Below are 67324 nucleotides of genomic sequence, written 5' to 3'. Positions count from 1 at the left end.
GCTCTGGGCTGAAGGTAGCGCTAAACTGCTAAGCCACAGGCGCTGCCCACCCCCTTGGGGACTTTACAGTTTTTTTCTGATTTGGATTCTTGTGAGATAGATAGATTCATAGCAGCCGATTGTCACAAGTATAAATAAGTTGAGAAGAAAGGCTATCTCTGGATGGTGGGATTATAAGGGATTTTTACATTTTTATGCTTTTCTGATTTTTTCAGCCTTCTGTTTCAGAACTCAGGACATATTAAATAGTATTTTTCAAACCTCTGTGTATGATAATCCCAATTTTCTAATAAATGCACTGATATGTATAAAAGATGTATTAAAAAAAAAAAAGATGTATTAGAGGGCAGCCCCGGTGGCTCAGCAGTTTGGCACCGCCTGCAGCCCAGGGCGTGATCCTGGAGACCTGGGTTCAAATCCCACGTCGGGCTCCCTGCATGGAGCCTGCTTCTCCCTCTGCCTGTGTCTCTGCCTCTCTCTCTCTCTCATGAATAAATAAATAAAATCTTAAAAAAAAATAAAAAAGATGTATTAGAAGGATACCAAAATGGTTAACAGTTGTCTCTGGGTTTAGATGTAACCTGTATTTTGTTTACAGTTTCCTGTGTCTCAGATTTTCTGGAATGCGTCTGTATTCATTTTATAATCAGAAAAACATCAAGTTCAGGCTGTAGAGTAGTAATGCAGTAGCTCGATCTGCCTCACGGGATCATTGCCAGCCCCAAGCAGGCTAGGCTCCCCGGGGTCCTGAGCTCCCGTGGGGAGGGAGCGGGGGTGCTGAGAGGCGCCGCTAGGGTGCAGCATTGCCTGCAAGATCGAGCGCTGAGCCTCCCGTCACCCCCAGCCTACCGCAGGCGTCCCGGGGCAGCCCAGGGCAGGCAGCCGGAGATCAGGGAGACCGTGGATCTCTGCATTTCCGAGACCACCTCAGGAAGAGTGTAGAAAAACCTGGGGGAAGGACGATCTCTCCAGCTGCTGGACAGATAGCCTGCTTTGGCACCCAACAGGCAGGAATGGATTCAGCCATTGAAACACCTGACCCCGGCGGGCGGGGTGGAGCAAAAAGCAAAACAATGAGTGACCCAGTCCATACCCTCAAGGCCATAAGGACTGTGACACAGCCGGTGACCCCAGGATGATGAACCCTGAACCCAGCTGGGGGAGGCGAGCTGGAAATCAAGGAGGACTTTAGGGAGCGGCACATCAGCAAGAGGAGTAGGAAGTACTGAAGGGGAGGGGAGAGAGGGCAGGAAGAAACCAGTGCTTCTGGTTGGAAGGAACAGTCAGGGGAGGACCTGGAGACCCGAGAAAGTGTGGCTAAGTATTGTGTGCAAGGGAGGGAGCTTTCAGAAAGATGCCCCCAGGTGTCGGGGGCCAGGTGTTCAGTGCCCAGAGAAGGAGCACGTGGTCTTCAACCTGAAGCCCCGGCTCGTTCCAAAGGGTTCTGTGCAGGGCAGGAGGAGTAGTCAAATCCTAGCTCTGCCACGTACTATTTCCATGATAATGCGAAAAGCCAGTTCCCCTCTCTGAGCCTCAGTTTTCTCATCTGTAAAATGGAGATAGTAAAATCCACTTTATGGTCTTGTGAAGCTTAAAAGGGGTAGGTGGAGAACCCGAAGTCATGACTTTCCTTCCCTGTCTTTTTACTTTACTGCTATTTGGGGGGGCAGCCCGGGTGGCTCAGCAGTTTAGCGACGCCTTTCACCCAGGGTGTGATCCTGGAGTCCCGGGATCGAGTCCCACATTGGGCTCCCTGCATGGAGCCTGCTTCTCCCTCTGCCTGTGTCTCTGCCTCTCTCTCTCTCTCTCATGAATAAATAAGTAAAATCTTTAAAAAAAAATTTTTTTAAATACTGCTATTTGGGCAATAGTATTCAAATGGAAAAATCAGACAAACAGGCCATTCCTAGTTTGTCCATGGTGTCAGCTTGGCAAACATTAGTAGTCCAGGGGAGTCATCCCGGCTAGCTTCTAGGGGCCAGGAAATCATTTTATCATGTGTGATTGCAATCAAGAACATGTTCTGCCCTCGGTCCCATTTATAATGAAAACTTATTTTAATCATGTGCAATCTCCAGGAAAGATGGTAACACAAGGAACAGTTTAAAAAAAAATAATAAAAAGCTAAAAAGCTTATCTCTATAAGACCGTCTACTCTATTGAAATGTTAAAGGACACAACCTCCTAACACAGACTGAATACTAAATGTGGCTTTAGAATGCAGGGGTGAGGCGCCAGGACCCCATCACCACCACCACTCCACCATCCCACCCCCCCGCCCAGAGCCTTGTCAGGACAACGTTGTGGGGTGAGTGCAGATGCTGACAGAGGCAGGAAGCACAGAAGCACAGCAGATGACGTCTTCCTCTGGCCAGGGCTCCTCACCAGAAGAATGAGTCCCACTGATATCTATTGATAATCAATTGATAATACCCTAATGAAGAGAAAGAGAAGCTGGAACCAGATCCCACTTCCCGGGTGAACTTCCAGCTTTGCGAGGGCAAAATCTGGACAGTGGAGGAAAAAGGGCATCCCAAGCTGCTAGGTAGAGCCTGACAGTAAAAAGTAGAGGGAGGAAGAGGAGGCAGAGGATAGAAAAGTGTGGAGCATCTCTAAGTCACGAGTGGAGAGTGGGGAAAGAGGGTTTGGGGGGCAGGGGGCAGAGAGGGGCAGCTATGGGGAAATGCATCCTTAAAAGTCAGCTAGGTGTTAAGAGGGCATCCCATTTGAGTAGGGTTTCTCGCTCCTGATTTCACTCCAGAATCACCTGAAGAGCATTTCCCAATTCCTATTGCTCAGGCATCACCCAGACCAATTCCATCAGCACCTGGATGGCCTGGGGACTGGCATTTTAAGCTCCCCAAGTCATTGTGAGGTGCAACCAGGTATTGAGAACTGCTGTTCTGAAGATTGATGAATACTTTCAAATAATTTAATGATTTTGGGGGTGCTGGCTGGGTTTTTTAATGTACTACGGTGTATGAATATCCCACACTGAGCTAACACTATGGATACATGTTACCATCCAAATCCACTTAACCACCAGTGAGCTCCCATTTACAGAGACGGCTAACATTCATTGAGCAGTTATTTTGCCTTTCACCACCTCAATCTCACAACACCCTGTGAAACAACCACTTCACAGATGAAATTATGACTTTCAGGCACCAGCCCAAGAACAGCCAGCTGATACCCATGGCAGAGGCACACTGAGCTCAGGCATCTGGCTCTAGCCCTCTAGCTGGCCAGTACACCAGCTGCTCCTCCCATCCTGCCCAGGCCTACCCTCCCCTCAAGGCTGCCTTCCACCGGAGGGAGAGGACAAAACCAACCCCAAACACCTAGGATTCCATTCCTTCCAGGGGGAAGAAACCTGGAACAGCACCGAATGCAAACAGTAGATGGCCCCAACACCGCAACTTCCTAATTCTGGAGAGCAGGGCTCTAAATAGATTCCAGTAGAGATGGAGCTGGTGATTTGAAAAACGGTGAAGGGCCTCTGCCCCTGCCTTATGTATGGTTCATGCTAGCTAGTTGGCTGGGACACCTTGGTGCTCCTCCTTATGGTCTCTCATCTTCCAACAGGGTAGACTTGCTTCCTTGCATTGGCCTCAGAATGGTGTTCCAAGAGGAAAAAGTCCCAGTGCACAAGCATTTATGAAGCTTTTGTTTACACCGCATTTCTGGTATCCTGCTGGCCAAAGCAAGTCACTTGGCCAAGACCAGCATCAGCTGTGGAGGGGGCTTGGCACCTGCCCCCCCACGGGAGCAGTGGTAGAGGGTACAGAGTTGGATCCTCACTTAGCTGCTGGACCAGAGAGGTTAGAGAATGCACATAGATGGGGAGATGTCGAAGGGAGCAATTTGGATGACACCTGCATCTGCACTGGGGGAGCTGGAGCCCCAAGGCCACCCCTGTGTGTCCCCCAGTCCCCTGACTCTCTGAGGCTCAGCTCTAGACAGGATAGGACCTGAAGAAAAGCCACTGTGAGAGGAAGGAAGGTGGGTCCTGGGGAGAAGCCAGTCCCCATGGATGGGGCGGAGGCTCCGAAGGCTGGAGAGAGACCAGAAGAATGACCCTTTTTCTCAGGAAGCTGCAGACCAGCACCACTAGGAACCGGGTGTGCTTATGAGATCACCGGTGGCAGCCACGGGGTGTGTGCTCCCGGTTTTCCATCAGAAAACTTGCCTTTCAGTTACAAGAAGTGCATTTGGCTGTGGGCCTCCTGCCACGACAGCCCTGGGGACCCAGCTCTAGCTGAGGCGTGCTGTCCCCGGGACGTCCCTGCCGGTGACTAGGCATGGCAGGGGCACCCTGTCCAGCCCAGGTCTTCTAAAACTGATCTTTGCTCTACAACTTCCTGCTGCGCTGGCCACACGTCAGATCTGTACCCCCGCTGAAGGCTTTCCTAACTCCTGCCCTTACCTTCGTCTTTCATGGGCGTTGTGCCCAATGCACCCTTTGCTCTGCTACGATTATTGAGCATCATCATGCCTCAGCATTTATCACTGTGCTAAGCCATCTGTGTGCGTCGCCATTTATGAGGTAGGAACCGACACCGGCCCATTGTTGGGTTGAGCCAACAGAGGAGCAGAGAGCTTACATGGCTGGCCTGGAGGACCTCGGCCAGTGAGAGGCAGGGCCCGGCTTGGACGGAGACTTGGGGTCTGGGCCTCAGGAGGACAGAGCACTCAGCAGTGAATCATCATTCTCACTTCTCTGGCCTCTCACCAGGAGGTTTTCCAGACTTTCATTCCTTCCAGATTAAAAACAAAAAAACCCCCTACTTTCCTTCTTGGAATTTGTCTAATTTTGGAATGAAGTTTCCTGGTAATCTGGTCATACATTCATTATCAAGAGCTAAAATTAAAGGCTTCTCCTCAGTACCCTTGCATGAGCAGTGCCATGGTGGAGATTTGGACCTGATCACGGGAAGGAAAGCACTCCGTGCACGTGGAACCCAGGAAGGGCTCAGTTTCCCCACAGCTCAGCAGGTCCTCAAAGGCCAGAGACCTGATTTTGGTGGATGCCATAGGCTCGAGGAAGAGCGAGGTTTGCTGACCCCTCCTCGCACCAGAAATGTGCCCCCACGAATGACAGGAACAGTTTCCCGCAGGGTGCCCCCCTGGCTGCAGAGGCACAGGGTCAGTTGTCCCTCTCGTCCCAGGCAGGACCACCCAGTTGCCAGGAGAACGGTCTCTGTGACACAGTCAAGCCCCGTGTGCCTCCGGGGATATCATTAGCACACAATGGCAGCCTCTCCCCCAGGCCCACTAAACCTCAGGAGTGAGAACTCCTCTGAGTGAGAACGCCTGACTTCATCCGTACGCCTGACCTCTCCAGTCTAGATATTCTCTAGCCCACTACCAGCCCCAAGGAGGTAGTCTTCAAAATCTCCCAGAGATTTCTCACATCCAGTGAATGAAAGAGACATACCAGAGCAAAACTGAAAGGGAGCGGAATACGCCACCCCTCCAATGTGCCGTTTTGCACATTTTGAGCTGAAGGCAATCAAGACCCAGCAGACTCAGGAAAACTTTCACTTCTCCCTTAAGTGCCTGAAAGAATTTTTTTAAAGGATTTTTATTTATTTATTTGAGAGAGAAAGAGAAAGCATGGGGGAGAGGCAGAGGGAGAGGGAGAAACAGACCCCTGCCACCCCCACCCCCCACCCCCCACTCTGCTGAGCAGGGACCCCTATGTGGGGCTCAATCCCAGGACCCTGGGATCCTGACCTAAGCCGCAGACGCTTCACTGACTGACCCACCCAGGTGCTCCCTGAAAAAATTTAGATACGGGGTCCTCTACCAGAGAGAGCGCTATTGTCGAGAAACTTTCTTTTTTTTTTTAATTTTTATTTATTTATGATAGTCACAGAGAGAGAGAGAGGCAGAGACACAGGAGAGGGAGAAGCAGGCTCCATGCACCGGGAGCCCTACGTGGGATTCGATCCCGGGTCTCCAGGATCGCGCCCTGGGCCGAAGGCAGGCGCCAAACCACTGCGCCACCCAGGGATATCTGGAAGACAGATATCTGCAGGGCAGGGCAAACATCTGATTACTGTACACGTGTTCCGCTTATCTGTGAATTGCTCTTGCCCCGTTTGAAGCCCCAGGCCCCTAAGTCAACCTGAGCACCCGAGTGCCGCCCCCGGCCGGTGGCCTCCCCGCGCCAGCCCTCCCTCCCTTCCATCTCTGGCCCTCGAGCCTGGCTGCCAGCCGGCCCAGGAGACCCGGCGCCCCCAGCCAACACAGATACCCAGATGTAGATGCCAGACCTCATCACTGAAGGGAAGCCCGAGCCAAACATGCGGATTCTTTTTTTTTAAGATTTATTTATTTATTTATTTATTTATTTATGATACACACACACACACACACACACACACACACACAGAGGCAGAGACACAGGCAGAGGGAGAAGCAGGCTCCATGCAGGGAGCCCGACGCGGGACTTGATCCCGGGACCCCAGGACCGCGCCCCGGGCCAAAGGCAGGCGCCAAACCGCGGAGCCACCCAGGGATCCCCAAACATGCAGATTCTAACAGCTTGGGAGCTGGGCCCTTTCCCCGAAGGCCGTGCCAGGGCAGGGCAGTCCGAGGGACAGCCCCACCGCTGCCCGGGCCGCGTGCCCACTCGGGAGCCCGTCCAGGTCCTCAGCGCCTGGACCCCACAGCAGATGCTGTGGACGCCGCTGATCTGCAACCTCATGACCGTCTGCCCTGGACAGACAAACCCAGATCTGTTGACCTGCGGCCGCTGCCTGCTGTCCTTTCCGTTGGAGGCCATCACTGCGTTCCTGGACCCCAAGGAGCTGGACTGTTAGCTTTTCAGTGGTCCCGGCCCCTGCCAGGGCCCAGAATGCAGAAACCCCAAGGCCTCGAGCTGCCTCCCCTGCGGGAGACAGTTCACAGGGGTCCAGAGCATGCTGCGCCATGCCCAGCGGGACCCCGGACCGTCCACCTACCAGACAGAACCGGGTGGATGGCTGTCCCTGCGGGGCTGGAAGCCGAGGCCACGGCCCCCCTGCAGCATCCGCCGGAGGCAGAGCACCACCTGCCCAGTCCCTTGAAGATTCTCAGTCTCGTCAGTAATCTCAAAGTGCACGTGTGCTGGCATGCAGGCTGGCAGCCTCAGGCCTGTGACCCGTGTCCTTACACGCAGACCCAGAACAGCAAGTTTAACCGCGATGAGAAGCCCTGCCGGCAGCTGCACGCTCAGAGCATGCCCTCTGCTGTCCTTGGTACCACTGTTCCACTTTTATCCACCTCCTTGTCTTTTCTTGCCTGCGACTAAATCCTCCTGCGCAGTTACCAAAAAACAAACAAACAAACAAACAAAAAGATGGCTTAGAGGCCTCAGTTGCCTGATTGCCTTTGGGCCTCACATTGTTTGGGGTCGGGCTCCCGTATGTACAAATTAAATTTGTTTTTTTCCCGTTAATCTGTCTCAGGTCGATTTATTAGATCGAAGAACATAGAAGGGAGAAGGGAAAAATGCACCCCTAGACATCAACCAGCGCAGACTTGGCTTCTGGCCCAGGGAACTCTGTCTTGGAAAATTACTAAGTCACTGTGTGAATGTGGGGAATCACCTACTTCTTTGAGCCTCGGTTTTCTCATCTGTAAAAGGAGCATAATAATAATAATATCTATCTCATAACATTTTTATGAGGATTGCACACAGTGGTGCTTGTAAAGTGCTCAGCACAGCACCAGACCCAGGGCCAACACTTCTATGTAAGTTACTGTCTTGGTCTGTTGGGGCCACTATAACAATAGTATAGATTGGGTGGCCTATAAACAACAGAAATTTATTTCTTATTTCTTACAGTTCTGGAATCCAGGAACAAGGCGCAGGTAGCTTCGGTGTCTGGAGAGAGCATGCTTCCTCACTGGTGGCCATCCTCACGTGGTATCCACATGTGGTAGCAGGGGCAAGGGGCTCTCTGAAGTCTCCTTTATAAGGGAGAGTATTCCAATCATTAGGGCTTCACCCTCATGACAGAATCACATCCCAAAGTCCCCACCTCTTAGTATCATCACGTTGGGAGTTAGGATTTCAACATATGAATTTGGAGGGCACATAAACACACAGACCCTAACAGTTACCAATTACCCTCTCACTTTCAGTTCCTCAAAGAATAGAATTAGTTCCTGATTCATTTATAGGTGACCCCAGGAAGTGCAGTGGGGGACTGGGAGAATGAAGAGAGGCCAGTACGAGGTATTGTCCTGGGTGGGTTCCTGCTGTGAGCCCCTGGGGCTCAGGCTCTCACAAGGCCCTCTGAGAAACAGTGTAGAACCACATCAGAATCACTCCCCCAGAGGCTGGGAGGCTGGGGCCTCTATCTGGACTCTCCTCCCCCATCCTGTAGGGGTTGTCCGTGTACAGCCCCACTGTACCTCTGAGTGCACCAGAAGTCTCAGCTGAGAAGAGAGATGTGGGTGCCTGAGGAGGAAGTGGTCGGCCTGTGGGCCAACTCTGGAGGGCCACAGGGGTGTGGAATGGAGGAGCATCCATCGTTTCTGCTCTGGTTATATGTTTTCACACAATCATGTAACCTAATTTCACTGTTCTCTTTGCTGCTGAAGTTTCAATCCTCAAACCAGCCCCACAGTCTGCTCAAAGAGAAGAATGGAAACTCCCAGTTACCAAGGGCTTCCATGTGCCAGGACTATGCTAAGCACCCAATCCTCATAGCACTCATAAGCTTAGGGACTAACATGCCCATTTTGTAGGGAGCAAAACTGAGGCAAAGCAAGGTTACATACCCTATCCAAGGTCATACAGCCTGTGAGAGGCAGGAATGGGACTCCAATACACAAAATGGAGCTGGCATCAATCATCTCGACCTATGCTGAGTTAAACTGAAACAACATTAAAAAAAAAAAAAGAAAAAAAAAAAAAAAACAGAACAGAACAGAAGAAAAAAACCCAAAACTGAAACAGTGTGATTCTATGAAGTGGCCCTGAGCCTGGTAAGTGGACAAAGCCAGGTACTCAAAGGCAGGTGCCAAGAAGACTGAGTTAATGAACTTATCGAACACGTCCCAAGGCTCCACCTCCTGAACCATAGCTCTTCTGTTCTTAGGGAAGCCAAAGTCACAATTTGTACATTTGGAAGGAGAATGGCCCTGCACTCAGGTTGATTAGGTGTTATTTTAATTTTTTAATTTTTTAAAATATTTTATTTATTTATTTATGAGAGTGTGCGAGAGAGGCAGAGGCATAGACAGAGGGAGAAACAGGCTCCCTGTGGGGAGCCCAATGCGGGACTCAATCGTGGGCCTCCAGGATCACGACCTGAGCAGAAGGCAGATGTTCAACCACTGAGCCACCCAGGCATCCGGACTAGGTGTCATTTTTAATAGAAACCCCTCCTGTTCCAGTCTCTCTGGTGTTTTGTTCCAAACGTGCTCAGAGACTGAGACTGTCTCTGTCAATAATTTATTTAACACAGGTTCACTGTGGGAATTTTAATAATAATATTTCACAACCAATAGCATGCAGGATAAAGTCTCTTAATAAGCCAATGGAGAAATTACACACCCTAATGACAGATTAATTACACTATTGTTCCAAGCCAAAGGGGAGATGAGAGAAATACAGTCCAAGTTTAGCTGAGGTATACCTAAGAGGTAGTTCTTGGCAGAGCTGGCTTAGCCAACCAAGAGCTGGTGTCCAGCTGCCAGTATGAATTGAAAGCCCCTTGTTGCCAGAGCACGATGCCTTGGTGAAACTAAGGCATAAGTGTTGGCAGGCAAGATGATATCCTTCATGGGGCCGCTGTATGGTTTTTACCACTTCCAGCAATGAGGAGCCTTGCCGTAGCATAACCATTCAGGATGACATCATCCTGACGTGGCTTCCCCAGTGTCACCAAATTCACCCTCAGAACAAAACAACTCCACTGAAGCCATAAACGAGTGGATCCAAAATCACAGCAAACCAAAACACCACACCTGGTTTGAACAATACATCGTATGTCTCCCTGTACGCCATGCTATTAACAAGGCGCTTCCTGGTGGATTTTGACATTTTATCCTCCGCACATCCTTGAGATAGGGCTGTTTCTGGCACCATTTGACAGATGGGCAAATTGAGACCTGGAGAGACTAGGTAGTTGCATAAAACCACACTGGAAGCCTCTGCGCGGCTGGGACTAGAGCCCAGATGCGGGGCCCCAAAGCCCACGGTCTCTGCTCTCCCGACCGTCCCGCACGGCGCTCAGGTTGGTGTCCATTCCCTCGCTCGTTCACTCACTCCTGCATTGTCTCCTTTCCTTTTGAGAACTTTAGGCCAGTGCTCCTGTTTGGCTCTGTTCCTGCCGGCTCCGTGTCCAAAATGACACAAAAACCCAGGCCTGCCCACCCCCCTCCACCCCCGTCCCCGTGCACATCGTGTAGTGGTGACAAATCTGCAAGCCTGCCCCTGGCTTCGATTCCAGACTGACTCCACCCGAGTACGTCCTGGCTCCTCCTGCGCGGCAGGAGCTCCTCAGAGGACGTGCCACCTCCCACAGCTGTGGGGCGCGATCAGAGACGGGGATGAGAACGTGCTTGGCGCCGTGCCTGGCACCGGGAAGCACTCGGGAGAAACCTAAGCCACGATGTCCTCTATCGGGCAGGAAACCGATCGGCACCTGGATGGTGGACACCAGGTGTCCCGGCCACCAGAGAAGGGGGCTCTGGGTTTTGTGTCAGCTCTGAGCCCGGAGCAGTAATTCAACATTTATGTCCCCCGTGGGAGCAGAGGCCACAGCTAGGGCCGTGGCAGGAGACTCCTAAGGAAAGGGGACTTGAGAAATGTGAAACCTTCATTTCTGCATCTGTGCCCCTCGCATCCAGAGTCCCCCCTGATCACAGGCGCCGAGGGCGGAATGGGGAAGGGCCATGTCTGCATCATAAAAGACGTGACGGAAGGCATCCGTGGGGAGTCTTTACCTCTCAGAGTCCCCAGTCCTTTTGTTCTCCTTTCTAATCATTTCTGGCAGTTTTTTAAAAGGCTAAAAATGTGGCACAGGGAGATATCAATTCAGAAGGAAAAAATATGGTCATAAGAGGAGTTAATTTGAATCGTGGGCAGAAAGCCTTTTTCTTTTCCTGTGAGAGGCCCTGACCTGGGGGGGGGGGGTGGGCAATGAATGAGCAAGGCAGAAGAAAAAGCATCTGAATTCCTGGTTTCCTTTCTCTTTCTTCTTCTTTTTTTTCTTCCCAACAGGGGATCTTTCTTCAAAGGGGAATTTTAAAACATTCTTGAATACACATCTGTTTTTAAAAACAAAACAAACCGTAAAACTATTTGATGAATGCAAGCAAGACACTTGGAAATGTCCTGGACCGGCAGGGCTCTGTCCAATGGGAGAGGCGCCTGCAAGGATGAGGACAGACCCAGGAGCTTAATCTCCTCAGAGGCTTTGATGTGCATACGTTGTTTCCCGTTTCACAGATGAGGAAATTGATTCTAGAGAGAGCTCAAGAAAGTGCCTGGAAAGTGGCTGAGGGAGAGATTAAATCGCATCCTTTTTAATACAAAGCAAAGCAAATAGTACAGAAAAAAAAAAAAGGAAGAAGAAAGACACAGGGAGAGGTATGACTCCTTAGGTATTACAACAAAAAAATATATAAAATATTAAAATAGGGATGCCTGGATGGCTTAGTGGTTGAGCGTCTGCCTGTAGCTCACGGCAGGATCCCAGGGTCCTGGGATCAAGTCCCGCAGGGAGCCTGCTTCTCCCTCTGCCTGTTTCTCTGCCTCTCTCTGTGTCTCTCATGAATAAGTTTTTTAAAATATTAACAAATATAGATTCTGGGCCAATGTACTGAGCCAGAGGCTGTGTATAGGGAAACAAGCCCAGAGCAGATGGAGCTGTTTGGAAATGGATCTCCGGGGCCAGGGGGCTCTGTGCAGTACATCCTGAGTAAGGAAGTGAAGCCACCTGCCAAGGCCCCTGCCTGATGCTGGAGACAGTACCTGTCCTGCCTAAAAGGCGCTGCCACAGCTGGTGGAAACGGTGACAGTGTAGTTTCTCAGCATCCCCAGCTCCTCTGACAACCAGGTACAGAATAATTAGGGGAGCAAAAGGAAAGAAGCTGTAGATAGCATGTTTAACACGACCTGGTGACCGAGTACCCCAGGATGTGGGAGGCTGGAGCCAAGCCGCTGATGGTGGCAGAGGAGCCTGGGCGGCAGCTGTGTGGGAGTGGGTGGAGGAAGACAGGACTTCCAGAAGTCCTCAGAGCTGGAATGGCAAAGATTCTAGTTTGGCACCCCGAGAAGATGGTCTGGAGGACTGGGGAGAAAATAGGAGCACAGGACTGGCAGGGGCCTATACAGGCTGTAATTTGGGGGTGTGTGCAAGGGGACAGAGCGAGCCTGGGGGCTGGGGCGACCTGGGTGCCCCGGGGAGCTCCCAAAATGCTGGAGGGGGAGAGACAGAGCCACACAGGGGGAAAACCACTGAGAACAACATGCAGAACTGCTGCACAGGAAGCTTGTGGGCAAAGGTGCAAAAGGTTTAGGTGCTTGTGTGGGAGGGGCCTGAGAGACTAGATCTCTCCAAGGTGGGGTTGCTGGCTGCACTGAGATTCGAGCTCTCAGTGCTTTGTGGGAACAACAGAAGAGAGCCCAGCAATAGCACTGGGCCCGGGTCAGGGATGGCAAGACAGATTTTGCTCAGACTGGGAAGGGCAGAGTGTCCTCTTGGGTATAAATGAAGCCCCTCCCCCCCAAGAAATAAAAATAATAAAATAATAAAAATAAAAATAAAAAAATAAATGAAGCCCCACTTTGACTAGGAACGAAGGTGACCTGGGGTCTCAGAGGGAGAACAGAGGGGAAATTTAAAGGGGCCAAGAGGAAATGAATTCCGAGGGTGGGGCAGTGTGGGCAGCGTGGGTGGTGAAATGTACATTTCATGGTGTGGCCATATTGTGTTTTCTTGAGTGAAGACTCAGCACAGAGCCTGGGGTCACTTGTGGTGACACGGCCCAGTGTAGGTGGAAGCCAGGCCACATCTGGGTCAAGCCAAGTGTGGGCAAGTCCTCCAGGCTGGCGGAGCCCACGGTTCTCAGGAGCTGGGAGCACTGGCCCACTCCACCTTCGTCGGGAAGATGACACCGTGCACTAACCTGGAAAACGGGCACTGTCTGTAGCCCACCCTCTGCCTTATTATGCCTTATTAGATTCTGACTTCGGGGGGCTCTTCCACAACTCCGGGAGGTAGCCTCCGTCCTGCCTCGCCCCTTCTTCTGCGCCCTCACACGAGGTTTGCCTTCATTCGCGATTCATTTGGACGCCCCTTTTTGTTCCATATAAATGTGTGCTCGTCTGGTTTTCCCTTAAACTAGTTATAACATCTGCCAGGTTCCCCTGTTGATTAACCAACAGAATACAGTCTTTAACGTGTGTTCACATTTATATCTGTGTAAGACTCGTGATCTTACCTGTTTCTGCAAGTTATCTCTTAGCAGCAGGTACTTCCTCCAAAAAGTACGGGGAAACCCATTGCACTTAAATACAAATAAACGGAAAAAGATTGTGATCAAAGAATTTTCTTAAAAACAGGATAATTATCAGAGTAATACATCTGTGAAAGGTCAAAACACATTAGAAATGTACTGCTCCAAGCAGAGGAAAACTATAGCCTAATATCTCAAAATGAACTAGAAAAAAAGAAAAGGATAAAAAGTGTGGCTAGCAGTTAAGACAGGACAACATAAAATAGAATTAGAAAAGCTCAGGAATGAATTAGAGATAAAATTAATAGACGCCAAAGAAAATCACTGTGAGGGATCCCTGGGTGGTGCAGCGGTTTGGCGCCTGCCTTTGGCCCAGGGCGCGATCCTGCAGACCCGGGATCGAGTCCCACGTCGGGCTCCCGGTGCATGGAGCCTGCTTCTCCCTCTGCCTGTGTCTCTGCCTCTCTCTTTCTCTCTCTCTCTCTGTGACTATCATAAATAAATAAATAAATAAATAAATAAATAAATAAATAAATAAACTGTTAAAAAAATCACTGTGAGAGAATGACAGGGCAAAAAGGGGGGAAAAGTGAAACAGAAATGGAGATGTCTGGAAGGAAAAATTTGGCAGAGAATGATAGGCACAGAATATAGAATAAAATGCCCAACATTTATATAATAGTTCCCAAGGGAGGGAAATGCAACACAGGGAAGTAAATAGCAAAAACTAGAATCTGAGAAACTTTTCTGGAAAAAAAGAATCAATGGAATTATACAACCTGAGAAGGGCAACCCCACGTGGCCAACACCAAGACAGATTTTAGTAAAACTTTCGGACTTTAAAAGAAAAAGTACATTGGGTATCAGGATAAAATGAACAAATTGTTTGATCAAGAAAGAAAATGAGTTTTGTCAGATATCAAATTTGTCATCAGAAACACTTTATGTCAGAGCTCTAAAGAGTGACATAGTTAAGAAGTTCAAGGAAAGGAGATAAGAGTCAAGGGTCTCATCCAGTCAAAGAGATCAAGTTAAAAAAAAAAAAAAAGGCACAGCACAAACCATTACAAGCTTCAAAGAACCCGAAGAATATTGTTCCCATGATCATTTTCTGAGAAACCTACTAAATAAAAAGCTTCAGACAGCCTGATAACAAAGAAGACTTGGCCCAAAGGCTGATGGGGAGCCCTGAGTGTGGTGAACAGGAGAAGAGCACTGGGTGATGGGGACAGGGACGATGGACTGGTACATAACCGTTACGTGTTCTGACAACTATGTGTGATACAAGCTTCAACACATGCGAAGGGAAAGGTGTGTATGAAAAATCGCATGATCTCATTGATGGCCTCACTGGTATTTACTGGAAGTAAAAAGATGTTACTTTAACAATAGAGGCTGAGGAAGAAGCAGGGGAAGATACAAAACATGTCTTCGTTAATTTCGGTATTTTCCATAGTCGAAACCAATAGACAAACTGATAAAGAAAGGACTGCAAATATGACACAAAGCTGTTAATATAAAGGTAACCATTAGGATGAAAATATAAAACTTTATGAGTACAACAGTCCCCCTTCCGCACCCCACTCCTGCAGTTTTGCCTTCTATTATTTCTGCTACCTGTGGCCAACCAGTATCTAGGGGCAGGTGACCCTCCTGCTTCATCGTCCGATGTTCAACCCCTTTTACCCCATTTTATTTCATTGCCTGGGCATTTTATCATCTCATATTCTTTTTTTTTTTTTTTGAAGATTTTATTTATTTATTCATGAGAGACACAAAGAGAGAGGCAGAGACACAGGCAGAGGGAGAAGCAGGCTCCATGCGGGGAGCTCGATGTGGGACTCCGTCCCGGGACTCCAGGATCACGGCCTGGGCCAAAGGCAGATGCTCAACCACTGAACCACCCAAGGTGTGCCTATCATCTCATATTCTTACAAGAAGGCTGAGTACAGAACAGTACGATATTTTGAAAGAGAGACAGACCACATTCACATAACTTTTATTGCAGCATAGTAGTATAATTGTTTCATGTTATTATTAGTGCTGTTAATCTCTTATGCACCTAATTTATAAAGTAAACTTTATCACACGTATGTATATATAGGAAAAAACGGTATATATGGTGTTCAGTTCTAAGTGATTGTAGACATCCACCAGGGGTCTTGGAACATGTTCCCTGTGGGTAAGAGGCACTACGTACCAAAAGAAACCAACAGGGACCAAAGTTCGGCCTCTTGGAATGTACATGTTTTATAGCTTTTATTTGATAAGGATGGAGATGTTTTACATAGTTTTTAAAAATCAAAGCACAACGAGGATGTGAGGGCGATCTGGCTGTGACATCTGTCACCTCATTGATTGCCAGTGTTGATTGGATTTTTTTTTTAAAGATTTTATTTATTTATTCATGAGAGACACAGAGAGAGAGAGGCAGAGACACAGGCAGAGGGAGAAGCAGGCTCCATGCACCGGGAGCCCGATGTGGGATTCGATCCCGGGTCTCCAGGATCGCGCCCTGGGCCAAAGGCAGGCGCCAAACCGCTGCGCCACCCAGGGATCCCTGATTGGACTAATCTAACTGGTGTGGCAGGCATCCCCTCCCTCCCTCACCCTCACCGCCCCACCTACATCCCTCTCAAAGCCGCATGCTGAGTCCAAGAGGATGGCCTTCCCTGACCTAGGAGGACCATGCTTCTGTTAAGGGTATACGAGCATCTGGGCTCCCCTGCTAGAACCTCCGAACATGCTCTCAAGGTCCCACGTAAGGTAAGCAAACTTCCAAGACGCCGGACATACTAAAAAAAAATTCAAAACAAAACCTAGCCGCATAGGAAGATAGTGGCAGAATTACTCACAGAAGAATAATTTCAAGTTACTTTATAAAAGCAACTCAAAAAATAAAAAGATTTTTTAAACTGCATTCCATAGTTAAAATATTTAGTAAAAAAAAAAATTAGTGCTGTTATGTTAAGCCTGTGTGTGTATATTTATATATAAACACATACATTTATATCTTATATACGTATATATAAAAAGATAAAGCAAATAATTATATTAATTTCATTAGAAACCAGGATAATTAGCATAATTTAAAGAAAGAAAATATGTCAACTGTTCAGTACAAATGCTAATTTTTCACTTGAATTGGAAATAGCTATATGAACCTGTTCTTTTTCCCCTTTCTAAAAAATACTTATTTCTTACTTCCGTCCACTATAACTCCAAGCAGCCTTAGCACTCACACTGTGCTCTCCGCACACCACTCCCCTTCCCCTCTGAAAGGAACCGATGCTCCTCAGAGAAACAGGTACTTAAAGATCTGGGGAAGAAATGTCCACGATAAATCTGGGACATCTTGCCCTGACTGGAAGCAAGAATACCGATTTGGGAAGATAACGCTGGACACAGGGCTCCATCGGTTGAAGCAAGATTAATTTGAGCCCCAAGAAAAAGATTCACTAAAATGGATTGAAAAATCACACCCAGCATATGAAAGTTCAAAATGATACCAGAAAATCTCATTGGTTCCTTTGCAAGTCGCTAGGCACCAACTCGTTATGCTGAAGATTGATAAGCAAAAGATAAGCATTTATCTTGCCTTTCCCGTATGGATTGGACTTCAGTAAAAACCAAATCATTGATAAGGAGTTCTTTATAGAAGGAGCATAGCCAAGGAATGATAGCATTGGGAAATTACCAATTTGCAATCCCTAATGAAATAATACATCCGTGCCAGTGTTCCTCAACCTTCTTTTCATTATCATTTCCCTAAGGAGCCCTGTTAGACATTTTTTTCTTCCTAATCATACCCTCTCCATGAAATTTTAATGCCACAGATATACTGCATTTCCATTTATGCACTATATGTACATCTTTGCTTTCTACATTAGGAGAATAGGATTTTTTTCTGCACAAACTAATTTTGGCCTCTTTGGCAACATTATCACCCTGGTTGAGAAGGTGTGATCTATTACAATGGTCATCAATTCTCTGAAGGTGAAGATGATCGTGGCAAGATCTGCTAACACCATCTGAATCTGCTAATCATTCTTAAAAATGGGGTACCTGGGTGGTGCAGTGGGTTAAGCGACTGACTCTTGGTTTTGGCTCAGGGTGGGGAGACCAGGCCCTGCACTGAGCTCCACACTCTGGATGGAGTCTGTTTGAGATTCTCTTCCTCTGGGATGCCTGGTGGCTCAGTGGTTGAGCGCCTGCCTTTGGCTCAGGATATGATCCCGGATTCCTGGGTTCGAGTCCCACATCGGGCTCCTTGCGTGGAGCCTGCTTCTGTCTCTGCCTGTGTCTCTGCCTCTTACTCTGTGTGTCTCTCATGAATAAATAAATAAAATCTTAAAAAAAAAAAAGATTCTCTCCCTTTGCCCCTCCCTGCCATGCTCACTCTCTAATAAATAAACCTTTTTTAAAAATGAAAAATAAATTAAAAAATTATGAGTCTCTTGATATAAAGCAATAGGAAGTAAACAGCAGCACCATGGAATACAAAAAAAGAAGAAGAAAAAAAGAAGGTGATGAATTTGTATCTAATCTCACATCAGTTTAGGACAGATAAGCATTGTATTACAGGAGGAGGAAACAAGCAGTTAAACCTTGAATAGGCAAAGTTCTAAGGACAAATGACCCACTTTCCTCAAAATAGAAGAGGGGAGAATAGGAGAAGGGGAAGGAACCAATTTTAATTTTAATTTTATAGATTAAAAGAAATTTAGGACACCTGGGTGGCTCAGTGGTTGAGCGTCAGCCTTTGGCTCAAGGTCTTTGGTTCCAGAGTCCTGGGATCGAGCTCCCGCCTTGGGCTCTCCGCATGGGGCCTGCTTCTCCCTCTGCCTATGTCTCTGCCTCTCTGTCTCTCATGAATAAAGAAAATCTTAAAAAAAAAAAAAAAAGAGTAAAAGACTTTTAAAAGAGCAACCAAATATAGTGTGGGGATCTTATTGAACAGTTTGGATATTACATGATATTAAGGAATTATCATTATTTGTTTTAAATATGAGAATAATATTGTGTTTATGATTTTTTAAAAGTCTTCAACTCTCTTCTCATCTCTACTTCTTAGTATGCTTAAAATTTCTGATGGCACAAAGTTTTCTTTAAAGTTATATGCTTATCCAAAATATCCTAAACTAAATGTAAAATAAAGAAAACAGCTTCTTGATGCCTCATTGGAATTAGGGGCCAGTGTGCCCAAATATTCCACTTTTTCAAAGAAGTCTGAAATTGGGGTTTTATGTGAACTCTCCCAATTTTTAAATGTTAGCAGCGAATCCTGCATTTCTTAAGATTCGCTGCATGACCCCATGGTGTTTCCCATGTATCTGGTGAGTTCCCAGTCAGGGACCTTAGGAAAAAATGCCAAACTCCATTGCTTTGATTAAAACAGGACTTTCTGCTCTGGGAATCACTTGTCTGCTTTTAATTTTAAACTTCATGGTTATTTTTGAAATGCCAGTTTATTTTGCCAAGGATGACTAAAGCAAGAACTGATGAGAGAAATGTATCTCCAGGTCTCATTTTCTTGCTGTGCCTGAAAGCACTCCTGTTGTTCAGGCTACCTCTTCCTCATTGTCTCTGTGACACGACTCTCCCTACACCCCCTCCCCTCCCTCCTGGTGCCCTATCTTGCTATGCTTTCCTCCTCTTTTTCAAACCCCCAGTCACACAGGATAGGCCCCCACTTCTTCGTACCCCCTCACACTCCCTGGTCAGGCTCCCAAGGTTTGTTACCATCATTGTGCCAGTGACCCCTCAGTCCTCCCTCCAGCCCAGCCCGCCCTTCCGCTGATTCTCCAAAATGCCTTAAAGACATCTTAAGTCCAGTGTTCCAACTAGCATCCCTTTTCCCCTGCCACTCCCCTCTCTTGAAGTCACCATGCTCAGAAATTTTAAGTTGGGATATCTAATAGCTGTATGATCTCAAATTTGGGGCTACATTCTTTCCTTTATTCATTTAACAAATATTTATGGGGTACCTACCATGTGCCAGGTACTCTCTGGATGCTGGGGACACACGAACATGACAAGGTCTTTGCTCTGATAAAGTTGACAATATATGGACAAGTTCATGATAGAGCAGGGCAAGGCAACAGAGGGTTACTCTGAAGAGGGGACTTTGGAGCAGAGACCTGGATGAAGTCAGGGAGTGAGCCTTGTGGGTATCTGGGGAAAAGGATTCCATACAGAAAGAACAGAAAATGAAAAGGCCCTGAGGCAGGTTCCAAGAACAGCAGCCAGAAAGGCTGGAATCAAGTGAATGAGATGAGGATAGGAAAGAAGGAATTAGAGAAATAGCAAAGACCTGGGTGGTGCAGGGTCTTATCAGTCAGGGGAGCCAGTTAAAAAATGGACAAAGGTCTAGAATAGACATTTCTCCAAAGAAGATGCACAAATGGCCAATGAATGGCCATGAAAGGACACCCAACATCATTAGTTATCAGAGAGCGGCAAATCGAAGCTACAGTGAGATACCATTTCACACCTACTAGAATGGCTGCACTGAAAAACATGGCCAATGAGTGTTGTCTCAGGAAGATTTGGGAGCTTGGAACTCTCCTACACTGCTGGAGAAAAGGTAAAATGGTGTGGCTTCTTTGGAAAATAGTCTGGCAGTTCCTGAAAAATTAGATACAGAGTCATTACATGACCTAGCAATTTTTTTTTAAGATTTTATTTATTTATTCATGAGAGACACACAGAGAGAGAGAGAGAGAGAGAGAGAGAGAGAGGCAGAGACACAGGCAGAGGGAGAAGCAGGCTCCACTCAGGGAGCCCGACATGGGACTCGATCCTGGGTCTCCAGGATCAGGCCCTGGGCCAAAGGCGGCGCTAAACCGCTGAGCCACCCGGGCTGCCCGACCTAGCAATTCTGATCCTAGAAATACACTCAAGGAGAACTGAAAATATATGTCCACACAAAAACCTGAATGGGAATATTTATGGCGATATTGTTTGTAATAGTCAAGATATGGAAACAACCCAATGTCCATCAACTGATGAATGGATAAACAAAATTCGATGGATCTGTATGATGGTATATTATTTGTCAATACAAAGAAATGAAGTTCTGATTCATAGGACAACATGGATGAATTGCAAACATGCTCAGTGAAAGAAGCCAGACACAAAAGACCATATACTGCATGATTTCATCTGAAAGAAATGTCCCAAATAGTCCAATCCTTAGAAATTAGTGATGACAGGGAGTTGGGGAAGGAGGAAATGGGGAGTGACTTCTAATGGGCATGGGGTTTCTTTGAGGGATGGTGGAAAGGTTTTGGAATTAAATAGTGATCATGGTTGTATAACCTGTGAATATACTAAAAATCACTTAGAAATGATTTGTACACTTAGAAATGGTAAATTTTGTAAGATATGAATTATATTTCAATTAAAAAAAACAAACCCTGGGAGATGCAGGGGCTTTGTTTCCCTGGCCTATCTATACCTCCACTGCCCCATCCTAGTCCCAGCTGTCACTCCTGAATTGAGGTCATGGCCATCAGACTAGCCTGACTGTTCTCTCTTGCCCCACACAGCACCCAGAGTGCTCCTTTTAAACTATAAATCACATCAAGCCTCTCCACTAGGTAAAGCCCTCCAGCAGCTTCTCACAGTCCTTGGAATAAAATTCAATCTTCCTGTGGCCTACGGGACCCTTGTGTGATTCACTCCCACCTGCCTCGACCTCACCCGCATTCCACTTGCCCCTCATCCTTGTGGACGGGCAGACACACTGGCCTTCTCTCTGTTCCTCAAACGCCCAAGCTTCTTTCTACTTTGGGGCTTTTTTCTTGCAGTTCCCTCTGCATGGACAGCACCTCTTCATTCAGGCCTCTGCTCCCAACTCACTTCCTCAGGGAGGTCACCCTGAGCAGGTTGGCCCAAGTGGCCTTCTTTGCCTTCTCTTCGTCCTCCAGGGCACTCCCCCAGCATGTAGTAACCTCGTTCACTTGTGTGATTACTTGTTATGCATCCCTCTTCTCCTCTAGATGTGAGCTCCCTGAAAGCAGGGGTCTGGCACCGTGTCTGGCACACAATAGGATCTCAACGATCCATGTCAAGAGAATAAATGGATCATCATGCATGTGCCACTTACTGGGGTGTGCCCTGGTGGTCAAGTTGCCTGACTATCCTGAGCCTCTGTTTCCCAATCTGTAGAATTCTTGACCTGGGTGGTAGTTACATGGATGTTCCTTTTAAAACAATGCCTGAAGCTGCACATTTGTACGGCATGTACAGCAGGTCTGTACATGTATTATTTTTCCTGAACATGTATTATTTTTCACACAAAAGAAAACGTTTTTGAAAGTACGAGAACTTCTGATATTTATTCTCACATTCTAATGTATTTTCCTGCAGATTGTTCCAGGAGCAAATCTCCCTGGGGAGCGTATCTGCCCAGTGGAGAGCTTGTTGGCCAAGAAAGCATAGGACAGATAGGGTCACTTAGGCCCAGGACACTTTGCACTGTGCAGGGGGTACAGGGGGACAAGGAAAGGTTTAGGCTTGAGATCACATCTTAGTCAAGGGGGACGGCCCAGGGTTAAAGTCAAAATCTAGTGCCTGAGCCAGAACTGGAAAGATAAATGGCACCTACACTCCAATCTGCTCCTATGGGAGCCTCTTTGCGTTATTTTAACACTGAGCTGGGGGTGGCAGGTTTTTGAAGGGCTGTTTCCCTGGTTACACAGACCCACTCTTCCCAGCCCTGGGGGTGACTCATGACAAATGCTAAACATGTGAGCACACATGTGTGTTTGTGCACGCGCACTTTGTACGTGCCAAGCATTTGAAACGGGCCTGGTAGATATCTGTAAGATCGCAGTGTTAAAACACCCTTGAAAGACGCACTGGCAACCAAGAACAGAAAACATGTCCCAACTCTTGTCCCAATATTTCTACATCCAAGATTGTGTCCGAAATAGGAAATCATTTTCCACAGAAAACCATTCATCCTTATGCAATCAACTCCAGTAAAAACTTGGAAACTACTTAGTGTTCAGAAATAGAAAATGATTAAGTGAACCTCTTCTAGACACATGATGAACTCTATTACGGTCATTAAAATTCTATTTGGGAAGAGCTGGTAATAACCAGGAGGGAAACAGGATACAAAATCGACATTACAGATGATTTCTACTGTGACAAAAACAAAACCGTCTACACAGAAAAATACCAGAGAAAGGACCCCAGTTCAGTAGTAAAGAGTTTTCTTTCTTCAGGGGGGCAGGGATGAAATAGGAGAATCTTTACCTTTTAATTTTCTAGAAGGGATTTTCATAAATTATTGAAACTGATTATTTTTTTAAATTGTAGAAAAGTAGGCGAACGCAAATACACATAAGGAAAGCAAGAATTGTGAAGTTTGGTGGCATGGGACAGGAGTGTGAAAAGGTAAACTGAGGCACAGGGGGCAGGGAGAGGGAGCTACGTGATGAGTCCTTTTGTGTGGTTCATGCATCTCAACATCAGGCAGCTGGTGGGTGTCAAAACTACGATTTGGGTGCAATTGTGTGACTCCCAAGTTTGTGCTCATATGAGCACTAATCACGTGCCCCAGTCACTGCCACCACCATCATGGTCATTGCTGTCCATCTCCTCAATTCAGGGACACTTTTTTTTCACATGTTAACATTTATGAAATACAAGTGATAGAGTAGCTTTCCTTTTCTCTCTCCAAAAACTTATTAAATCAATGATTCATCTAGAATCAATGCTGTCATACAATCAAGGAAATGTATTTATTGCTTTTTTATTGAGTAGTTATGATGTGCCAGGGACTAGTTTGTCAGCTCTCTACAGCAACTCTCTAAAAGAAACATTGCCTATACCACTTTAGAGATGAAGAATGAGGCTCAGAGGAATAAGTGACATGCCCGAGGCCATCCAGGAAGTAAATAGCCAAGCCAGACCTTAACCCACTGAGCATCGTGCAGTCTAGTTTGTCTACTCCAAAACATTTGGCCTATGCCGTTCCATAGTCTCCACCTCACACTCTCCCGTTCTCTGGCCCCAGTTCTTGAATAAATCATTCTACATTGACTCATCAGATCTCTTTCTGGGGGACCACCCACCATCCACAAGCAGTCCCTTTGTTTCCAGTCAACTTGACTCTACCCCTTCCATAGACATGTGACTTAAGCCTGGCCAATCTAAATATATCCCCCTAGTCATGGTGATTGGGTCAGAGACGGGCACCTGAACCCAATCAGAGCCAATGAGATGCCCTTAGATGCTTACTGTGAATTTCAGAAATACACTGTGGCTCTTTTCACCCAGAGAGGAATTAGAATGAAGGCAGAAGTGCTGGAACTGCTGCAGCTATGTTGTGACATGAGATCTGGTAATAGAGTCAACATTGACATAGCAGAGTCAAGAGAAGGGGAGAGAAAGGAACTGGGTCTCTTGGATCAATCCAGTAATGTCTAAGTGTCACCATTTGGCATCCAACGTGTCCCTGGTCTGGCTTCAATCTGCAGTTTCTACTTCTAAGCTCTGCACATCTCCTTGCAATCCAGTGCTCCAGCTGTTTTCCATCACTCGCACTTCACCAACAACCCAGCACTTTTTCTTCTCAGAAGCTTTTGTATATGCTGTACTTTCTGCCTCAAATGGCATTCCTCACTCCCACGCCACCCCATAGAAATAAAACTTCCTAATAGTGTTAGATGTCCAAAGACAGGGAGCTCTCATCACTATGAGGACCACAGGCAGGATGAAAGGCCTTCAGAGGGGATATTACAGAGAGAGTTCAAGGCATCAAATAGCATTTGGTTCTCTGGCTTGAGTCGATAACCACTTGTGTCAGAATCAGGGGGGTAAGTAGTAAAATATAGATTAACAGATGGAAACTTCAGCCCATACCTACAGAATCAGAACCTCTGGGAATGGACCCCAGGAGTCTACCCCTTTATCAAAATCTCTGGGTGATCCAAATGTTTGCTAACATTTGAAAACTTCTGGCCTAGAAAAATGTAAAGTCCCTTACAACTCTGCAATCTTAACAAAGTCTGGACATTTATCAAAGTCTCAACTTCCCCTTCCACCACTTCTCTTCTTATGGAAATTCCCAACTTTCATATTTTTCCTTCTGGACCCTATTCCTTGGAAATCTTTCTATTGCACAGCTTTGCATTTTAAGGATTTTATCAGCTGGAACTTTGTTGCCTCATCTATTCCCTGCAACCATGTGCATGCATGCATGTACTCCTAGTACTATAGAAATAGTTGTGTTCAGGGTTCCTCCAAGAAGAGTATAAATCTGTTTAACACAAATCAACCCTCCATGCTTTACCCTGTCCTGTTCCCTCTGTCACAAATGCCATTTGCTTCTTTTAACACATGGTCATTGAACATCATCAGGTGCCAGGTATCTGCTCGATGCTAGAGATGCTGAGATTAAAACCAGACCCAGTCTCTGTCCTTGAGGAGCTCTGTATACTAGGAGAGATGGTTGTGTAACATATTCTGACAAATGCAAAACACTGAGAATATGTGCTATTGATTCATTTGTTCATTCGCTCCCTCATTTGTTTGCACGATGGGAATATTTGAGCACACCATGTTCAGGGGATACAACAGTGGACAAGACCTTGCTCTGCTAGAGCCCTCACTGCAGTGAGGAGGACAGACACCATGGAAGTGAATAAAAAAATCTAGCTGTATCTGGCAGTAATATGTGTGATGAGAAAAATAAAACTAGATAATGTGAGAGAGACACTTGGTTTGGAGGGGAGAGGTACCTGGTATGATCCAGAGGGGGCTTCAATAAGGAGATGACCTTTGAGCTGAGACTCTGATCCAGAAGGTTGAGAAGGAGCCGCCAAGCAGTGGTGGGGGAGAAGCATATCCTAGGCAGAGGCACTGCCAGAAAAAATCCCCTGAGGTACCCAATGGGTTCCATGAACAGGAAGGCCAGTGACTGAGGAAAGAAGGGTAGGATATGAAGACAGGGAGGTGGGAAGGGGTCTAATGGAGCAGGATGTGCCAGATCCCAGAAATTTGTTGTTGTTGTTTTTTTTTAAAGATTTTATTTATTTATTTATTATTTATTTATTTATTTGACACAGAGAGAGAGAGAGAGAGAGAGAGAGGTAGAGACACAGGCAGAGGGAGAAACAGGCTCCATGCAGGGAACCCAATGTGGGATTTGATCCTGTCTCCAGGATCACACACTAAGCTGAAGGCAGGCGCTAAACCGCTGAGCCACCCAGGGATCCCAAGATCCCAGAAATTTGAATTGCATCTCAAGTGCAATGGGGTGCCATGGAATGGTTTCAAGCAGAGGGATATATAGGGTTGTGGAATATGAGAGTAGATTTAAGAAGCTATTAGAGGATGCCTAGATCTAGGTTGGCAAATTCGGTGTAGAAAAACAATGGGGAAAAAAAAAAAAAGAAAAACAATGGGTTCAAAATGGAAGTGGGGAGCAGAAGCAACAGGACTAGCAGACGAGTGGGGGTGGGAAAGGGCAGGTAGAGAGAGAGCCCAAGTAGACAAATGACAACTAACTTGAGTTTGGGGGTGGACTATGATGCCATTTACTGAGATGGGAGAGGAGGTCATTGTTGTGGGGGAGGACAGGGCAATGGGAAACAAGGTATATGTTTTGGATGTGTATTAGGCATCTGAGTGGCTGTGTTAGTGAGGCAGTTGGATATACAAGTTCTGAACTCACTGGAGAACTCAGAGATGGAGATATAAATGGCAGGTTGTAGCCACATGGACCTGACAGAGGCATGGTCATAGGATTGTGGTCTTGCCAAGGAAGAAAGATCAGTTTCTTCCATTGAGGGAGTGGGGAGAAGGGCCCTCCATATCTCTGTGTCATGTAGAGACTTTTGATCTTAAGTGACAGAAACCAACCCTGGCTACTGAGCAGCTCATAGACTGGGAGTTGAGAAGGAAAGAACCCAGGTAGGGCCTGAATCTCAGTAGCAGAAGTTCAAGAACCATCTTAGGATGTCTTGGCCCCAGCTGCCTCCTGTCCTTGGAAGAGGCCAGGGCAAGTGGAGAGTCCCAGGAGCAAAGTCAGAAAGACCCACATCTTGATCATGGGGTGTGGTTGGGAGCACACCTGCTTCTCTCAGGACCATGGCATGCAGGATGGGGAAGGGGAGCTCTTAAAGAGAACCTGAGTACTATTATCAAAGAAGAGAGGAGGAAAGGTGAGCAGACAGAAGCAACAGACTTGCTCTACCTAGCCTGCCTGGCGTCTCCAGCACATCTTTTACCACCCAGCTCAAAGGTCAAATTCTCTCTTTGACCTTCACAAATGAATTTAGATACCCCTCCTCTGTGCCCCCACCCTCCAAATTGTAAGCACTCTGGGCCTGTCTACCCACCTCTGCAGTAGACTGTGATCATACCAAGGTCAGAAACGCACTCCTTTTTTTTTTTTTTTAATTTTTATTTATTTATGATAGTCACAGAGAGAGAGAGAGAGGCAGAGACACAGGCAGAGGGAGAAGCAGGCTCCATGCACCGGGAGCCTGACGTGGGATTCGATTCCGGGTCTCCAGGATCGCGCCCTGGGCCAAAGGCAGGCACCAAACCGCTGCGCCACCCAGGGATCCCAACGCACTCCTATTCATCAGTGAAACCCCAGCAGCTCACATAGGGCCTGGCACATAATTGGAATTCAGTACAAAATTTGCTGCATTGAATGTGGTTCCATTCGTTGAAGATAATCTGGATCATGACCCTGAAACTTTTTTTAATATATCATTCTGTATTCATTTTAAAGTCCAGAATGAGTTGAGTGACAAATTACAGAGATCTCTCCCAAATGCCTTTCAAGTCACACAGCCAAATCAGTTAGCAAATTATATGTAATCAACGAGGAAATCAATAAGTACTGCAACTGCATTAAAGAGTTTAGCAGATTCATTATGTATTTAGCACATTCAGTCCAATTTGCAAGAAGTTCAGATAAAAACAGGCTTTAGCATGCAAACAGTGCCCCCGAATGCCTCTTTGGAGATCCCCGGCTGCTCAGCCTTCAGAGATAAGGGCAGATCAGGAGTCTCCGTGCTTCCCTACCTCCAGCCAGCCCAGGCCAGTCGCATGACTCAGGAATTTCACCTCCAAAGGCAGTTAACAGGGATCTCATGGACTTTTCAGCTTGGAAATTCCATGGGAGATGAGAGAAGGGAGGGAGGAGAAATAGAGAAAGTATTATATCCCTTGGAACTTTGGCCTTTCCCTCAATATCTCAGCAGCTTCATGGCCCTGAAAGGGAATCATTTGCTAATTTATTCAACAAACCTTGTATGAAGTCTTGCTCTGTGCCAGGTCACAGACCATGCTGAATCAGACCCAGACCTGCCTTCAGGCAACTCACAGTTGGGGTGACAGATAACAACATCAGCCCAAGTGGGGAACCTGACCCTCTCTGTCTCAGGATGGGGAGGACAGGACATTTGATCAGGGTGCTGAGGAATGATGAAGAGTGTGTGAGGGTGGCATCACACAGGGAACAAACATCCTCAGAGGTATGAAGGCAAAACAATGCATCTGGGGAGTGACAAGTAGGTCAAGGTCACCAGAGCATCAAGTACAGGGGAGCAGCATGGACAATGCCTCTTGCATGCAAGTTGCAGGGCCTCCTCCAGTTCTCCTGGTTCAACTCCCTTTCATGGCAAATTCAGCCATGGGACCCAGGGAAGGGGAGGGATGTGTCCAGAATCACCAGCAAGTGGTAGAGGCTGAACATGGCCTCTGGCCAACCGCCCCAAGTCCTTTGGGAATTGCCATCTATCGCAGGTACCTCCATCACCTCTGACCACAAATCTTCCCATGCTCCAATTTCTGAACTGAGCTGAGCACTGTATCAATTTGAGAAATAGAGCACACAGCCCTTACAATTCCCTCTTCTTGAATAGGAAAAACTAACATCAGTAAAAGATGCACCTACAGTAGCTTACACTTCGTGGCAAACATTGCTAATCAATCCCTGCATTCTTTCCCATTGATTTCTTTCTTTTTTTTTTTAACATTTTATTTATTTATTCATGAGAGACACACACAGAGAGAGGCAGAGACCTAGGCAGAGGGAGAAGCAGGCTCCACGCAGGAAGCCCGACGCGGGACTCGATCCTGAGACTCCGGGATCATACCCTGAACCAAAGGCAGGCACTCAACCCCTGAGCCACTCAGGCATCCCTCCTATTGATTTCTTAACCCAGTGCTCCAGGTGGCCAATAATAGTCATCATCTAGATGAAAGTCACATGCCTTTTCCTCCACATGCATTTAACTACTGGTTGTTACTATGGGCCAAGCTTTCAAGGAATGAAATAACAATGGGAAAAAGAGCATATATGTAGCACAAATTATAAGAAGGCAAAGAAGAGCCAAAAGAGTGACCAAATTCTAATTATATCGCAGTGATACCATACCTAGCAGCAAACACGCTTCAGGTGTGGTTGCAGCCGGTTATGTTAGGCCCTCTATCACTCCCTCAACGAGAGAACACAAACTCAAGTTAATTGTGGCAAAACAAAAAACAAAAACAAAAACACCCAAACAAAAAAGGAAACCCATTGGCTAATGAACCCTGGAGTGGACCTGACTTTGAGGCTGTACTTGATCCAGGGGCTTCCAGGATGTCATCTGACATTTTCATGGCTTCTTTTCTCTCTGCCTTGCTCCTCCCCATGCTGCCTTCCATCCTAGGCAGAATTAACCTTAGTGGGGAACAAGCTGACCACCAGCCTATTATATATCCCCACAGCTCCCAGCCAAGGAGGAGAATGTCCCTGCCCTGTGGTTTCAACCCGAACCCGGATTCTGGCCACATTGTCCTGATCTCACTCACATGCTCAGATGCCCATCCTGGCTCAGGGATGGGAGGATCACCCACCCACACCACAAGCACTGTACATGGGGAGGGTTCCCCCCAGGAAAGGGGAGGGGCTTTCATGACAGCAGGGGCTGAGGAAATGCATAGCATTTAGATAAAATAAAAATAGCTATCCACACTAATGACTGTCCACCTGGTAGGGAGGCAGCAGAGCCACAGAGAGGGAAGCGTCGTGCCCGCAGCTGAGTGAGGAACAGAACCTGGTGTGACTCATTCCATCCAGTGCTTGCTGTCTTCCTCTCCACACCCCTCCCCCAACCTAAATGAAATAGAAATCAAGAGAAGAATCCCCTGGCTGCAGCCCAGAGTTAGCCCTGCAGGCAGGAGATGCTCCAGGTTGCTTCAAACTGCCTTTCAGGGCAGAGTCCTGCAGAGGCCAGCAGCCTCCTGATGAAAGAGCTTCTACTGATCCTCAGCCTTCCCTCCCAGACAACTGGGGAGAACAGATCCCTGGCCCGAGGCTCCCAACTGTAGGGCCACAGAGTTCTTGGCTCCTCCCTAGAGAGTTCTGGAATGGACCCTAGGAGTCAACAGTTTAGACAGACTCTGCAGGTGATGCCGATGCTCAAGGCCTCTGTGTCCCACTTTGAGAAACTCTGGTTAGATCGGGTTTGGAATCTAATAAAGACAGCATTCAGTAGGTGCTCAGTAAGGCACAGCTCAAGGCTCTGACAGCTAGTTCTATCTTGTAAGAGGCCTCAAGGGACCAATGTAGGTTAATGATCATCTGTAACAGACAGGTTTGGGGGTACATGCCTGCATCACACCTCAATCTGAAGAACCACCTATGACCCGCAACCGCCTCTACTGGTGGCCAACACTGACTGGGCCAGGAGTGGGTAGTATCCCAAGGACAGCTCTTCTGTAAGCAGATGATCCAGGCTCATCAGTTCTTCCCTTCAAAAGGCAGCAGTTCAAAGTCACAAGCCCTGTAAGCAACCTGAAGAGGTGGGGCAAATTGGAGAGCAAGGCTCTCTTTATGGGAAAACCCTTCAAAGGTCCCCATGTAGAATGTGAGTCCAGGGTCATCAGACCTTCTGAATATTTCTGAGAATCCAGAAACCCGGATTTTTTTTTTTAATGTCAAATCTTATAACATTTAAATGATTGATGATGTTCTAAAAAATTCAGATTTGGGACGTCTGGGTAGCTCAACAGTTGGGCGGTTGCCTTCGGCTCAGGTCACAATCCCAGGATCCGGGATCGAGTCCTGCATCAGGCTTCTGCAAAGAGTCAGCTTCTCCCTCTCTCTCTGTCTGTGTCTCTGCCCTCTGTCTCTGTGTCTTTCATGAATAAATAAATAAATCTTTTTTAAAAAATTCAGAATTGTCAAGGCCAACCAAAATATATATGCAGGCTGGATTTCAACCATGGTACAAGTGTCTAATTTTGCTATAATCAGCTTCATTTCTCAACCTCCTTTACAGTTAGGTATGGCCATGTGACTAAGTTCTGGCCAACTGAAGTACTGTGTGGTCAGCAGGAGTGTTGTGTGCAGGCTACCTGAAAGTTTTCTTAATTTAGAGAGGTAATCTTTCTTCCCTTCCTTCTTCCTGGTGCTTGGAATAAGGAAGCGATAGCTGGAGCTTCACCAATCATATTAGACACTGAGGTGACTTTGAGGTTGGAAGCATGCTAAAGGTGATAGAGAAATAGAAGGAGTCGCAGTCCTTTGACATTGAAAAGCTGTCATACTAGCCCTGAGCCTTTGACTTCCATACTTTGTTTATAGGAGGCAAAGTAACTTCTCCTTAATTTTGTTATATGCTGCCAAACTTAATATCTCACCCACTTAATAGGTTTTTAAGAATATTTTATATGTATTATATATAAATATATAAATAATATATATTTATTTTTATTATATATATATCATATATTTATTTATTTGTTTGTTTGTTTTTTAGAGAGAGAGAGAAAATGATTGAGAGGGTGAGTGAGAGCCAGGGGTAGGGAGGAGGAGAGGGAGAGGGAGAGGGAGAGGGAAAGAATGTCAAGTGGCCTCTGAGCAGAGTACAGGGCCTGGCAAGCATGGGCCTGATCTCATGACCCTGAAATTATGACCCTGAGGTCATGACCTGAGCCAAAACCAAGAGTTGATGCTTATCCAACTGAGCCACCCAGGTGCCTCATCAACTTGCTAGTTTAGATAAGACCTGGCCTTTCTGTCTCCTCTTGGGGTTTCATAAGAGGACTCTGGATCTTTCTAGCAAAACTTTCTTTAGCTGGACTGGTTTGGATGGTGAGATTTTATCCCTTGCTAACCAGACATAATCTGTTTCTTCTCTCTCCATCCCCTCCCCCATCCTTTACTCATCACAAACTATACTAGCCATCATCTTCAAATTAAAGAATTGTTAAATGACCTTTTCTTTAAAAAGCAAAATCATGACTGTTATACAAACAGAAAATGAGCACGTGTCAAAGATAGGATTTAGCTCATTAATATTGAGAGAAGAAGGAAGATTGTACAGCAAGTCTAAGGAAAATCCAAGGGTTCGGTCCTTGATCAGCTTCTTTGCTTATCAACACACCCCAGACCACGAAGCTCTCAGCTGGACTCCTGACTTCAAACAGCATCTATGTCTTTCAACTCTCCAGTTCACATCTTCAGAGCACAGTCCCGAACTCCATCCTAGTGTGTCTAACTCCTACTCAGTGTGTCTGCTTGGTCATTTATTAGACACACTCAGTCTGCTTGAACCTAACTCAGATCTTCCCTCAAAACACTGTTCTACCCACAGCCTTCCCGTCTCCCTGCAGCCAGGTCTTCCTTCCATCGACTCAGCCGGAACCTTGGAGTCATCTCTGCTTTCTCATGCCTTTCACATTCCACATCCATCCACAGACCATCCTATTGGCTCTACTGAATGTACCCAAGAGCCCAGGACTTGTGGCGCTTGTTTCAGGCCTCCATCTTCTCTGACCTGCATCTACAGGCACTCCTCGGAGGCCCTGGCTACCACCGCCCTTATTCCTGCACAGCATTTCCCAACACAGCACCCATGGCAAGCCCCACCGAGTAGAAGTCTGATCCATGTCATTTTTCTGCTTAAAAATTCCCAGCGGTTCCAGAACACTGTACTCTCAGGAGAGCCTTGGCTCGAAGTCAGGGCCGACCAGGTCTTCAAGGCCCAACCCACTGCCCTTTCTGTCCTCCTCTGTGCCACAGTCCCTCACCTACTGGGCTCCAGTCCCCTGGCCACCTGGCATTGTTCCCACAGGCCAGGGGTGCCCCCTCTGGGGACCTCTGCTCTGGCACTGTGGCTGCTGCCAGGGATACCCTTCTTGATATCTCCTGGCTAATGCCTTCAAGTCCTTGCTGAAACATCTCTTTCCCTGACCACCTGTTTGTGGAGAGAAAGTGAGAGCCATGCCTGCCCCTCACCCTCCTGTTCTCTTCCCCTGCTCTTCTGTGCTTCTCCCCGCCCCGCCGCCCCACAGCTTCATCATCTTTTAAAATTCTGTATAAGGTACTGATTAATTGTGGGGTTTGGGAGTTTGTGGTTTGTATTCCCCAAGTAAAATATAGGCACCTTGTGGTGCTTTTCATTTTTATCTGTTTTGTCCATAGATTTATCGCAAATGCTTACAACAGCGCCTGGCACATAGTGGTTGTTCACAAGATAGTCATCGTAGATTTGCTCCCCACCGGGCACGGAGCAAGCCACCTTACACTGCCATTTCCCTTACAGTCTCGACTCTCCCGTGAGTAATAGCTGCGGCAGAAAGGCAGAGCAGCGTGAGAGGGAGAGACTTGCCCAAGGACACAGCGTGAGTGCCAGTGCAGGAGCCGACCGCGTCTGGTTGAAGTCCAGGCCCGGATGCTGCCACGCTGCAGACGGGGCCCATCCCCAAGTCCCGAGGGCCCCGATGCCCCTGATAAGGCCGAACCTTGTCCGGGACCATAGTTCTCACCCTCCAGCAAGCATCAGGCTCACCTGAGAGGCTTGTGGAACACAGATTTCTGGGTACCACCCCCGAGGCTCTGAGTCAGTGGATCTGGAGTGGGGCCAAGAATCTGTTTTTCTAACAAGTTCCCAGATGCTGCTGCTGCAGCTGATCTGGATGCCTCACTCAGAGAAGCCATGGTGTAGGCAGTGGGGGACCACTGATGAGTCCTATTTTCTCTGAAAAGGGCTGCTTGCAGCCTGGATGGCAGGTAAGGAACTGTGGCAGGGGTGAGACGAGGCTGGGGTCTGGGGAGCAGAGCAGAGGGGAATGGGCTCACAAGCAAGGCAAGGTCGTCTCCACATCCCCTTGGGCCCTCTTTCTGGCAGTGCATCTGCAGCCCTCTCTTCCAGCTGATTAGCACATCTCCCCGGCAGGAGATGCGGGCCTCCTGACTCCTCACTTGCAATTTTAATTATCTGCCAGAGTATGATTTCCACAGCCACCCCCACTAGGGGCAGATATGAGGCGAGCCAAATAGCTCCAAAATGTATGATGTCAGCAAAAAAAGGAATCACGGTCTCCTCGGCAACACTGTGGGGCTGGGAGCTGTGGTGGTGAATCCAGGGATGCCTCTCTCCCCTGGGTAGACAGGCTGCAAGCAGTGGAGGGGGCTGTGGGCAGGGTCCTTAACAGAGCCCTGGGCTCTCTTGCCTCAACAATCAAATCAGTTACCCAAGAACCACCTTTAGCACCAGCTTGACCCCAGGCCCTGGATGCTGGAAACTGAGATGAGCCTTCTTGGCTGGGACCAAAGGGACAGACTCACACGCCCTCCCAAGGTGTGGAGTGCATGCTGACAGCCTGCATTCTAACAGTCGTGCATTTATCAAAAAAGAAAAAGAAAAATGTATAACTAGCACATCCAATCTATGCTGTTCTGGAGAATTATTTTGTAGAGAGGAGCTCAACTTAAGTCTTTTGAAAGTGAGTGGATCTCAAGAAAGTATTCACTAAACAGTGGGCATCCAGCAAGTCATATAATGCTCACTTGCTGTTTATGGATTAATGCATTAACAGCTTATGACAATCCTGTAAAGTAGGTGCCATTATCATAACCATTTTGCAGATGGAGAAACAGAGGTACAGAGTTGCTGAGTAATTTTTCCATGGTCACACAGTAGATGGTAGAGGGAGGATGTGAGCCTGGCAGCCTGGATCTAGAGTCTATGCTCTCAACAGCTTCCTGATGATGTGGGCAGGACACTGGTCCACGAAATATGGATGTTGGGGAAGCACAGAACAGGCCAGCCCTTCAGCCTTAGCCATTCTAAGACCATTCAAAGTACTGCTTTGGGAGGCAGGATGTACGAAGCTCTCTGGATCCTTCCAACCAGAGCCTCCCAACAGGACAGAGGAGGGAATTCGAGCCCAGATCTGTCTTCTCAAAACAGGGAGGGTCTGTCTTGACACTGTGATAGACCATGATAGACTATGTTGTCTCTCTTGAGTCATCCTCCTTGGCTGGTGGTAAGAAGGGAGGGGAGCAGAGAGCCTATCACCCTGGAGGTTGGGTGAAATGAAGCAGGAGAGGTCAGCAGCTCGGAGAGCAGTGAGGACATGTGTCCTGGGGGACACACCCTGGCCACAACGAATCCTCAGTCACACAGACTGATGTAATTAGGGCTCCTCCAGACTAGTGGCTCCCTATCCTCTCACGTGCCCCCTTTTTCATAATAAATATCTGAAAGTGAATCAGAAAAATGTATAACTGCCATATCTAATCTGTGCTATTACACAGACATATCTATTGGGGTTAAGACAAATTTGTTTGTTTCTTAGAAGTGTTCTTTACTATTCTGAAATTTTAGATAATATATGTACACACATACTATATATATATATGAAATACATATATGAAATCTCCCACCCAAAGTATAAATACAAAGTATAAATAATACAATCAATAATGCACTCTGGCAAGACTATATTAGAAGACACAGTGAAATAATCCAGTAATCTGAATAATCCAGTAACCCCTCCCACCTGAAGTTAGTCACTGGCTCCTATTTAAAATACATAAATTTGGGGGGCACCTGGGTGGCTCAGTGGTTGAGCACCTGCCTTTGGCTCAGGATGCGATCCCGGGGTCCTGGGGTGGAGTCCCATATCAGGCTCCCCGCAGGGAGCCTGCTTCTCTCTCTCTGCCTATGTCTCTGCCTCTCTGTGTCTCTCATGAATAAATAAAAATAAAATCTTTAAAAATATATATATAAATTTGGGTTAAAGAGGAGCCAGATGCCCAGATGACTTATAGAAGGCATAAGATGTGCAAGGAAATGAAGGAGCAGAGGCAGAGTGGACCTTCCATTAAAAACCAGTGTTAGGATTAGTTAAAACAGATCAGACATATTTTTATGTGATAAGAGGAAAGGAGATAACCTTAATTGAAGTTTGGTTAACATGCCCAGACAAAGAGAGAAAATAAGGAAGTGTGACAGTCTTACAAAGAAGCTGGGCCTTCTTTAGAAGTATAGTGTCTCTGTGCTGTGGCATGAGACAAGGCAGAGTGATAGGGAATCCCAGAAAACATAACAAGGCACACCACCAATCTCAGAGACCTGGGAATCTGTGTCCTTGGAAAGGGGTATGGCACGGAAAAGAGAAAATAATAACAAATACCACAAGATTCCTTAGAAAAGTTGTGTTGTTGACTGAAAACCCTATCAGAGTAAAAATGAAAAATAACAGGCAAGCCCCAAGTAAATAATTTTAATGTGTAATTCCAGAACAGAGATCTCTTACAGTCTATGCAAAGATATAAAATTATATTGAAGAGCAATAATTTTGAATATTTTTGAAAAACATTAATGAAATTGAGTGAGATTTCTGCACTTCCTGTATCTGCACTAATTTAATGCAATTTAGTTCTAAGCCTAAGAAATGGGCACTAAGTAACTGTTCTTGCAGTAACTGCATAGGTGGCTGGAAGTCCTTTTCAACCAACTATGAGGTTGGATGCACTATGGTAGAGGATGAGTTAGATGAGTTAGACCAAAAGAAATTGGTCAATAATCTCAAAACAGAATTTTTCTTTCATTGAAACCTCTCTCCTCATCTCCCAAATTACTAGAATTTCACATAACATCTTGCAAAACTTTTCTTTATTAAAATATTGATGTATTATTGAACATACTGAGTAGCCTGGTGAGACATTTTAAAGTCTGGAGGGATGCAGGCAGTGCTTCCTTGTGTCTTGCTGTGCGAGACTGTGGTGCCCATGGCAGGCTTCAAGCATCTTGTCTCCTCCCCCAAATGCCACTAGAGGTCACAATCCTTGTGATAACAAAAACACTACCTCCTATTTCCAAAGGGAGTGGTATCATCCAGGTAAGCATCTTGGGTCAACATGGTAAAGGACAACTCAGGTTGGGCTGTCCCAACCTGGTGCTTTATTGAGTCCCTGCCACGTGCAAGGTTCTCGGAGAATCCTCACATCCTCACATCCTCATGGGAGACCTGAAAGCCATTCTATTATCCTCATTTTACATACAAAGAAATGAAAGTCCAAAGATGTGAAGCGACTTGCCCAAGGTCAATCAGCTGGTGACCATTGGCTCTGTAACTCCAGTGTCCTCATTTGTAAAATGTCTAGGAGGCAAGCACTCAATACATATTTATGAAATGAGTGAATAGGAAATGAACTGACTGGGAGAATTGTCTGGAAGGCTGTCTTCATTCTAGCACCCAATCTGGTATGTTTCTGGAATATATAAAATCAAAAATGAATTTCTAGAATCTGATGAATCATGGAAAAAGAATTCCCACTTCATATATGAATTATAGAAATTAAGCGAGGTCCATGTTTTGGAAGTACAAGGCATATAATATTCCCATCCCTTCCCATATCCTTTACCCCACCCTCACTTTTCAAGGTCAAGATAAAAATTCACCTTAATAAAGGCAATCCTTCACTCGATTATAACACTTTACAGATTGCAAAAGCACTTCTATATGCATATTCTCACTTGATTTTCATGTATTGAAAGAGTGGGTTTGAGCACCAACTAGATACCCAGAGACACCGGCTTAGTGGGGAAGGCAGACCCCGGTCCTCAGCGCCACTCAGATTCTCACATTTCCTCCTTCCTCTCTTCAGAGTTACTGCCTAATTAGCATTGGAAGCAAGTCTTCAGCAAAGCCCTGCCCTGCATAAAACGGCTTTTATGTTAAAGGTCACACTCAGAACCAGCTTGGCTGGGTTTATTTCCCTTCCAAGCTTACACTTGGCTTTTATAGGAGCTTTTCCTCTTCCACTCTGAAAATACCCTGAAGGTACTGCATGTCTATCCCTAAAGGGTTTGACTCAGCAGATCCTTATCCAGTCTCCTTCCTTCATGAAGACAGGTGGGAGCTGGGCCTCTATCTTAAGGAGAAGGCAACGAGTGAAAACAGAGTGCAATAGCTGGAGATACCTCGACCATGATGAAAGCTGATCAAAGCTCTCCTTGGGGCACCTGGGTGGCTCAGTTGGTTGAGTGTCAGATTCTTGGTTTCAGCTCGGGTCATGATCTCAGGGTCGTGAAATCAAGCCCTGATTCAGGCTCTTTACTCAATGCAGAATCTGCTTGAGATTCTCATCTTCCTCTCCCTCTGCCCCTCCTGCTCATTCTCTCTCATGCTCTCTCTCTCTCTGTCTCTGTCTCTCTCTCTGTCTCTCTCTCTTTCTCTCTCAATCTCTCTAATAAATACATAAATCTTTAAAAAAAAAAATCTATCCCTATTGGAGCTGAGCACGGAGTCTTGACCCCACTCCCTCCCACCTGACCCCCCAAATCTGCAAGTGGGAAAGAATGGGAAGTTAGAAGTGATGAAGAATATCCCTGGGAGGATACTTACATGTGAGAGGATAAGTCAGGGACTGCCAGTCCTCATCACAATAAACTACTGTCACTAATTCCTGCTTGACTCAGTGGTATTGGAGTGTGCAGGCAGGAGGGGGGCAGTGAGGTGATATCCACAGACCAACTCCTACAGAATGAGCAAGGATAGAGCTTGGTCTGTAGCAGCAAAGGAGATGCCTGTTTTCTTCCAGAGTTCCTGGCTTGGACTCTTCTTGAAGTGTGCCTTTGGTCCCTGGCCAAGTCAAGGGTGTGCTCGTGTTGTCGTTGTTCATGCCACCAAAAAAATCAGGGCAAGAAACAAGGCAATGCGTGGCTGAGTTGCAGGGAAGGGGCACAGGGTCCAGTCTGGGCACGCAATCTCCCCAGTCTGTCCTGCTCATCCAAATGCCTCAGACAGGGTCTAATACACACAAGAGGTGCTTCAAAAGTCCTTGTTATGGAAGAAAGGAGACGAAGAAGGCAGAAAGACAGGCCTTTGGGGGTTGGTCATCCTTTTCCCTTATGTTTGTAGAGGACTATGAAATGTGTGAATTTCACATGTGTTATCTAATAACTGCCTTCAAGAAGCTACCACAACTGAACTTTTAACTAGAGACTTTGTGTTTTAGATTAAGCAGGTTTAAAATCTTCTTTGCAGAAAGTGCAGTGGATAAACCCTTTAAAAAATGCTGCAGTTTTCAGCCCTTTGAAGAATTAACTATTAGAAACTGATGGGGTTTAGCGTAGGCTGCCCTAAAATATGCCACTTTTGCATGATGATTATTTTGAATTAAACTTTCTTAAGGAACAGCTGGTACCAGAAGGATACTCCGACTGCCTTTGTCTCCCTGAAAGGAGGAAATATGTGAGGTCTACCCTCTCTGCTAGAAGTTAGAAGGCATTTTTATCACCAGAGATAGGGAATTCGGGATTGAGAAGGCTGTATAAACAAATTGTTACTTCTTCATTCATCTGCTATCCCAAACCCAAACGCCTTTGCCAGTTCTTCACAAATAATTGTTTCTCTTTGTTTAAAAAATATAAAAGCTACCTGCTTTGGTCACTTCGGAGAGTACATATTTTTAAGAGCTACCATAGTATAAAATCACATTTGTTTTTCTCTGGCTGATCTGTCTTATGTCAGTTATTAGACCAGCCAAAGAACCTAAAAGGAAAGAAAGGAAAAATTTTCCTCCCCTCTAAAGTCATTTACTCAAAAGGGAGAGAAGCTTCTAATGAATTAATGGATCCAAACTATGATATTCAGTGCCTTCTCCCTTTAAAAAAAAAAAAAAAGAGACACGGTCTTGCGAAAGAAGAAAGAAAGAAAGAAAGAAAGAAAGAAAGAAAGAAAGAAAGAAAGAAAGAAAGAAAGAAAGAAAGAAAGAAAAGAAAAGAAGAGAAAAGAAAAGAAAAGAAAAAGAAAGAAGGAAAGAAATAAAGTAGGGATCAACCCTCATACTGCTTCAGCCTCTAGTGAATCCAGTCAGTGAGGACCAGGAAATGCAGAGGACAGAAGAACTTGTAAACCACACTGGTAGAAACGTATTAAGACACATGAGCACATTTCTTCAACAACAAAATTGCTTTTTTTTTTTTAAAGATTTTATTTACTCATGAGAGACACAGAGAGAGAGGCAGAGACACAGCAGAGGGAGAAGCAGGCTCCATGCAAGGAGCCTGATGTGGGACTTCGATCCAGAGTCTCCAGGATCACACCCTGGGCTGCAGGCGGCACCAAACTGCTGAGCCACTGGGGCTGCCCTAATTATCAATCTTTGAAGTTTTCTTGGGCTTTGAATCATTTCTGTTTGCTCTGAGTTTCTTCACTGCCTTCATATGTCTTGGTCTGTGTCTTTCATGGTCAAGGTGTTCTTCAAGGTTCTGGTAATCCCTGCCTCTCAGTTCATGTTTGTTTGTTTGTTATTTATTTATTTATTTATTTATTTATTTATTTATTTATTTATTTATTTATAAATAAAGACTTGATCCCAGGACCCCAGGATCACAACCTGAGCCAAAGGCAGATGCTCAAACACTGAGCCATCCAGGCCTCCCCAAAATGCTTTTCAAAATTGATAGAGAGAGGGATGCCTGGGTGGCTCAGCAGTTGAGCACCTGCCTTCGGCTCAGGGCGTGATCCTGGAGTCCCCGGATCGAGTCCCATGTCAGGCTCCCTGCATGGAGCCTGCTTCTCCCTCTGCCTGTGTCTCTGCCTCTCTCTCTCTCTCTCTCTCTCTCTCTGTGTGTGTGTGTGTGTGTGTGTGTGTGTCTCATGAGTAAATAAATAAAATCTTTTTAAAAAATTGATAGAGAGAGAGATGGAGGGAGAAACTTATAAGGGCTCTAGGAGAACACCAACCCATTGTTACAGTATAAGTCATGCCATATTGGGACCCCATTACAGCATGAATTTTCAAGGGGAAATCACCCTGAGGGGAACAAATATGGTTTCTAAAGGGGTGAAAAAGCTTAGTTGTTTCAATGGTTTGTGGCCCTCCAAAAGGCCCCAGTACATGAGGAAATATACAGCATATATATGTAGCATTAAAATTTCACCAAGCAGGGCAAGGAGGGGTATGATTGGGGGGAAAAATGTTTTAAGCAAATCCTTAGAGGGCCATAATGGAAAAACTTTTGAAAACACTCAGACCACTCAAATTATAAAATATGAGGCAGCAAGGAGAAATGTTAACTATTTACTGAGTATCTGATGAAGTGTTAATTTTTTAGCTGTGATAATGGTATTATGATTACATTTTTTAAAAGCCCTATCTTCCAGAGATAACTACTGACATATTTGCAGATAAAATAGAGTATGAGAGAGACAAATGTGGAGACGGAGAGCCAGCGATAAAGGGAAAGAGAGATTCATTGATGTTTCTCCAAGCAATAGACTTCCTTCTATTGCTGTTGTTTGGGGTCCATCTTTTCTCAGTCTGTGGTTGCCAACTAGTGGCCTGTGGATTCAACTCAGCCCAAAGTTGTTTTGTTCAGTCCTCACAGTGTTTTAAAAGTAATTGAGCCAACATTTTCAATGAGAAATTACACTTAAAAGTCCCTTGTTCCAGCTTCTCTTGCAAAATCAAGGCTCTCTGGACTTGGACAGGAGCCCCCACTAGGTGCGCTTGCTCTTCTGGTCACCACAGCCACCCCAGGTTATACTAGAAATGGCACACACTCACACTCTGTTCTGCTCCCCATCTTTTCCTTCCCTACCAGCACTTGGCATATGGAAATTATTATATCATTCATAGTGGCCAGCAATCCTTGCCCACCAACTGTGAGCCAGGCAGAGTTTGGCCACATTATCTTGCTGATGAACCTTTTTATCGAACCAGGAGGTAAGTCCTGTCATTATTTCTCTTGTATAGATGACAACACTGAGACTCAGAGAGGTGGGGTGACTTATCCCAGGCCACACAGCTATTGGGAATTTACATCTGCTTTTTCTGATTCCAAAGCCTGTGTTTCATCTGTCATACCAATTACTGCTGCCTCCTTCGAGGACCACAGTGCATAGGCTCACTCCCCCAGATGCTCAGACAGTCTTGATTTGAGAGGGGAATGCTAGAAGTCGCTTCAGTTACCCCAAGGCCCTGGCCTTAACCTGGCTGGTACCCTAGTAGGGGTGTACCTACCATATTTGACACCTAGAGGAGGTCATTTTATTAGCATCCTTGCCTCTGTTTAAGGTGGGTAATTAACTATAATTACCTGAAATAAAATAATAACCTAAAGTGAAATGGATGGATATATTTCATGTACAAATGAAAATCTGCAGTATTGAACAAAAAACATTATACCCCACAGTTTGCAATTTATGCCACCATTTTATTTTATTTTTTTACAGATTTATTATTTGACAGAGAGAGAGAGAGAGAGAATACAAGCAGGGGGAGCAGCAGGCAAAGGGAGAGAGAGAAGCAGACTCCCCACTGAGCAAGAAGCCCAAAGCAAGGCTCCATCCCAGGACCCCGGGATCATGATCTGAGCTGAAGGCAGGTGCTCCACCGAATGAGCCGTCCAGGTGCCCCTGTGCTACCAATTTAAATTTCAAACACAAATAAAAGCTCCAAGTAGTCATGTAGAATGACAGGATTGAAGAAATCTAAATTCATTTGCTTCGTCTTTGTAATCACTGCGCTTCCATTTATTCCAAATTGATTGTTCACACACAGGTGCATACAGCATCAAGAACCTTTCCCAAAACAAACTTGAATGATTCCAAACTGTTAAAAAACTTCCTCTCAAGCAAGAGCTGACAGCTGAGTCTGAGTGTGTCACCATCGACTGTACACTGCAAAGGTCTCAGAATTCCCTTCCATGTAGCATAATATTTTTTAAAGAATAAGTAATAAAAATGTGCTAATTGGAAGCTGACATATATTAGTAAAACTCTCAACTATAATCAGAGCAATCCTTGAGAACTCATACCAACAAAAAGTTTTTTCAGGGAGGAAGATTCTATCTCTAAAATTGTTTAGAATTTCAGGGATATGCTGATAGTCAAAAAGCAAATTGACTTTTAGTTCTTGTTTTTGTGGCTAAATTCTCAGAAAATGCACCTCGATTGCTTTCCTAGCCACCCTGCATGCTCAGTCCCCCCAGAACATCCTTCACTGACCCTGGAAGGGCCCCTGATGAGGGCTGCCCACTGGAGCAACAGAGTCAGGGAAAGCTCCATACTTGGAATCAGAAAATAGTGCTGGAGCCCCAGCTCTGCACTTCATCTTTTTAAGCCTCAATGTCCTGCTCTGCCAGAAAAGCCCAAGCAACAAAACAGAGGTGCAGGGGAGAAGAAAATGAGACTATACCATAAGTGAAAGTTCTTGATAAACCATGAAGCAGTGTTCAAAACCCAGTCAGCATTCTCAGTAGATGAGCATTGATGAAGATTCTAGCACAGTTTGTGGTGCAGAACACTGGTTATGGACTACTCTCTGCATCTATGAGCTGCTTTTCCAACACCAGCAACCAGTTCTGATAATAACTCTCTGGACACCAAGTAATTCAACTCAGTCCTGACACGGACTGCCTGGGGTTAGCGCAGACCCCACTGGGGGTCCCACAGACTGTCCCCCTTTAAGACTCCAGTCACAAGTCCTAGGCTGTCTCAGCTTCTGACCAACCCACTATAAATCCAGGGGGTTTCCATAACCTCCTCCTCAGGCTTCATCATTTGCTAGAATGGTTTGCAGAATTCAGGAAAGAGTTTTACTTACTATTACCGTTTTATTATAAAGGCTAAAATTCAGGAACAGCCAGACTGAAGAAATGCCTAGGGCAAGGTATGGGGGCGGGGTTGGGGACTTCTGCACCCTCCATTGGTGTGCCATCTTCCCAGCACCTCGATACCAATCCAGAAGCTCTCTGAACCCCACCATTCAGGGGTTTTATGGCAGTTTCATTGCATAGGCATGATTGAGTGGATCACTGCCCTGATGCTCAAGCCTGAAGAAATCCAAGCAACAGGACAGATCTGCATCCCTGTTTTAGATTTTGGAGACTTCAAGCTGAGAGAGGCAAGATGACTTGCCCACAGTCACACAGCCCCAGTCTAGAGCACCAGACTCAGACACTGAACCCCAGTCCACGTGGACCTCATGGTCTGTGATGTGTCCACAGTGTGTGGCTGCCCAATGAGTGGAGTAAGGCACCAGGGTCTGGGTATCTTCCACAGAAGCCACAGTCTCATCTCTCACAGCAAGAAGCTCCCACAGGAGTGATGATTCTGCAGCCTCTGCCTACGACTTTTTCTATTCTGGGTGCAGGGCGTGCAATTAGCATAAATCTGAATAAATTTCTCATTTTTAACAGAAAATAGAAATACATGAAAAAACAGCTTAAAAAGCTCATGTTAACTAGTGAAATTGTGTATCATCATCCTTTAGATTCTACCTCCCATACTTCCTTCTGCCAAGAAGCCCATCCTCGTCTTTGGCATCTAATGAACTCTTCTTCATCCTCAAGGACCAGCTGAAAGTCCACGTCTTCGACAGAGCTTTCCCAGAGGCATCCAGGGTGGAACTGATGGCTTTTTCCCTCACACCTCCCCAGACCATGCATATCCTTTGCACCGTGTCACACTGTATTCTAGCAAACCCTGGAAGTGGGCCACTTGACGTTGTCCTGTCTCAAAGCATATGTCTCAGGGGATTTGCTTGACTGAGAGGCTCTAGAAAGTTCTCTCAGTGTTGCAGATGCCTTGACACTCTGCAATACCCAGCCTCAAGCTGAAGGACTCCATACCCCAGACTTGTTTGCATAATTTCCTTCTGACTCTGTTCTGCGGGTCTACCCAGCCTAGAACTGTTCTCCCCAGTGCTGTGAGGACACCATTCTGTCAACACTAGGTCAGTGGTTAGCCCAAGCTGCAAAGGATCTTCCAAACAGGCCAAAATTACCCTAAATAAGCCCCCAAATATAAGTCAGATGTCAGTCCCCTGAAGACCTAGGCCCTCCAGCCTACTGAGTTAAGCCTACTTTTTGATATTTAAATAAAAATAGTTCCCACTCTAATCTAGATATCCACATTTCTCCTAGCCAGTCTTTGTTCTACTTCCTCTGAGTGCTTACCCTCCAGCTACATTTGTTCCCCACGTGCCCCCCACACTCCTTCCCTGCCACGGCCACCCGCTGCCCCATCCCCATGCTGGACACCAGCCTGATTGTCCTGCACACAAGATTCTGTATGTAACAGACTTACACAGAAAGTTTGGAGCCCTGACGGGTGGTTATTGCACGTCACACAGCACAGACAACAGCCTCCACTTGAATGTTATCCTAAAATCCAGTATAATCCTAAAATCCTACTGGGCAGAATTTCTCACTGGCCACATTCACTCTTAGATGCTAGCTTGTTGACTGCTTTTCCTGCTTTGTCCTTCTATGACCGCCTCCCCAGCCCTGCTCAGTTCCCTGTCTTACCATTCTAAATCTCCTCTCAATGAGATACTTCAGGTTTCTGGTCCCTACTCTGCTTGAACCTCCTGGGCACAGCTAGGTGCACCCACACGCCCCACACGCTGAGCAAAGGGCTCTCCATTCCTGGTCATCATCCTCAAGCTGCACCAAAAACATGCAAGGCACTGATACTACCATTTCCCTTCATGTGACCAAATTCTAGGTCAGGGATCCCTCCCTGGGAACAAAGGAAGTCCCAGGGATTGTGTGTTGTTTTTCTTTCTATGCTGTCTCCTGCATAGGGCTGTAAGGAAGTCGAGGTCAGAAACTGACCCATCTCACAATCCTATTTCTGCCAGACTAGGGAACGAATGAAGAAATGAATGGATGGATGACAACAGCGCACACAAACCAGGAGAAAGGCAGGACAAGGCAGAGCAAGGAGACATTTTGGAGTTGGGGTTAGCCATGTTTACTCATTACCACACATTCCTGGAGGGATCCAGAAAATCGTATATCTATTTCTTTGGTATGAAGCAGATCATCTGAAAGGTCACTGTGGTAGATGTATTAGTGCTCAGTAAATATTTGCTCTCTGCACTCTGCGCAGAATACACGTCCCAAACCCATGGACGTAGACTTGGCCGTGTGACTTGACTTGCTTTGACCAATGGAAGCTGAGTGGAACTGACAGTGTGGCCATACTGACCAGAGGACTTAAGATGCATTGCCTATGTCTGTTCCTGCTTTCATGCTGTCAGCATAGGCCACGAGAAGAGCTCGTTCCAGGAACTACAAGAATTGAAAATACATGGAACAGATCTGAACCCAAGCCCAGCAGAGCCACAGCTGACCTGCAGACCAGTGAATGAGAACTAACCATTTATTGTTGCAAGTCACTGAGTTCTGGGGGGGAGGGGGGGTTGTTTGTTACCCAACATACCCTGACTACTAAGGTCATCTAGTACAATCTCTGCCCAGTGCATAAAGCCACTTTTCAGCATTTCTGCCAATTTAAAATCGAGCCTCAGCTTGTTTACTTCCTGTCATAGGGGGCTCACTCTCTACCAAGGTGGAAATAGTTAGACCCAACGAACCCCCTCCCAGAGTTTGACCATTGCTCCCAGCTCCCACTGTCCCTCTCTCCTGGCCCTCACAGAGTACAGCCACCCCAACACACCTGACAGAGTGAAGTGATATGGTGTTGTGGCACCACTCACCTTCCCCTCTGACCCCTAGCTGCTCCTATACAACATGCTCCCCTGCGTCTTCACCTCTCTACTTACTCTCCTTCCCTACTGTCCATCAGTGCAAAGTCTGGAACTGACCATTGCAGTTGATCAGTGGGAACAGCGGCCAGACTTGTCTCTATTGGTATAAACAATATAGCTCCGTGAGAAGCAGCTGGACAGACCTGAGGCTAAATCCCAGCCCTGCCACCACCTGCCATGTCATCTTGGACACACCACTTGGTTTCTCAGAACCCTAACGTACTCATCTGAACAGGAGGACAATCATTGTCAGTGTGAGGACGAAAAGCAACAATACGCAGTCTGCACGGAGCACAGTGCTCAGCACTCAGAAAGCACTTAGTTTCAGCTGAACAATTACAAGAGGGATTGTTTACTCCTGATGCCTATTGAACTAACTACACCTACATTTCCTGTATGTTTTCTTTCAGAAAGGGATTTAACATTTTTTTACATTGAAATACTCCTACAACTTCCAGTTAGAAGATAAATAGATCCTGGGGATATAATGGACAGCCTGGTGACTATAATTCACTACGCTATATCCCATATCTGAAAGTTCCTAAGAGAGTAGATCTTAAAAGCTCTTATCACAAGAAAGAAATTCCATAACTCTGGCAGGATGATGTTAAACTAGACTTATTGTAGTAATCTTTTTATAATCTATGCAAATAACAAATCATTAGGTTTTACATTTAAAACTAATATAATGTTGCGGGTCAATTATGCCTCAATTAAAAAAAAAACTTAAACAGAAAGAAAAAATGTATTCACGCAGCACCAGAAAGAAGAAAGAAAATTTGATCACCCACAAACAACGCTGTTAAAATATTAGCTAAGATTTGTTTGTGTAGACATTTAATTTTTAGCCAGGTAAGTGCTACCCCTCACCTGCCTCGGCCTATCCCAAGGGAGGTCACTGAGTGCAGAGGAATGGAACAGCCGTGGGGGTCACACAGCCCAGTCTTCCGGTCCCACTTTGTCCCTTCTGGCATGTGGCCCTGGCTCGATAACTTTCCCTTTTAGGTCCCAACTGCGTTTTTTGATAGGTGAGAGGGTTTTTTAACCAGCTTTATTGGAGATATGAGTCACATATGATATAATTCACCCTTGAGGTGTACAATTCCATGGCTTCTGGTATACCCGCAGAGGCGGAGTGACACTGCCAAGCCTCCTCAGAAAGGCCCTTGCGGCATTCCTCCTCCTGGGCCTTCACCCTCCTTTCATGTGATGATGTGTGGGGATGTCACACGTTCTGTCCTTTAGCAGATATTACTGACAACCTCCTACACCCCAGGCACTGCCTTGGGCCCGTCGGTGCAGCAGTGATCTGCAGACAAGGCCCTGGCTTTCCGGGACTCACAGGCAATGAACACAGATGCAGGAGACTCCCAGAGTAAAAGTGACCCACAGGACAGTCCAGGGCACCTGGGGAAGACTGCTTGAAGGGGCAGCTAAGGTAGGCTTCCAAGAAGAAAGAAAGTGAAAAGGAGCCAGCCATTGAAGGAGCGGCAGAAGACATCCCAGGCAGAAATAACAGCCCAAGTGATGGGAATAAACCTGGCTTGTCAGGAAGATGGACAGGCCAGTGGGCTGCAGGGTGGTGAGCAAGGGGTGGGCAGATAGGATGCCTGGAGGGGAGGCGGCCAGGAGGCAGGCGTGGAGGCCTAGAAGCCGGGAGATGGGCTCCAATTTTGTTCCAGTTGAGGAGGAGTGTGTTTGGAGGCAGTGACCAAAAGGAGGGAGCACCCTGGCTGTGAACGTGCTTTGTAAGCCATGTGAGAGGTGACACGCTTACTCTTCCCGGGGCTGAGGGAAGACTGGATCTTCCAGGGGCTCGATTTTCTCTGTCTGGGCCCATCTTGATATTCTGGGCAAACGGACACACCTTAGAGCTAAGCAAGCCATAACTTGTTCTTTTCATTCCCTTTCCTATTTATCTTTCCAGGCCCTGAGAGGCTCTGTCCCCGGATTCTGACCTTTCCCAGGACCTCCCCATCTGAATCACTGGCAGGCAGGCAAGGGTGACAGTCGCCACTTGGCAGCGGAGCCAGGGACAGGCACCACCCTGGGCAGGCCCTGGCAGTATCAAGGCCTAGAAGGAAGGAAGCCATGGAAAAGCTCCAGAAAAGGGAAAATGAATGCCAGGTGGAGCCCTGGAGGTCACCTGGGGAAACCAAAGGCCAGAGAAAGTGGTTTATCTAAGGTCACCTGGCAAGTTGGAAACAGTTAGGACCAGGTTTTTGTGAAGCTGTCTCATGATGCCCAGTAACATGCACGGTCCTGGGGCAGAACAACAGTGAGGCTTTCACTGGGTCCCAGGCCCTGTCCGAAGGCAATTATTTACATGTTTAACTTTGTTTCTCACAACAACCCTATGAATTGTCAACACAACCAACAAGGACTGGATACTTCAGCCACTTTCATTTTTTTTAAAAAAAGATCTATTTATTCATGAGACACAGAGAGGCAGAGACACAGGCAGAGGGAGAAGCAGGCGCCCTTCAGGAAGCCCGATGTGGGACTCGATCCCGAGACCCCAAGAACACGCCCTGGGCTGAAGGCAGATGCTCAACTGCTGAGCCCGCAGGTGTTCCGAGAGCCACGTCTTAACTACACTATTAAACCAGGGCTCAGAAAGGGGCATCGCTCAGTCAGGGTCACCACAGTTCACTTGCACTCACACTAGAGTCACTGCCCTGATGCTTTCCTTCAGAGAAGGCATCAGGCACATCTTTATGCCACTGGCACCAAGCACAGGGAAGGCTTGGCACAGAAAACCCTGGTTGAATTGAACCTAATTGTGGTAACACGTTTTGCCTTAATTTTGCAGATTCATTTGGTAAGTGTAAGGGGAACAGAGGAAATTTACAGGAAGGAAGCAGATCGAACATCCCAGCTGGTGGTGGTTGTAGCAGAATTCAGGCTCTCAGTGAAGTCACAGAACACTGCTTGGAAATCAATGAGATCTCCAGCAAGTCATTTAGTAGCACTCAGCCTTGGTTTCCTTATCTAGCAAATAGTCGGATTAACTCAACTAATGGTCATAAAGTAAGAGTTGGCAAGCTTTTTCCACAAAGGGCCAGATAATAAATATTTTCAGCTTCGTGGGCCATACTGTCTCTGTCACACCTTCTCACCTACTTTTATAGTGCACAAGCAACCAGACAATATTTACAAACACATGCAGCAGGTTGATCTGGCCCGTCAGCCATGGTTTGCTGACCCCTTTCTGACGTAAGGTACCTAGCCAGAGCTGGGCACACAGCACTGTGTATGATTTTCTTTTTTTTTTTTTTTTTAAAGATTTTATTTATTTATTCATGATAGAGAGAGAGAGAGAGAGAGAGAGGCAGAGGGAGAAGCAGGCTCCATGCAGGGAGCCCGACGCGGGACTCGATCCCGGGTCTCCAGGATCAGGCCCTGGACTGAAGGCGGCGCTAAACCGCTGAGCCACCCGGGCTGCCCTGTGTATGACTTTCATGGGCTCCGAGAACTTTTGCCTTTGTAGGTCCCTTTCACCATGATGGAATTTGGTGGCCCTAGAAATTTCTTCTTTTTTATGTGAAGAAAATTTTTCATTTTTCTAATCCTATGATTTTAAAAAGAAATTAAATTATTTTCATGAGACCCTAAAAGTACTGTGGGCTCTAGATACTGTGCCTATTGCCTGAGGAATGGATAGGTAAATGGGACTCCCCTCCCCATCTTCTTCCCTCTGGGTGGGCCTTCTTAGTGGGCTCAGGCTGTCATAACAGAGACTGAATGACTTACATCACAACAGTTTGTATTTTCACAGTTATGGAAATTTCTACAAGGCAACTTACAGATGGTTCCTATGAACTCAGGTCTTAGTGAGGCTGCCTGGGCTTTAGATCCTGGTAGACCATCCCTTGCATTTACTGGAGAAGTCGCTTCACTTTTCCTGCCCTTATGTTCCTCTTCTGTAAAATAGGCTAATTACAGTTTCTACCTCACTGGGCGACCATGGGATGTGCAGCAAGCATTCAGCAGAGGATCTGGCACATGTTCAATGTCAGTAATGGTGATGGTGCTGCTGATGGTGGTGATGGTGATCATGATTTTATAAGAAAAGTACAGAGAGAGATTGGATGGCCCCAATACTTAGAATCCTTTATCTCGGCATAAGTCCTTTCATTGTCAATGCAAAGAAGACCCACCAAAAGGAGTGAATACTGGCATCTCTGGATGGAGACACTGACACACTGAATCTAGGCTCCTTGCACACAACCCTTCTACTCAAACCCTCCCTCTAGTTAGACTAATAGTTGCAGCCACGCTTATCTCCAATGTTCTAATATCAACTGGATGTCCTGGAGTTAGTGTCAATTTTCACAGGCTTAAAGCTCAGTCCTCTACAAGACTGCCCCCACCTGAAATGCCAATCACAAATCTCAGGGGCCACCCACATATCTGACCAGCTGACTATAAATATGCAGTTTCCCATGATTCCCTCAGGCTTGGTAATTCTCTAGAATAACTCTCAGAACTCATTGAAAGTGCTAGACTTATGATTACAGGTTTAATATAAAGGATATCGATTAGCAGCAGCCAGTGAAGAGACACAGGACAAGCAAGGTCTGAAGAGGGAGAGAACATAGAGGCAGAGCTTCTATGCCTTCAATTTATGGAACCCAGACACATCACCTGGTCAGCACATCAATATGTTCACCAACCAGAAAGCTCCACCATGCCATAATGTCAGCGCTTTTATTGGGGCTTCATTATGTAAGCATGATTAAATAAATCACTGGTCACATAATTGAACTCAATCTCCAACACCTCCAACCCTCTACCCCTAGATGTCAGGCTGGCTTAAAGTTCCAATTTTCTAATCACAAAGGTGGTATTTCTGGTGACTAGCCCCCATCCTGAAGATATTTAGGGGCCCACTTAGAGTCACCTCTTAGCATGACAAAAACACTCTTTTCACTAAAAAGGTTTTAGTGGCAATTCTAAAGGTTTTTGGAGTTCCCTCTGCCTAGACAAAAACCAGATATATTCTCTATTTTACCACACCTCCACTGGGAAGCGTCTCTCCTCTCTCCTCCCCAAAGCTTTGATTGAATTTGCCAGGCTCTGAATTTATTGTTTTTGACCCGGGATATATCTTGTTCCTGGAAATGACCTCTCCAGGGGCTGGGCTCGTCTTTCAGCTATATATGGATTCATTCTGTTCACCTGTAGGTACTCACAGGTCTTCCCTACACTCCCCTTCCTAGGCTAAGGCTGAGGCTCCTCACTTGCTTATATCATCTCTTGGATTTGCCCAGATTCCCCATCTCACCCAGACACTGCCCAAGACTCTTTGCTGTGCTTTCTTGGCTCATCCCAACTTCAGATCCTGAGCCTGACAAACCCAGAATCTGGCTCAGAGACCTAAAAAATAGAAGTCCAGTGGCCGATGGCACATTTCCAGCCCTACCATTTCCTAGTTGGTTGGCTTTGAGCATGTCATTTCAGATCCAGAAGGTTATATTTTCTCATCTGGAAAACAGAAACATATCCTCTAGTAGTCAGGGTTCAGCTAGGCTTTGCTACAGTAAGAAACACCTCCTAACATAACACAGGTTCATTCTTTTTTTTTTTTTTTTTTTTTTTTTAAATATGGAACGCTTCACGAATTTGTGTGTCATCCTTGCGCAGGGGCCATGCTAATCTTCTCTGTATCGTTCCAATTTTAGTATATGTGCTGCCGAAGCGAGCACTCACACAGGTTCATTCTTGCTCACATCCTCATCCATAGCACTGCTCTGTCCTGTAACCATGTCATTTAGAACACATGGTCCCCATGATCACTAGGGCCATGGGAATAGAAGAGGGAGGAGGTATACTGGCTGTCTGTCGCCTTGGCCCAGGAGTGGCCCATATCACCTCCACTCACAAGCTACTGGACACAGTCATCACATGGCTGCAAGGATTTCTAGGGGATGTCTCTGCTGTTTGGCAAGCCCCAACAGTCTCCTCTACAGGTTCTATGATTCACTGGGAAGCTGGGAAAATCTAGAAAGTTCATATATGTGAAAACTGCAGCCACAGAGCAGGTGATTGCTAATTAGTTTTCTGAGTTCACAAAGGGCCTCTGTTTTGCTTTGTGAGCTCTTTGGTCTTGATAAGAGAGGTGGGTCCCATTTGTGCTGTTTCATAGTGGGGCCTCCTTGCCTACCAGTTGCCAGGGTTAGACAGGTCCTAGTGATCTGGCCCCTTATCTTTTACTGGACTGAGATAAGCGTCGCAGAGATGTAGTCCCTGGATCGCTCCCAGCTACCCCTATCCCCACCACCTCAGTTTGGAGATCCTGACTTCCTAGCCCTCAAATCAAAACCACAGGCAGAAGTTATGTCCCTGACCTTTACCTTTACAGCCAAAGAGCAAAAACAATCTGACTTAGTGCTTGCACTTCATGTTTTTCTCACAAAGTTTACTCTGTAGAGTTGTAACTGAGTTAGTGGAACAGGATGAAGTGCAAGACATGGCATCAAGATAACAGCAACAATAGTAATGGTACCAGGAATTTATTGAGCACCTACTGTATGCCAGGCTTTTTGCCAAGTGTTTTATGAGGACTGTCTACTAAACTCTTTCAGCCTCCCAATGGAGATCCTATTATTATCCCTATTTGCAAGTGGAAAAATTAAAGCACAGAGTATTGGGAGACCTGTTACTGTGGGTACATAGCAAGGCCAAGATTCACACCCAGGTCTGTCAAACTCCATGTCCTAAAATGAAGAGCTGGAGCACCTAACTCCATGCCTGGGATTGAGCAGCATCCTTGCAGCTCACCACCGGTAAGCACATTTCCCAAAAACAAAGGATCTCGAACTCTTAGGGTGTATAGGCATTAAATCAATTAATCTTTCAGCAAGCATTTGCTAAATGTCTGCTATGTCCAAGACTGGCCAGATTCTAGGGTTCAGAAGTGAATCAGACATGGAGTCCTCAAGTCGCTCATGATCCAGGGTGTCATTAATTCCCAAAGCAGTAAGAAAGAGGCCATGGAAGAATGGAGGGGTGCACCTGGAAGCTGAAGAGAAAGAGCTGAGACTTTGTGGATGAATAAGAGAGAATCAGGAAGCCAGGAAAAGAAGGTGTTCTGCATGGAAAACAGTATGTGCCAAGACACAGAAGCACAAGAGAACCTTGTTGGGGACTTGGAGGGGCTTGGGATTGTTGGAATATAAAATCCAGGATAGGGACAGGGTGGGGACACCATCATTGGGAGATGGGGTTAGACAGGCCGCTGGAGCCAGACTGTTCATGCATTTATTCATTCATCCATTGTGCACCAGAAGACTACAGGTGCTGTGCGAGGCTCTGCAGTTACAACAGTGAACAAGCTGCAGGGCTTTAAGCGTGGAGAAAGGAGATGGGCAAGAAATGAATAGAGGAGTAAAGACGGAATTTCGGAGAGATATGGATAAGGAAAGGGGCCTTAAATGCCAGGCCCAGGAATTTGGGGGGAAGGGGGTGGAAAGCCCTGGAAAAGCTGTTGGCAGAGGAGAAATGAGGTTAGATCTCTATTTTAGAAGCTCACCCCCTGTAGAAGGGGAGGCCAGTACCGCGGCCCAGGCAGGCACTCTCAACACAGGGCCGGGCACCCAGTGGGCGCTCAGAGAGTGCTAGGGATCTGGGTCTGAGTGTGGTGTGCCTCTCGATCCGGGGCCTGCATGCCCCTCCACCCCTGCCCCGACGTCTCTCTGTCCCCAAGGACATCTGCAGCTGGACCAGACGCCTCCTAATCACCCAGCTGGCTCTATGCCTGGTGAGAACATCTTGATAGGCATTAGAACTCTAACCTTGACCCCATAGGAGGAGATAGCTCAAGTCCCTGGTGCTTTGCTGCTGACTGGCCGGGGATCCTGCTGGGTTTCCCCAGGGCCTCATCCATCCTCTGATGGGTAGTGGTCAGAGATCTGAGCGGGAGCCAAGAGCCTCGAGTGTGACTCCTCTGTCTGTTCCTGACTTGCTGTGTGCCCCAGGCAGGCTGGTCCCCAACTCTGTTGCCTCTGTTTTCTTCCTGGCAAAATGAGAACAATAATCCCGCCTTCCCACGTCACAGGGCTATGATGGGGGGCAAGGGAGAACAGCCGTTTGCTCCTCAGCCAGCACGTCCTGAGGGAGCACTCAGTAGGAAGCCCTCCACGGCAGATGGGAGGGGCAGGTGCAGCCTGATGCCCAGGCTCTGCTCTAATATTATCACATGGAATTGCTTCACTGAACTTTCATAGCAACCCAGGGAGGAGGGGTCACTCATCAACACTCTCTACAGACCGGGCAAGCAAGGCAGAAAGAAGCTGTGAAAGGCTGACAAGCAGAAGCAAATGGGGCTATGAACTTGGAATGAGGCCAGAGCCTTATCTCTCTGACCACGAGTCCACAGTGCCTCGCTGCCCACATGGGGCTCACGGCCTCAGTGAAGGGGACAGGGCTTGAAAAATACTCAAAAAGTAACACGGAGTTACAAACTGAACAGTTCTGTAGCATCAAGTTACGAGACAGGAGACAAAGACAAGATGGAGGCTGGGAAGGGAGGCCTTGGTGGGGTGGGTGCTGCCTTGGGGCAGCGAGAACACAAAAAGGCCCTGGGCAGTGGGGGTCAGGCTTTGATGGCAGAGGAGGGCTCCACGGGGCTCAGGGCCCCTCCCCAGGTGGGGGGAGGCTCAGCAGGGAGCTTCCTCCAGACGCACTGAGAAGCCACTGGAGTGCTGTAAAGCGTTTATGCTTTAGAAAGAATTACCTGGACTACAGGGACCATGATTGGACACAGGAAGGCCATTCTTTTTTTTTTTTTTAAGATTTTATTTATTTATTTGAGAAAGAGAAAGAGAGAGAGAGAGGCAGAGACACAGGCAGAGAGAGAAGCAGGCTCCATGCAGGGAGCCCGATGCAGGACTCCATCCCAGGACCCTGGGATCATGACCTGAGCCAAAGGCAGATGCTCAACCCCTGAGCCACCTAGGCATCCAGGAAGACCATTCTAAAGAGGATGCAGTGACCCTGGTGAGGGCAGGGAGGTGGCCTGGGGGGTAGGGTGCAGGCAGCTTTGGGAGGATATAGCAGGATGGAATTAACAGGGGTGGATGACTGAGAAAGGGTGACACCAGGAAGCATGAGACATGGAAAAGTTATAGGTCTCCGGTGTCTCAACAGGCTCGGTCTCTATGGAAACAAGGGCTGAGTAAGAATCATTATAGAACACCCCAGGGCAGAAGGCTCTGTCGGACTCTGACTCAGTCAGACCTGGAAACCCCGGCTCTGCACCCGACCGACCATGTCACCTTCGGGAAGTCTTCCTGACCCTCGTTTCCCCTCTCTCAAAATCAGAGATGTAAACAATTTCCCCAGAAACCTTCAGTAGTCTCTAAGTCTCTCTGGCCAGAAATGGATCACATGACCAACCCTAGCCCAACCAGAGGCAAAAGAGTGGGGATGACATGATGTGGTTGTTTCCAGGTGTATCTGTATATTCTCAGCACCCTCTTCATCAAGGGGCAAGTCCCTGTGAATTTTAGCCAACCTTAAGAACTTGTTGAAAAGTAGGACTCAGCAGAAGTGATACCATGAGACTTCTAAGGCTAGGCCATAAAAGGAGATTCAGCTTCTACCTGGTTCACTGCAGCATGTGTGCTGAAGCCCTGAGCAGCCGTCCCAGGCCTACCACCCTGAGGCCACCATATCGTGGGGAGGCCCAACTAGCCCTATGTAGAGATGCTCAATGGAGAGGCCCTACATGAAGACAGAGAGGTACCTGGCCAGCCCCAACTGTTCTAGCCCCTATGATATTCCAGCTCCAGCCACATTTGACTACAACTGCCAGAACCACCCAGTCAAAGCCTTCCTAAATCCCTGACCTGCAGAAATTATGTGAGATAATAAGATGATAGTTATTGTTTCTGAGTTTTGAGGTAATTTGTTACTAAGCAGTAGATTACCAGATCACACGATGAGCTTACACCAAGCATGCTTCTCCTTCAGGGGTTAGACCTGTGGCCAGCTATGAATACCTGGGGCTTCCATAACAAGGAGGAGGGGCAATGACTGTGGGACAGGCAATCCCCACTGTCCACCACATTGCAAGAATTAGGGCATCTGATCACCAAACTCTGAGCAACCATTGTAATACTAAGAACTTCCTGATAAGCACATATAGCCTGAGAGGGTACTCAGATTGCTTGGTTGGTATAAGATGTACATAAAGTACTAGAAGTTAGAACTAGAAGCTAGAAACGTTAGTGCTTCTTGACACAGGTTCCTGCATTACTAACATGCTCTGTCCCTGTACCAGCTGATTAAATCATCCAGCCAATCCAAAGACCTTTCTGGTGCCAAGCTGTCTCTGGGTCCTGAGACATAGAAATGAAAATATAACCCTGTTATATAACCCTCTAGGGGGCTCTCAGAGTCATCCCTGCCCTTAAATAACTGCCAGATTAGATGGAAAATATGTGTTCATAAGATAATGCAACTCAGATGTGGAGGAAATTCAGGAAGCAGGCTCTACTGAGCTTGGGGAGGCAGGAGGTGGAAGAGGAGGGACTTTGTGGCAGTGGCAGCTTTGCAAAGTAGGGTAGCTCCCCTTCCCATATATCTTTCTGGTCTCCCCTTCACTCACTGCTCTCCCATCATATGGCCTGCTTTTCATTCCTAAACAAATCAAGCTCATTCCTGCCCAGGGCCTTTGTACTTGCTGTTCTTTTATCTAGAATGCCCATTCCCCCCATTTTTTTTTTTGTTTGTTTGTTTCTTGCGACTGGTTCTTTATCATTCAGACTTCAAACCAGATGTCGACTCTTTGGACACTTATCATTTCTTGGCTACTCAGCAACAGACCAGCCTTCACATCAAAGAAGGTCAAAGAAGGGTGAATTTCTACTCTCTCCTTCTCTCTCCTGACCCCTGGGAACCGTGGAGCGAGCATGTGATCTAGCCTCCACCATTCCAATGGGACAACAGAAACTATCTACAGTGGTGAGAACAATCAAGTCCTGGTCTGGAACCAACAGGGCAGGAGAGAGGGTGCCAGGAGGAAGCCAGGAGGCTTCCTAGGCTGACTGTGCTGTGGCTGGTCTGGCTCAGGTCTCACTTGGGTCCCGCCCCCTTTCCAAGTCTTGTTGTCTAATACATATAGATCCAGCCAGCCACACAGTGCCCTATTTGGTTCCTGATCAGCATGAGCTAGCCAGAGCTGGTTTCTGCAGTTTGAAATCCTCCCCTAGCCCCCTTCCCAAAGCAGCCAGCCCCTACTCCCTCTGCCTGACACATCATCGAATTACCGTATGGGACACTGTGGTGAAAGTTACCTGTTTTGATGTCGTTACTTCTCTCCCAACTAGAATGCAAGGAAGGAATATTTGGGGAACAAGAAATCCCCCACCAAGTGAATATAAAAATGAGGGAGAGTAAGGAGTCCTCCCAGTGGGCTTCCTGCCCACCCTCAAGTATTTCCATTCAGACCCATGGCCAGGGCTCTCACACAAGGCAGCAGGTCTACCTGTGGCCCCAATGGCAGAGCAACAACCACTGTGTGTGTGCCCAACACTGCACTGGGGGTTTCACAAAACTCCTCCCATTTCATCTTCACAATTAACCTGTAAGGTCTACATCCCCTCTATACAGGGAGATCAGTGAATAGCTTGCCCACTATCACATGGCTTCTAAAGAAACATCGGTCAGTTTGAGGACCTACACTGTTCCCTCAGTAGGGCTTGTCAGAAATAAGGGGGCTTCTAGAATTGCAGGCCCCAGAGTCACAAAGAAAGCCCCCCACCAGCCTTGGCTCAAATATCTGCAATGACAGGGAACTCAGCCCATGCCGTTGCTGAAAGTTGCCACCTGGCAGGTTTGGGAAAGTGAGGAAAGAGGCAGATCCAGGAAAAAGAGCCCAACAGAAGGCTGGAAGACCTTGGGGTCACACCAGATTGGATCTGAGCTTTGAGAACATCCCCAGGGGTGAGACAAAAGGCTGCCAGGGAGACCAGGAAGCCTTGGAGGCGGGGGCCGAGGACAGGCTGCAGTCACAGATGCCGGGTCTGGGGCACCACTGGGAGATGATGGGGTGCTTGCTAGTCAAGGTCCAGGGTTTCTTCTGGCTCTCCTGGGCCCCCTAAAACTGCATTTCGCATGTGTCACAGAGGGAATGCCACTTTGTGGCTGACACCTGGCTATAGGCAGATAAGATCAGTGGGCAAGGTCACAGGTAAGCCTATTGCCTGTTAGGCAGGGGCCCTAGTTCTGGGTTCTCCTGGTTCTGGCCTCTCTGGGACAAGGGTTCCAATCGTGACTCACCCCCACCTTTGAGCTTGATAGCTCCCCCTATGAATCAGAGACAGCTGCCGTGGGGGTTGCATGATCTACTGCCTGTGAATGTTAGAGCCCTGCAGGTGACACTCTTCTATATGGTCCTTCTGTTGACTCTTACTGCCTCAAAGAAAGAAGGTAAGTTCCTCAAGAGAGAGACAAAACCCTACCTTGGCGGTGAGTCCTGCAAGTCCTTCCAACCTAAGGTCACAAGGGGAGGTTTCATGCACAAAGCAATAACTCGGTCCATCCACTGGGCGCATGTGGAGATGGGAATTCCCCAGGCAATCCTTACTCTTCTTTTCTCATTGGCAAACTATTGCTGAATGTCTACTCTAGATGCTAAGAGCTAAGGACACGAAGATGAAAATATACGACCCCTGCCCTGTAGGTCAACCAAGAAGTACTCAAGAGAATAAATAATCCCAGTCGGCCTGATAATTGCCGTCACCAATATGTGGGCCATATTCAGTGGGAGCACCGGAGAAGGAGTCCTGCCTAAAGCTGCCTGGGGACGTAAGTTGAAAATTCACAGTTCCTTCCTGCCAAGAGTTTAGGGTTTAGAACAGGAGCAAATACATGAATAAATAATATCAATACAACCTGATTGTGGAATTCACAGATGTATGAGCAAAATTTAATGAGAGCAGTGGAGAAGGAGCAACTGAGTCTGCCCAGAGGAGTTAAGCCAGTCTTCCCAGAACAGAACAAGAACTGAAACTGGGGAGGGACGCCTGGGTGGCTCAGCCATTGGGCGTCTGCCTTCAGCTCAGGTCGTGATCCCGGGGTCCTGGAATTGAGTCCCACATCGGGCTCCTGCGAAGAGATGCCAGTGTCTCTGCCTCTCTCTCTGTGTGTCTGTCATGAGTACATAAATAAATCTTAAAAAAAAAAATTGAAACTGGGGAAACCGGCAAGGGCTAAGTCTTCTGAATGTCCAAAACCTCCCTCTCACCCTCCAGGGCGTCTTGCCCTTGGGAGCTCTCACTGCTAGTGCCTAGTCTTGCTCAGCTTCCCGGCTCTCCTCACACCCTCTTTCCCCACTTCTGCCCATGGGCACCATTCAGGCCAGGTCCTCCCATCATTCCCCAAGGGATCCACTGGCACAAAGCCTGCTTCCAGGAAAGTGAGTCCAAGACAAAGATGCCTCTTAGTTCTGGGTCCATAGCAGCTTAAAATTTTTTTGCTTTTTTGACTTTCTGTCTGCTTCTGGAAGCTACTAACTTAGGTACCCCACAACTCCAGATTTTATAAACACACACCCTCCCCCTAGGAGTGGGTCAGTATCCTGTAGGGTTAACTCATTGCATGTCTTTTAAAGAAGAGAAAACCAAGGCTCAAAACATTCAGATGAAAAATGGCAGAGGCAGAGTTAACTACAAGTTCAGGGTTCCACAGGCATAACACAGCTACTGATCCTTCCACCCCAGGTCAATCTGTGAGCTGGCCCTCAGTAAAAGGGTTAATGTAATCAATCACCTTTTATTCGACAGGTTGTGCTAGGCACTATTCTATATACACTGGCAGTTTGGCAATGAACAAGCCAGACAGACATGGCACTTGGATTCCAGTGAACAGAGATAAACAATAAATGGAAGGTCAGTAGCCGTGTTGTGCCAATGGGCAAATAAATAAGTTAACAGGAACATTTCAAAGAGTAGTATACACCAAGAAGAAAATATAGCAGGGTAATGGGAAAGAGAGAGTGATAGGAAGGGGGAGGGGCTGCTCATTTAGAGTAGTCAGGGAGGGTCTACACGATGGGAAGCATCCAGCCATATGAAGAGCTCAGGGAAGAATATTTTAGGCCAGGAAAGCAACAAGTGCAAAGGCTCTGAGGTAGGAATGAGCTTAGCATATTCATGAAACAGCAAGACCTGTGTGACTGGAGCAGGGAGAAGAGGTCAAGTGCTATAAGATGGGACAGGAGTCCTGCTTCTAACCACCATGGGGAGAGAGAAGTGGTGTTAATCATCCACCAGTCTGCTGCTTGTGTTACTGCACCAGGCGTCCCTGTTAATGGCGGCCTCGCACTGTCCTGTGAGAGCTTGTCTACTGTAGCAACTCATCCTGGCTGCTCTGACCCCTCCCATGCATGGCACCAAATTTCAGCTCTCTTGGGGGCACATACTACTACACAGTCAGCTCTTCCTTCTGAAGCACCACCCCAAGCCAAGATGGCTGGATCCAGAGCAGCTTTCAGCCACATGAGCTCTGCTCTTCCCAGAAACACAGATTTTCCTTCCCCTACAGATGAATTAATTCTTCTCTGGGTATTACTAGCACATCCAGGCCAGGGGCCTCCCACTGAGATTTCTTTCTTCTTTTTAAAGCAATCTCTACACCCAACATGGAGCTCAAACTTACAACCCCGAAATCAAGAGTCCTATGCTCTACCCACTAAGCCAGCCAGGTGCCCCATCCCACTGAGATTTCTTAATTTGAAATATCAGAGCACAGGGCTTGGGAGTTTCAACACCTTTTTTTTCCCCAGAGTACGCTGATGTATTTTACTTTAGAAAAGTGCTCAAGCCCAATGTTGCCAAATCTTCCTGTTATTTTTCAGTCAAAGCCATAAATTCTTATTTTTATGTGAAATTTACAGATCTTAAAATTACCACAAAGGCCAAAACCTGTCAACTACAAAATAAAGTAAAGCAAAACGCTATTAATAAATCATTAATTTCTATCATACAAACATATCACACTTCTATATTATGTATTTGTGGATACTTTCCTAACCTTTTTTTAAAAAGATTGATTTATTTATTTTAGGGAGAGAGCACAGAGGGAGGGACAGAGGGAGAGGGAGAGATTCCCAAGCAGACTCTGTGCTGAGTGCCAAGCCCAACACGAGGGTCCACACAAGGCTCAATCTCACAACCCTAAGATCATGACCTGAGCTAAAACCAAGGGTTAGATGTTTAACCAACTGTGCCGCCAAGGCATGCCCCCTTTCCTAACCTTTGAAACCAGTTCCCTTTTTCTATTGTCAGTGAGAAATAAAAAGTTGCTCTGCTGCCTGCCAGACTGTGCTGTTCCCATTTGACCATAAATGATGTTCAATGCTCACAGAATACAAACGGAGCTTCAGTGGCCTGGGGCTCAGACTGGGCCATGCTGCACCTGTGTTTTGGATCAGACAGAGACAATGCCATTCAGAGGCCCCAAAAGTTACTAAATACCCCCTCCTTTGACTTGTGTGAATGACTGACAGTTTTTTACTGCCTCAAAAATAAAAGGCATTAAGATATCCAACGACTGAATTGCCCTTGCCCCTTGACAATATTCAAACCGAACCCACTTCCTTAATGCCACTGAAGAATCATCCCGGTCAAACCCAAACTCTCTAAGAAACTCTCCCACCCAAACCCTACCCTTGTGCTTCCCCTGGGGTGCATTTCCCTTTGCTGCAGCAAGCCAAATAAGCCTATCTTTTGGCTACAGGTGTGCTTCTGGCGGTCTTTGGTTGGTGACCTTTGAACACTGCATATCTTGAGCATCTTTCTATCCCAGTCACTAGAAGTATCAGCACGCTAATGGTTGCAGGATAGTGCATTGTTCAGAAGGCAAAATCTGTTACTTCCTTTTTTTTCAATAGGAAACATCATATATTCCTTTACTGTAGTATCTTAGCACACTCTATAGCTAATTTGCTTTGTGGTGTTTGTGTTGTTCTGATAAGAGCTCAGTGAATGGTGAACAGAATCAGAAGGGGACTGGGAGGCTGTGGATTGCCAAAGGAAACTGAGCAAGGACAGTGCAAATTGCAGTTTGGAGCACTTCCTGTGGAAGTGCTGGAAAATCAATAAAGCTGGCTCTGGAAAGAAGTTGCACCCCTGCAAGGAGGGATGAACGAGGCAGGCCCTAGCTGGCTGCCTGTGAGCCCAGACCTCTCAGGATCTATGAATAGCCTTCACTTGAGGGCACCCAGCTGTGCTTGAGGTCCTGGGACCAGAAGTAGGGATAGACTAATAAGGATAGCAGTGAGGTTGGGCCAAGGGACCACCCCTAGCCCTGGGACTGCGCTTTTCCTCCACGCTACCATCAGCAACTCTAAAATAGATCCAGGAGGCGTTCCTTTCTTTGAGCTCAGGGATGTGAGGAAATTGAGAAATGCCCAGGGTCCCCACCTTCCATTCTTGCCTAATCCAGCAATGGCATTAGACATTAGACATTGCAGAAATCCAGCAATGCTCCTGGACTCTGCTAGGAAACAGAGCTCAGGAGGAATGTCACCGACAGCCTAGCAGATGCTTCTGTCCCCCACGTGCAGTTGAATCTGAGGACCTCCTGGGAGGAGGTGTCCTTTCTGCTGAGTTTGGAAGGGAAAAGCCCAGGCAAGGGGGCTCATGCTTCTACTATGGGCAAGCCAGGAGCCAGGATTTGAACATGGAAAAGAGACTGTGAGTAATGGGAGAAGACCAGTAGAGGGGCCTTGAGCCAGCTGCCACTCCCTCCGGCCTGCTGTTCCAGAAAACAAGGGGGTGGAAATACATGACCAGTAGAGTAGAGTAGAAAAAGACCTTACTGGTCATGTATTTCCATCCCCTTGTTTTCTGGAACAGCAAGCCTGTGTTGTGTGCTCTGGGACAAGTTGCATGTCCTTTCTGACCCTCATTTTTTTGCTTGTAGGAAGAAGGGTGAAAATGGAGGCAGACAGAATAAGGAATAAGTGTGGATTAGTGTCAGGTAGACCCTGGGCCAGGCATCATGCTGGGCACTGGGGACACACAGATCAAAGACACCTTCTTGGGCTTCAGGATGTCTATCACCCGGGGAGGGGACAAGTAAATAGCTCATTGTAATACTTGAGGGACAATCAGAAGCTCATCAGGCCAAAGCTCAAGGAATGAGTAGGAATTTCTCTGGGGAGAAAAGGGGACAGCATCCCTGGGGAAGAAGCCACATGAGCCATGGCAGGGAGGCATGCTTTGTTTGGTGGGTACCTAGAAGGCAAGGACTCCTGTAGCCCAGTGACCATGAGGCCCTGGAGGTGATGACGTACATGAGTGCAGTGCACAAGTGTCTAAGACCACAGGAAGTGTGGGGACTTCAGTGAAGTAGAGAACTCATACCCTGTCAAGACACTCCTCAGTTCCTATCCAGTGCTGCTTTATGAGAATTAACCCAGTGTCTGATGTTTGAGAAGACAGAAGTCTGGATTTTTAGGTGAAATCTTCTAACTTGTAAACATCAACTTCAACCTGCCAGACAAATAAAACAGGCTGGATGCGACTGTTTGTAACCTCTGGGTAAGGAGGTCTCTCAGATCTCACAGCTCTTCTTTTCTGAAAAGGCACATGGCACAGTGATTGAGAGCATGTACTGTGTAGCCAGAAATCTCAAGTTCAGATCCTGACACTGGCTTCTACTAGCTAATTCACACAGTTTATGAATATCACTGCCTGGAGTTTGCAGTACACAGCCTGAGCAGCTGTATATGGTTGTCCTGTATATAACTCTAAGCCAGGGTCTTCCCCTCTCCAAGCCCCAATTTCCTCACCTGTAAATCAGGGATGATAACCTATGTAACTATGAGAGTGAAATGAACTTATTATGTAGGTATATATACTTACCTCAATGTTGTATTACATAGTAAATATTCAAATAGGATATCTTTCATCTAGTCTTTGTGGGGACTCCAGCTGAATCTGCAGGCCCTCTGGGGAAAGATATTCCTTTGTGCTGGAAAATTCTGCTGAGGAAAGGTCCCTCTATTTGGAGCTGGGCTGGAGTAGAATCAGAGAGGAGAGGTTATGCTTTACCTGGCAAGACATCAGCCAGGATGGGAAAAAAGGGTTTTGAGAAATCTGAGCACCGGGTTCAGGTTTTGAGAAAATCTAGTAGAAATTTATTAAGAGAAGAAGTTGGAAATATATTTGGAAGTTTATTGTTTTCTTTAGGCCTCTGGTTCACTAAGGAGAAAGAAGTATATACTTTAGAGAGCTTAGGTGGGGAGTAAATAAATTAGTACAAATGGCACCCTCACAAAAAGCCTGGAACAGAAGCTTGTCATCATTCTCTTGGAGATACTGTGGCCTTGCAGTGGCAGAGAATCCCCTTTGTCCCTCTGGGCCCTCTCTTCACCCCCAAAGACCCACCATATTATAGAGCTCCTTTGCCTCAGGCCTCTCATCGTGTTCAGTCAAGGGGCAGTGCTGCCAGGAGTGCAAAGTAGTGGGGTTGGGTCTGTGTCCATGTGATTGCAGGGTTGGAACTTTTGATCTCACCCCCAACCCCTTACTCTCCCACAGAGGAGGGAGGCTGGAGGCAGAATCTGTCCCCAGTGGCCAATGATCTATTCAATCATGCTCATGTAATGAAGCCTTATATAAAAATCCAAAAGGACAGGGTTTGGGGAGCTTCCAAGTTTGTGAGCACACAGACACCTGGAGTGAGTGGCACACTTGGAGAGGGCATATGGGCCCTCTGAAGCTCTGAGCCCTTCCCACATACCTTGCCTTATGCCTTATATCATACCTCTTCCATCTGGCTATTCCTGAATTACATCCTTTGATTTAAAAAAAGTAATCTAGTAAGTAAAATATTTCTCTGAGTGCTGTGAGCTCTGGCAAATTACTAAACCCAAGGAGGGTGTGGTAGGAACCTCTAGTCTACAGCTGGTCAGTCCAGGAGCAAGGGTGGCAATTTGGTCTTGTGATTGGTATCTGAAGTGGGCGAGGAGAGTCCTGTGGGACTGAGCCTTTCACTTGTGGGATTTGATGCTATCTTTAGAAGACAGTGTGTCAGAATTGAGTTGACTTGTAGGACACCCACCTTGATGGTATTGGAAAAAACACATGGTTATAGTCATGAGGGTGTGTAGGGGTGGAGGAGTTAAGAAGGAGTGGGATTTCCATCCTAAATCCCCATGACATTTGACACATTGTTTCTGCCCTCCTTTCCCATCACCTGGTATATCTCATGAACATTCTCTCTCTCTCTCTCTCTCTCTCTCTCTCTCTCTCTCTCCCTCCCCAGAATCTCTCTCTCATATCCTCCTCATCCTGCCCAAGATCTCCTGTCTCCTGTCTCCAGTGGGGTCTTATGCAGAGCAATCTCACTCTCCTCCAGCATCTCCATTGACCAACAATATCAACTTCAAGAATCTGAAAAAAGATTAGGCTGAGGACTGAACACGCATATTCAGCGAACAGAAAGGTCCCTCAGCTGCCAAAGAGATGAGGTAGGGAAAGGGAGTAGAAATATTTTTTGCGTATAGCAATAATAATACAAGCAGCATGGTAGGACATTGCTTAGAGTCATAAAATATTTATGTCAGTAATATTACTAAGTAATCATAATAGCAGACATTTAGTGCATATTTGCCATAGTACCAGGCAACACCCTAAAGGCTTTACCTATAATATCTTACTTAATGTTTACAGTACACCCATGGAACAGACACTACTTCATCTCTTGTCAAAGACCAGGAAACTGAGACTCAGGGTGGTTGGATGATTTGTCAAGGTCACACACTTACGAAGTGGTTTAGCACCCTTATCTGCTAGGCTTCAAAGCCAGTGCTCTGAACCACAGAAGCCAGCAAGAGGAAGTCCGACTCAAGATTCTAAGTGCTCAGTCACTCTAATAGAGAAAGACACCCTTCCAAAGAGCAAGAGTAAAGCACAATATCCAAGAATAAACTTCAAGCAAGAAGGCCAGGCCTATGGCAAGGACATGATGCAGCTTTGTATGGCACAACAAAGCAGGAGCACCGGGTGAAGGGTCTGTGGATCGCATTCCTGAGATTGGAAGGTTGATGCTCCTCACATGGACCCATTAATTTGTTCTAAAGCCAATAAAAATTCCGTTAGTGCCTGGGAGAAGATCTTGGCAAATTGATTGAAATTAATTTGGAAGAACAAATGCTCAAGAGTAGCCAAGAAAATGTTTTTAAAAAATGAAGTAAGGAGAGGAGCTCACACTACTCATTCATTCTTTTTGTGGATATTTATTGAGCACCTGTTATATACCAGGTGCTAAAGATCTAGACACCATCCTTGTCCTCAGGAAGTTTACAGTCTAATGGATATGAAATATACCATAGAAGTAGAACCATGTAAATGGTGTGGCTCTGGGGCAGAGGGAATAGTGAGGGCCCAGACAGAGGCTCTTGAAGGTGGGGGAGCTTAGGAGATAGTAATCATAAGGATGTTTACTGAATACTTTGTGTGTGCTGCATGATTACATCCCCTAGTAATCCTGTGACTCAGGAACCCTGATGATCCCTACTTTACACATAAAGAAGCATAAGCCCAGAGATATTAATCTGCTCAAGGCCACAAGCCAATGGTTGGTGGGGCAGAGCCTGAACCCACGTCTGTCCAACTCTTAATGTCTCTGCTCATAATGTGATATGATAGGACATCCAGACATCGCAGATCAGTAAGGAAAAGGTGGCATAGTCAAGCAATTGTGTTGAGATAGTTATTTGAGAGATTATTAACCTGATTTTTAAAACAAGTTTGAAATGGATTTAGATATTTAAATACAAGACAAATCCATAAACGCAATAGACAAAACGAAGGGAAATGGATCACATATTTATTTATTTTAAATTTTATTTATTTATTCATGAGAGATACACACACACACACACACACAGAGGCAGAGACACAGGCAGAGGGAGAAGCAGGCTCCACGCAGGGAGCCTGACGCGGAACTTGATCCCAGGTCTCCAGGATCACACCCTGGGCTGAAGGCGGCGCTAAACTGCTGAGCTACCCAGGC

At 46.6% G+C, this 67324-nt stretch overlaps 1 long non-coding RNA gene and 1 other non-coding gene across 3 annotated transcripts; one reads left to right on the top strand and one right to left on the bottom strand.

Annotated features, from left to right (window-relative positions):
- Positions 1-51892: 51892 nt before the first annotated feature.
- LOC119871736 lies at positions 51893-51999 on the bottom strand. Its single transcript, XR_005358715.1, has one exon. It is a non-coding gene; the product is annotated as a U6 spliceosomal RNA (small nuclear RNA).
- A 3517-nt stretch (positions 52000-55516) lies between these two features.
- Positions 55517-67122, top strand: LOC111095711. Of its 2 annotated transcripts, none has more exons than XR_005357609.1 (5): positions 55517-56035; positions 57061-57152; positions 58928-59104; positions 65573-65777; positions 65980-67122. It is a non-coding gene; the product is annotated as an uncharacterized LOC111095711 (long non-coding RNA). The 2 variants fall into 2 exon arrangements; XR_005357608.1 differs by having other exon boundaries at positions 57061-58726; positions 58980-59104.
- The last annotated feature ends 202 nt before the right edge of the window (positions 67123-67324 follow it).

This window comes from Canis lupus, chromosome 4 (genome assembly GCF_011100685.1).
Source record: "Canis lupus familiaris isolate Mischka breed German Shepherd chromosome 4, alternate assembly UU_Cfam_GSD_1.0, whole genome shotgun sequence".
NCBI lineage: Eukaryota > Metazoa > Chordata > Mammalia > Carnivora > Canidae > Canis > Canis lupus.
This window is presented reverse-complemented; position numbering and strand designations above follow the sequence as displayed.